At 47.8% G+C, this 70001-nt stretch overlaps 3 protein-coding genes and 1 long non-coding RNA gene across 6 annotated transcripts; 1 reads left to right on the forward strand and 3 right to left on the reverse strand.

Annotated features, from left to right (window-relative positions):
* The first annotated feature begins 19047 nt into the window (after window positions 1-19047).
* LOC109437860 (uncharacterized) lies at window positions 19048-22424 on the forward strand. Of its 3 annotated transcripts, XR_012496503.1 has the most exons (4): window positions 19054-19439; window positions 20398-20480; window positions 21394-21645; window positions 21845-22424. It is a non-coding gene; the product is annotated as an uncharacterized LOC109437860 (long non-coding RNA). The 3 variants fall into 3 exon arrangements; XR_012496501.1 differs by having other exon boundaries at window positions 19048-19439; window positions 21394-22424; XR_012496502.1 differs by lacking the exon at window positions 20398-20480 and having other exon boundaries at window positions 19048-19439; window positions 21394-22424.
* A 25675-nt stretch (window positions 22425-48099) lies between these two features.
* On the reverse strand, window positions 48100-49387 carry LG05H6orf15 (linkage group 05 C6orf15 homolog). Its single transcript, XM_019717357.2, has 2 exons — window positions 49317-49387; window positions 48100-49110 (listed from the first exon to the last, which is right to left on the reverse strand). Exons 1-2 carry the CDS (start codon window positions 49381-49383, stop codon window positions 48254-48256), a joined length of 924 nt encoding a protein of 307 aa, XP_019572916.2. The 5' UTR covers window positions 49384-49387; the 3' UTR covers window positions 48100-48253.
* A 3178-nt stretch (window positions 49388-52565) lies between these two features.
* On the reverse strand, window positions 52566-57362 carry CDSN (corneodesmosin). The gene is made up of 2 exons (XM_019717349.2): window positions 56953-57362; window positions 52566-54983 (listed from the first exon to the last, which is right to left on the reverse strand). The coding sequence occupies exons 1-2, from the start codon at window positions 57035-57037 to the stop codon at window positions 53332-53334; spliced, it is 1737 nt and encodes a 578-aa protein (XP_019572908.2). The 5' UTR covers window positions 57038-57362; the 3' UTR covers window positions 52566-53331.
* Window positions 57363-68057: 10695 nt separating this feature from the next.
* On the reverse strand, window positions 68058-69791 carry PSORS1C2 (psoriasis susceptibility 1 candidate 2). Its single transcript, XM_019717400.2, has 3 exons — window positions 69659-69791; window positions 69460-69559; window positions 68058-68833 (listed from the first exon to the last, which is right to left on the reverse strand). The coding sequence occupies exons 1-3, from the start codon at window positions 69737-69739 to the stop codon at window positions 68481-68483; spliced, it is 534 nt and encodes a 177-aa protein (XP_019572959.2). The 5' UTR covers window positions 69740-69791; the 3' UTR covers window positions 68058-68480.
* Between the last annotated feature and the right edge of the window lie 210 nt (window positions 69792-70001).

Below are 70001 nucleotides of genomic sequence, written 5' to 3' on the forward strand. Positions count from 1 at the left end.
CTTTTCATCTCAATTTGTCACTTAGTTTCTCTCTTGACTCTGACCCTAACCCTAACCAGAGGCATTACACAGGCTTTGGAGTTCTTCTCCAAATCTAAATTTGTGGTCCTTATGTTAGTCCAAACAACATTAAGAAAAGGACACCTGCCGAGGGTAAGGGAAACACACCTATGTCCCAGCAGAAGATCAGGCCCATAGATGAGGCAAGAACACATATAAGCATCTGGGAGACCTAGTGCTTGGTTGTTATTGAGATGGAAAATTAGAACAGGGTAGAAAATTTGCATGAGATAGAGGGAAAAGTATGGGCCTCACTTAACTCTAACTCACTAACCAGGGAGGCTGAGCCCCTTTCCCTGAATCCTGGAAGATCTTACTCCCTCAAGCTGCATGTGGCTGTTCTTTGTCAGATCATATGCCAAGGCCATTTAACATCTATTAACAGGTGGTTCCCCAACTTTGGCGTGCATCAGAATGAACTGATAGTAGTAAAAATGCATGTTACTGTCCCCCCCACCAACTGATTCCCTTTGTTTATCTCTCCCCTAGAAGAAGGGTACAACTCTGTTTGAAGAGTAGCTCAATATGTATATGTCGACCCTTCACCTTTCTCTTTTACACTCTTCATCTGGAGAGCATCCTGAATTGTTAGAAAAGGCGTAGCACCAGCCTCCTGTGACCCCGGGGTCATGTGACTCCCCCCACCTAGGATGGGTGATGGGCTGGCTCTTGTGTCAGACTGCCTTGGTTTAAGTTGCTGTCTCATAACCTCGCTGCTGTCTAACCTGGGACCAGTTGCTTAACTTCTTTAAACCTCAGCTCCCCTGTCTATAAAGTGGGGTAATAACAGTTCCTATCTCATGGAAGTATTGCGAGGCCTTGAAGCACTAATCGTACGTGGCACTTAGCACGGTGCCTGGAACATAGTGAGCACTCAATAAATGATAGTTATTGCTGTTAGCAGTAGTAGTTGCAGAACCAAACAAAATTTCCAAAGGAACTAACCAGATCTCCTTTCTTAATTGCTGTAACTTCCAGTGCTAACACCACAGCCACCCTCCTTGGACCAACTACACCATCCGGTAGAACTAACACGACAGCCACAGCCTCCGATGTCACCAGCACAAGTACTGCCCCTCCAGGGAAAGAGGAAAAACCTCAGGGACACCTGAGGCCACGGGAAGTCGCCCTAACCACTCTGGCCATGGTTGCAATGACTGTGGTTCTCTGCACTGGGCTCCTCTTCTGTTTCGTGAGTGCCTGTTGTGGAGGAAACCTTTTTTCTGAGGGAAAGAGGGCTGGACAGTGAGGAAGGAACTAGGGTGGGGAGCACAGGCTCACTGGGTAACAGGGAATGAGAAATCAGGAGAGAGTTACAAAACAGAAACAGCAGGTTGGAAGCAGCATGACAGAGGGTCAGAAAAGCTAAGACGTATTCAGAGGAAATTGATGAGGGGATGAAGGGAGCCAGAAGTAGTGGGGATGAGGGGTGCTGGCAGCAGGGGAGTGGAGATGTTTGAGACTGGAGAGCACTGGAAGAGGGAGGCAAAACTCTGAATCTATTCCTCCTTTTGTTTCTAGAGAAACTCTCTGTGCCAAAAATACCTCTTCAGCGCAGATCTCTACCATCTCCACGGCCACAACCCTGGCTCATCTCCTTAAGTCTGTTATGGAGTCCCACCTAGGTCACGGGCAGCTATAACTGATTCCAGAGGAAACCAGTCTCCTCCCGCGGCCATGGAGCTGAGTGGGAGACACAGTGGCCCTGAGTGTTCCTGAAGGCAGAAGCATCATGTCCTCAGAGGGCAGGAGAGAGGGAGGGAGCTGCCCCGAGGACCCAGGGACCTGATTTTCCCCCTTTTTGCCCCCAGGACTGCTCCTCTCAGCTGTTTCAGCCTCTCAGCAGTCCTCCCTCCCACTTGGAGGCTGTAGCTGTGACTGAATAATTAAATAAATGCGTCTAATATATGTGGCAGCCAGACTCTGTGGGTGTGTGTTTACATATCACTGTGATGCAGCTTCCCTATATCCTAAAGACCCCTCCTCCCTGCGTTCTCCCAGCTCTCAGCTCCCTGGAGTGAAATCCAGAGACTTTAGATCTGTCCCAAGTACTTCTCCATTCTGTCCCCATTCCCTTGAGGCCTCTGGGCTGATGGAAGAATGAAATCAGGGAAGATGGGGGAAGGCAGGTGCTGGACTTCACAGATTTGTGTTGCATGAGAACATGAACTGACTGTATGTGAGTTTAGAGCATGAAGTGAGGGAGGGGAGTGATTGTTTGTATTGTGAGGTAGGGAAGCACTTGCTAATGGGTAAGTCCCCGGGTGTAGCCACATGGCCTGGCCACTCATGTCTGCTCTGGGCCGGGGCTCTGCACTGGAAGGACAGGTGTGAGTCACTACCTGGGGTCTCCCAGCCCCACCAGCCATCCGAGGCTGGGAGAACGAGCTCCCAGTTTCTACAAGGGCGGGCCCAGCCTGCACTGCCGGTAACTAGGCTCTCAGCAATCCCTGCAAAACCAGGCCTCAAAATAGGGACAGGAAGTCCGTGTGTTAGCACCATACTCTTGCTGAAGGGGTGGCCTTGTCAAAGCTTCTGGTATAACTTGATGGGCCCACACACATTCCATTGACTCTTCCTCACTGCAAATGAATCGCTCTCCTTTGTCTCATCATCTTAACTCCGCTGTCTCTTTTAGCTTCTTTTAGGGTCTATGGTTCTTATAGTTTGGATCTTTGCTAGAACTTTTTAACAGGACCAAAGCTGTTTCTCCATGTACATTTTACAATGCTATTAACAAAACAATTTCAAAAGGCTATGTAGAGGTCAGACATGAGATCACCTACTGTATGATTCCATTTGTATGAAATGCAAGAGCAGACAAAACTAATCTATGGTAGCAGAGATCAGATCACTGATTTCCTATGGGGGTGAGAGTTTTTCGGAAGGGGGAACTTTCTGAGTGATTGAAATGTTTATGTCTTGGGTGGTGATACAGGTAAATACATCTGTTAAAGCTCATCTAACTGAATACTTAAGATCTGTGCGTATCACTGTTTATAAGTTTAACCTAAAAATACTATATAATTCTTTTGTTTTTGTTTACTCTATATTAGTTTTATCCTTGAGGGCAGTAACTAGTCTATCAGTTATCTCCTTTTCAGTTTTAAGAGTCTCCAGTCCTTTGTCTTAAAATAACAATCACATTTCTCACTCATTTCTTTATTGATTCATCCACTCACCATATTTGCTGAGCACCTGCCAGGTCCCGAGCAGCTGGGGAGAAAAGGATGCATGCAGAGGTAACAGTTTGATAAAGGAGGCAGGCTTATAGACAGGTCAGTTTAGGCTGATGCATTGGGCGCTATAAATTAAAGTACCCCAGGAGGAAAGACATAGCTTGACTAAGGGAAGGAGAGGCCAACTCATTGAAGATGACTTGATTTAGGTTATAAAGAGTTATCAGGTACTTACAAGGAGGAGAAGGGAGAATGCCAGGCAAGCAAGCACCTGTGCGGGATAATGCGTGGCCAGTGAGTGGTCAAAGAAGCTGTGTGGCTGGATAGGGTGGCACAGGGAGCTGAGGTCAGAGGGCAACCGTGTGGCTTTGAATGCCACACCAAGGAGACAGGGTCTCTTTCCTGCGACAACAGGAAGACAGCAGATCACTTTACGGTGTTGTGGAACATTTCTTTTCCAAGCAAGAATGCTGATTACCTGAATGAGTAGAAAACAGAGGCTGGAATCCAGTGAGGATTGGAATCCAGAAGCTGTTGATGTCCCACCAACAAAACAAACAAACAAATACAAGAGCACGAAAGCGTGGAAATGGGAATCAAGAAGAAAGTGGGTTTCAAGAGGCTTCTGCCTAAAATCCCCATCTCCAGAATCCTTGGTGACTTTTATTAAAAGTCTTGTTTTAAGGAGGACCTCATTTAATAGCTTTAGGCAATTTTCTTAAAATTAATTCATCAAATGACTAATTCTTTGAATCTTCTTATTTCCTCTCAATAATAACCAACATGTCCCCCATCTGTTGCAGCTCGACTGGGGGTGGGCAGAGGGGACTGAAGTTACGTTTTATAGCCAAGAACATACTTCAGAAAAATATATTTCTTTATAACAATGTTCATATGAAAGACTATATTTAAGAATACATGCAAAATAGTTTATTCTTGACTGATGAGTAATTATAATATTGTCTATGAATAATATATAGATTATAGTTAAAACAATAAGGCTACAGACTATATAATTGATCCATATGACATTCTGGAAATAGTAAACTAGGGCGAGAAAGCAGATCTGTTTTGCCAGGATCTGGGAGGTGATGAAAGGATCAACAATGAAGGAAGAGCATGGGGGGCGGGGTGAAAAAAGGATTCAGTGTGGTGCAGACATGACTCGATCATTTATCAAAATCTGTGGAACTGTACACTACAGTGAGTGAATTTTACTGTTTGGAAATTTAGCAAATCAACCAGGACGTGGGGGGAGAGGTGGAATGCAGACTCTGACAAATGAATCACAGAAACCACACCAGAGGCGATAGGAAAGAAGGAGCCGACCTAAATAACTGAAAAACAGTGTTTTTACTATAAGTCTAAAGACAAAAAGAACTGTGCACAAACACTGTACTCTTAACCAGTAAATTTGTTTCTCACATAAGTGTAGATGAACAATTCTGAAACTACTATTATTAGGGTTGAATAAGTAAATTAGTAGCAATATTGTCGGTATTGTTAAGCTATGCCAGAGAAAGAAGTTACAAATAAGGAAAAGGGAGAGGCTAGCATGAGCCCTGTGTTAACCCTGTGTGAACCCCAAGTATCAAAATGAACGCATGCTTTTGTTTAATATATATGCAGATGGATAATTCAGAAATACATATAGATATGCATTTATGCATGAGTTAGTATCCACACGTATATTTCCTAGCTCTAACTTCTGTGAGGGACAAGAAATAGCAACACCCCATGGCAATGAGCACACCTAGTGCCCAGAGCTTGGTTTCTAAATCCTGTTCTCCAATAAAAAGAACCAGAACTTCATGAAGAAATGGTTGATTCCAGAGCATGGGCGAAGAAAATACAAAATGAGCATGGAGCCTTTTGTGATGCCAGAATGTAAGAAAGTACTTTATTTAAAAAGAGGATGGAAGATATTAAAAAGGCATTGGAGCCAACCTAAGAGAGCTCCCAATGGCCAAGATTTGAGCAACAAAATAAATTGTGATAGTATTGAGTCATAACTCACAGGACACAATAAATACCTACAAGTCCATATTGATATAAACAAATAACTGAATAAATAAACTGGGGAGAGGGTACAACATTTTCCTACAGAAGAATTCTAATTGATAAATATTGAAGGAATGAGGGACACCATTACAACCCCACAGTAATAACAGCTGCAGTCAGGATGCACCAATGGAGGCCAAAATTAGTGGGTGAAAGTTTAAGCAAAAATAGGACATTTGCGTAGTCTCAAAATAGCTCCCCTAAATACTCTAATTTCGAAGGGAGAAATAGTGACTTTACAGTGGCGAGTCCTGTCAGATAGCACCTTAACGAGTGGTCAAGGTTAACATCACCGGAAGAAGCCATGTTGGTGTCACGAGCTCCCTGGTACGGTGCACCGAGCCGGGCACATCCTTTCTGAGGTAGACTTCCCAATCATTCATAATCTCAATGTAATCATAAGAAATCTAATTAATGATAAGAAACCAGACAATCCATAGTTGTGGGACATTCTATAAGATGTCTGACCAATACTCTTCAAAAGTGCCAACATACTGAAACTAACTGTCTCAGATTGGAGGGGACTAAGGAGACCTGAGGGGTAAATGCCACGTGGAATCCTGGATTGGAACAGGAAAAGGACCTTAATGGAAAAGCATGTGAAGTCTGAATTGATTCTGTAATTCAGTTAATAGTATTATATCAATATTAATTTCTTAGTTTTTATAATTTTACAATTATATAATGTCTTGGTTTCTATCAATATAATTGTGCTATGTAAACAAGGAATATATGGTAACTCTCTGTACTATTTTTGCAATTCTTCTATAAGTCTAAAATTATCTCAAAATAAAAAGTTTTAGGTTTTAAAACAAAACAAAAAACCCCTCAAAGATCTGTACATGAAAAAAAGTGAATTTTACTGTGTGCAAATTATAACTTTTATTCCCCAAAACTTTTATTTATTTATTTATTTTTTTTCAGGACCCTTCAGCTCCAAGTCAAGTAGTTGTTTCAATCTAGTTGTGGAGGGCGCAGCTCACAGTGGCCCATGTGGGGATTGAACCGGCATTGTTAAGAGCACCGTGCTCTAACCAACTGAGCTAACTGGCTGCCCCGCAAATTGTAACTTTTGACTTAAAAAAATAATATCTTTAGCTTATTAGTCCTTTAAAATATATTCATTGGTTATATAAATATACAAAAATACTTTTTAAATACATCTAAATAATATTCTTCTTGAAAATATGTAATACAAACTCACAGATACAGAGAACATTTTGATGGTTGCCAGATGGGAGGGGAGTTGGGGCAGGTGGAAAAGGGAAGGTATTAAGAAGTACAAATTTGTTATTATAAGGTAGTTATGGGGATGTAGGGTACAGCACAGCAATATAGTCAATAATATTGTAATAACTATGTGTGGTGTCAGATGGGTACTAGATTTATTGGGGTGATAGATAGGAGGGGGTTGGGGGCAGGGTGAAAAAGGTGAAGGAATTAAGAAATATAAATTTGTAGTTACAAAATAGTCACAGGGATGTAAAGTAAAGCACAGTAAATATAGTCAACAATATGGTAATAACTATGGATAGTGCCAGGTGGGTACTAGACTAGTCAGGGGATCACTTCTTAAATTATATAAATGTCTAACCACTATGCTGTACACCTGAAATTAATACAAAATAATATTGAATGTCAACTGTAACTGAAAAATTTTAAAAGGGGAGAAGAGATGAAGGGGAATAAGAGGTTCCAAATTTCCAGGTATGAAACAAACAAGTCACGGGCACGTAATGCACAGCATGGGGAATATAGTCCATAATATTGTGATAGCTGGGACGGTGTCAGGTGGTTGCTGGACTTAGGGTGACCACTTCTTTTGATATGTAAATGTTGAATATGGTGTATGTCTGAAACTAACATAATATTTCATGTTAGCTATATTTTAATAAAAATCTTTTTTAGAAAAGGAAATATGTAATACATTCAAATAAAATTAGTAATTGAAATAATCAATTAAACTTGGTAAACTGGCCCTTTATTAAATTGGCTTTCAGGGCATCAGCTTCCACCTGAGAAGGGAGTGCGTTCCTGGGCCTCCTGTGATTCCCAGTTCCTCTTCTAGTGAAGAGGATCCTGGAAAACAGAGAGCCTCACAAATGGCAGGGAACTTCTGCCTCTGAATAAAAACAAGACCCAGCTATAACTTTGTGGACAGTGTTGCTCAAAGCAGGGGTGGGGGTCACAGAAGGAAAGAATATGGGCATTCTCATGCCAAGCCTTACAGGCCCTTTGGAGGTGAACTAATTTCTTATGGTTCTGAGGTGAGGTCCCTCAAGCAGTAGGAACAAGCAGGTAAACCTATGCACTAGAGATAAGCCACTGAAAAGGATTTGGGGAATGATGGAGAGAAGAGGGCAGTCTTAAGACAGAGACTTTGGTGTTTATGCTTTTCATCAGTGCCACCCCTTTCTGTTAGGCACCAAGGTGCTCTGCGGCCCCTAACATCTAGTCCTGCTCTCACCATCCACTCTTCCCGCAAGAAGGCCTGGCATATGCTCACCTGTGGAAAAAGAAGTCCAAGCCCCTCTCAGCACTGAGACCTCATGGAAGGAACACTTTTCATCTAGGGCTCTGCATCAGAACGTGATGCCAGGCACGGTGACAGGTTTGATCCCCTGTTACCGAACTACTCTGGCTTTCCTTGATTGACAGAGTCGTGGAGCAGGCGGCCCCGCCCCTGCAGAAAAGAAGACCCTGGAGGCCTGCATTCCCTGACAGTAGCACAGGATAAAACCCACGGTAAACACCACTGCCGCCGTGGGCCTAAGCAGAAGCGAAGACCGCAAAGGGGGAGAGAATGAGGGAGGAAAAGGGTCCTGGCTTCCAGCCCGTGTGGATTCTCTTGAGACGAAAAGAGGAAAACACTTTGCCACCAAAAAAAAAAAAAAGCTCGGGACCCCCTGCAGTCTGCCCCCTGCCCCGTAACTCCCTGTCACTGGGAAGCAGTGCTCCCGGGGTCCTGTTCCTTCACTTTCTCACATCCTCTTTTAGCAAATGTGCTTTTCTAAAAAATTAAATTTATTGAGGTGACTTTGGTTAATAACATTACATAAGTTTCAGTATATAATTCTATAATACATCATCTGTGTATTGAATTGTATGCTCGCCACCCAAAGTCTAGTCTCCTTATACCACCATATATTTACACTTTATTTAAGTTTCTGTATTTCAACTCTCCTTGACAAATGAAAGATTTGAGCTCTATTTGAGAAATTTGGAAAATCAGCAGCAGGTAGGGAGGAACTGGTTTGGTCAGACAGATCCAAAACTCCAAAATGTATGTGTGGGGACAGAGCCAGGAGTTCAGTTTCCAGGCTCTCGGCCTCATGTGGAAAGGTGCTGGCTCAGGTAGTAAATGGCCATCAACTGTGATTGGATGGCCATCAGCTGTGGCTAGTTGGCCGTCAGCTGTAACCAGTGAGCCATTGGCCACTAATATAACTGCCGTGGCTACACTGGCAGAAAATGGGAGCTAGCAAGAAGATGGTGGCTGAGCTGGAAAGCGCGGATTGCAGTTAGCACAGCGGATTGCAGCTAGCAAGTGAGGTTGGTTGGCAGAGAGAAGTGGACGGCAGGTTGCAGATCGTGTGGCTCCTGCCTCCTGTGTCTCCAACCCAGCCGCCAGGGAGAATATAGTGGTATGACTCCCCTATCTATGGCTCCGTGGGTGTTCCTTTTTGGCCTCACCATGTCCTGCGTTCTTGTGTGGGGAGTGGGAGCAGAGACCCCGCAGGCCGCCCCGCATGACAGTATGCCATGTGGGCTGCATTTATTCATAAGAATAAATACCCTGTCCCCATGCCCTGTGGGTGAGATGGTGGGAGGGGGAGAGGATTCATCTCTTCTTTCTACTTTTGCCAACTCAGTGCTGCTGTCACCACAACCAGACCATACCCACAACCCATGCCTCCTCCTACCCCAACCACCCAGAATCTTCCCTGCCTCCTACCTCGCCACCTCAGCCCCAGATCTGACCCACGAACCATCTCATCTAAATCATATACCAAGCCATGACCTGAATTTAATCTAATATGACTCAGGTCCTGCCTCATTTGTTTACCAGAGCCCCAGGCATAACTGCATGAGAGGAGACACGTGAAAACATGGAGTCAGAATACCAGAGTTGCTGAAATACCAACACAGGGGCAAGTGAGGTGGAGAAAGAGCCAGGTTTACTATTCCATGAAAAGAGACCAGAGCTGCAAAGGGCAGAATCAAAGGCTGGGTGGGCAGACCTTCTAAGGATACGGCTTAGCCCTGAATAGTCCATATTGTAGTGCAAGAAGCTTCCTGTGGAATATGTTTTATTAGAATTAAATCTAGAATACCAGATTATCCTTAACTCAAACAAATCTAACCACATTATATGGGGAGACATGTCATTTGAATGGGAAGGATAGTTACGGAAAATATTAAGCAAAGCAGATGGTGACAGATCATCAATGATCCACATTAAAAGAGATTATTTGGGAGGAGGAACAAGCCAAAGTATTTCCACTAAGGACCCAGTGACCAGCCTTGAAGACTTAGAAACGAGAGAAAACTATACCACTGATAACCTGGGAACCACTGAAAATTATGACACTACAGACCCGGGGACTTCTGAGGACTATTTCACCACAGAACTGGGGCCACCGAGGACTACACCACTGCAGACGTGAGATCCACAGAAAATTACACCACTAAATATCCAGACATCTCTCCCAGACGGAGCAGATTCAGTAACCTCAGTGAAACCCTCTGCCTCCTGACATTCTCATTTCCCTGGCGGCCACTGCGGTCACTGTTGCACTCTTTGTTGGACTTGGCTTCTTTGTGGCAAGTATTTGGCCCAGGAATGTGATGAACATTATGAGAATGAGACCACCTGACGAAGATGAGGTGGACATGGCTAGTTGACGTGTGAGAAATCGTCCTGCGGGGGGGAACCTAAATAGAGCTTTGCAAAGACACACAGAAAGACAGAGCTAGAGAGAAAGGAAAGGAGCAAATATAAAAAATGAGGACAGAACTGAGAGAGAGGAGGTGTAAGAGACAGAGAAAGAAGAGGAAGAGAGTATGAGGAAAAGCAGACAGAAAGAGGGACAGAAAAACACAAGTATAGTAAGACATGGTGAGAGCCAGAGCATGGCATAAACCACGGTAAAGATAAAAATACAAACACTGGATTTTTCATAAGAAGACAAGGAATTGGGGGCAAGAGAAGAGAAGGAAATGGAATATTCTGGATGGTTTACTCACGTCAGAAATGATACTATTTTGTGTTAATGATGACCCACTCTGGAATTTTGCAAAATATTTTCAAAAACCAGGATTGGGTAGATTTTTACAAGCATAGCTACTCTATACTAGAGAGACAACTAGTAACAGCTCCCAAAGGGGAGCTCTGGGTGTTTTCCTGTCTCTCAGGGACCCATTGTTTCTATAAGAGGTGATAAAAAGACTCCGAGCCAGCCCTGTGGCTTCCTCTTGCTAACTTTTGGTCTAAAACCCAAGCCTTCAACTTTTGGCCTCTGCCTGATGGGGAAGGGCTGGTCCTTCTTGGTCACCCTGGCCTAAGGATTAAACTCATGTTGGAATCTTAGCAAGTGGCAGCTTACATGGTTAGCCAGCTCATGCACCTCATTAAAACCTCGTTAATTCTTGTCAGTCATCGATGCCATTATACACTGAACTTTGCCCCGAGAGGGGCAACCCTCGGCTTGGGATCAGTTTGCAGTGTGAGTAAGCCAAGAGTAATGCATTATGTAGGTGAGGTGCTCATGTTTAATTCCACCAAAGTCACAACATGAAACTAGAGCATTCTGAAGAATGGCTGACAAGAGGAAAAAGGCCAGGAAAGCCTCCATGTGTATTTGACACACACAGGAGTCATGTTCAGTTTTCGCCAGTAGAGGGAGGATCTTCCTGACTTCATTGTAATCACAAGTGGATCTCTGATCACGTGGATCATGACTGAAAAGTCAGACCCTCTTGCCCCAGGTTGGTGGACACTTTCCTCCCCACCAAACCAGCCTCCAAACCACCAAACCAGCCTCCTACTGGCTCTGAACCATCACCAGCAAGGGCACCTTCTTAACATCTTGTAGAGACTAAAAACAAGAGATGGTTCAAAAGGCTCATGGAAGAAAGAAGAAGTCTCTGTTCCCAAACTTGCTAAATTTTTAACTTTTAAGTAATTAACCAAAAAATCTTATAAAATAAGAATTATCTATATTTCCATCCCTCCGCCCAATTCCATTTGTCAAAATATTTTTATCTTCCATTCAACGTTTTTAGAGATGATTATGTGTCTCTAGTGGTAATTATCAGGATCCGAAGAAAATGGTGACATTGGAAGGAGTGGGGGAGATGAGCTGGATAGATCTAGATAAATCATAAATCACCAGGCTTAAGAGAGGAACCAAGTTTTAAAACCAAACGACTTTCTTCCTTCCTAGAAAAATTGTTTCCTGCATCCATTGAATCCATCCACAAGAGGCATTTATCATCCCCATGCCATGGGTGGAGGTGCACCATGAAGAGGATCCCAGTGACTACACTTGGTTCTAGAACAAATCAGACCCCTGTCGGCCTCTGCAGGACCATGAAGTGTAATGTGGTCCTCAGGCCTCCTCTCTCCTCCCGCCGTCTAGAGCCCTGGGATCACCGGAAGGGGAGGGTAGCTGGGCCTGGGAACAAGTATGTCAGGGACACTCAGAAGGATGCCTGTATGCTCTGAGTATCTCCTAATTCTGTCAGGAAAATTCCTTTCACCTATACACCAGGTTGAGTCATGAAAACTATTTGTGGTAGATACACACAATCCATATATAAGAGATATTTAAGTCTGATCTAAGAAATAAAGCAAATGTTTATCTGTTTAGGTCACACATCTAAATCCATTCATTTAACAAAATAATTATTAAGTGCCTAGCGTGGGCCAAACACTCTATGCCTTTCCTTCTGTCTGTCCATCTTAGTCTGTCTACCTGGAAGATGCAGGTGCCACACTCAACTCCTCCCAACACCCAGGCCGAAGGATCATGTCTACAGATGTAGCTAACTGGTCATTCAACAAGTACCTGTTGGGCGCCTACTGTGGAGACAGACCACCAGAGTGAGCACCAACTGAGTCTCATCTCAATCATGGTGTAAAACGAGGGACATGAAGTCCTGCTCTGACCTCTGCCCAGGAGAACATCTCTGCCTCTATGAGTTACACAAGGAGGAATTTCTTTCATGGAAAGGGCTATAAATGATGTTTAGGATGGCTACGACCACAGACAAAGCCAGAGTATTACATATGACAGCTCCATGAGCAGTTCAGGAGAGAAAGCAAAGAGTAAAGCTACTGGAAGATAGGGGCGGCCGGATGGCTCAGTTGGTTAGAGCACAAGCTCTTAACAATAAGGTTGCCGGTTCAAGTCCCACGTGGTCCAGTGACCTGCGCGCTCCACAATTAGATCAAAAACAATGACTTGACTTGGAGGTGAGCTGCACCCCCCACAACTAGATTGAAAAAACAGCGACTTGACATCCTGGAAAAACACACTGTCCCCCAATATTCCCCAATTAAAAAAAAAGATATTGGAAGGTAGTTGGTTATTGGTTGCCGTCCCACCACCATCATCAGCATCGCCATCATTTGATAATGGAATTACAGTGTTGTGGTGCAGAATCAGAAACACAGAATAACAAATGAAAACACTAGAATCCAGTCTAAGGCTGGGTTTCCAAAATTTACATGGAGCCTATTGTTATCCAAGTATTGTGACTACAAGTTGAATAGACTCAAATTACTCCCACAGACACAGAGAACAAGACGATGGTTGCCAAAAGGGAAGGAAGTGGGAATAACAAAAAACTCTTTTTTATGTTTGTTTTAAAAGGGAAGGGAGTGGGAATAACAAAAAACTCTTTTATTTGTTTGTTTTAGAGCACTAATACTTTTGGTATTTTATGTTAAAAAAAAAAAAGGACTCCAAGTGCTTACCAGATAGTGCTCAAGACAGAGATGTAGACTAACTTTTATGATAAAACCAGTGCAGAGGGGCACCTGGAAGATGTAAAGACTCAGATTCATCACCAGTTATTTGGGTACCCTTAACGTCTCAAGAGCCTTAACTTCTCAGAACCTCTTTTCTAATCTTTAAAATGAGAGACTAGATTAAATAATATTATTATTAATTCCATTAATACTTATTTAATACATAATTATTTATTATTTATTTTTGAGAAATACTACTTTCTCAAAATTAAGTGATAAACTCTTCTAAAGGAAAAAAAGATTTTCTGAGAACTCCCAGTATTGGCTTAAATTATTATTATATTACCTCAACATGTATAAACCAGAAAATGAAGTATAAACTCCTTATGGCTATAGCTGTGCCGTTCTAATAGTTAGAAATGACAGCAGTAATTTTATGTGATGCATTACATTCTTTCGCTGAGGAATTCTTCGCTCCCAGCACCAATATGGTGCTAAATCCTACAGCATAGGTAAGCAGATCGCCTTTGGCACATGATGTCCCCATTCTTTCATGGGTTTTCCCTGTACAAAGTATCCCAAGACCTTCAGTCTCTCAGTGAACTGTGAGATTATCTGGCAGTCACTTAAGGCAAAGACACCAGTTAAGTTTTAAGACAGGCCTTGTTCTACTCTTGTTAGCCTGTAACAGTTGTACAGACTAACCGTTCCCATTAGCTTGATGTTGGTTTTATATTGACCATCAGTTAGATCCAGAAAATGTTTATGTTATGGGGATTTTAAAGATTAGCAGCTAAAGAAAACACACGTGGCAAAAACAGCTAGTTGCTATCCAAAATCCATTCCCCTCTTCTTTCACACTTGGAGAACCCAAGTTTTGTGTGGGATGGTAATGAGCCCAGCTGAAAGATCCCCAGTTTTCCAGTGTCCCTTGCAGCCAGCCGAGGTGATGAGATATAGTTCTGGCCAAGGAGATAGAGGCAGAAGCCTCTGGGGTGGTGTCCCTTCTGAAACGAAAAGGCAGAGGCTCACCAGGGAAAGCCCTTCACCCCTTCACCCGTCACTCTTCTTCCTGCAACGTAGGTGTGAGACCTGGAGGTGCAGCAAACCAGGTTAAGACCAGGAGGACACGCGGGAAGGGGACGGCCATCACTCTGAGAGTGGAGCAAGGAAAGAAATCACCTGGGTCCCCAGTGGCATTACTGTGCCCCAGCAGCTGCTCCATGACCTTTTGTATAAGAGACAAGCAGTGTGCTGCAGCTCAGTTAGGCGGCCTTCTGTAATTCCAGCCTCATAGGATTCTAACTGATATGACATGTTTTTAAAATACCATGTGGACATGATGGACTACCAAAAATACACCCACAACTCCGTTTGGAGAACACTATAGTAGGTCCTTTCTAGTGCTAAGAGTTTAAGAACATGTGACTTACACATAGTGGGGAATGGAAGAATACTAACAAAATGACCTCCCATGGAGGCAACAGACGGCAAAGGAAGAGTTTGTGATTCGAGATACTGTATAAGCAAGAATATCAGTTTATTGCAGGAAAGAAGAGTGACAGAAAAGAGTCTCTTGGTTAACATAGAGTCAAAAAAAAGCCAGGTCATGGGGTGATAGGTAGCTCAGTTGGTCAAAGCGCAAGCTCTGGGCAACAGAGCTGCTGGTTCGATTCCCACCTGGGCCAGCGAGCTGCGCTCTCCGCAACTAGAATGAGATCAATGAGCTGTCGCTCAGCTACCTGGTGGCCAGATGGCTCAGTTGGTTGGAGTGCGTCCTCTCAACCACAAGTTTGCTGGTTCCACTCCCACAAGGGATGGTGGGCTGCGCCCCCTGCAACTAACAACAGCAACTGGAACTGGAGCTGAGCTGCGCCCTCCACAACTAAGATTGAAAGGACAACAACTTGACTTGGAAAAAAGTCCTGGAAGTACGCACTGTTCCCCAATAAAGTCCTGTTCCCCTTCCCCAATAAAATCTTTAAAAAAAGAAAAAAAAACAAAAAACAAAAAAAACGCCAGGTCAGTCTCTATAAAACTCTCACCCTGCAGATCAGGCTGGGGTTGGAGGCGGGGCATTCACTGAAGGGCGTTGGCAAGCAGAGGAATTCCAGAATCACCTTGGCCTTCAGGGGGCAGCACCTTTGCAGTCTCAGCATATACTAGGTTTGCACAATAGCAATAGGTATAGCTAGAGCTGCAAGTTCTAGCTGAAGAAGTCTGTGCAGTGGAGGTTCTGCACTTCAAGGATAACTCTGAGCAGTTGCTGAGACCATGAGATCTCTGTAAGTAGTAGCATAGCTTATATGGCTCTCAGCCTAGAAACTTGAGCATGCAGGAGATATCAAACCTCTTTATTTTCTTGTAATTAAAATAATTTCTGCTCTTGACAGACTAGAGGGAAATTCAATCTCAAGTCCTTTTTTTGCTGTTCTCCAAAGATCTCAGGGTTGTACGTAGGATAGAAGCATAAGAGACACTCTTACAGTCAACAGGTCTGTACTAATTACCCCAAGATACCCATATCCCTTTCCATCAGCAGTTCTGCCAAAAGCACGGGGCTATGCTGAGTCAGCCTCCCTCATCTCACCATGTAGTCTCCTTCCCCAGAATGTGGCCACCTCTGCAGGGCACTGCTGGGAAGGAGGTCATGGTTCCTGCCTCTGAGGACCCAGAGAGAGATGCATGGCCGTCTGGTGCCTGGACTGTATTGAGGGTAGAAAAGGACAAGGCGAAGATGCTGTAAAAACATCCAGAAGAAAAAAATGAAGCCTTAAATAATAAAGGAAATATCTCTCTATTCCTGAGACCTTGAGCTGGAAGATTTGGTAGTTGGCTGTCAAGCCGTATTGTACTCATGCTCATTCTGACACTTGTAATCTGTTACACGTACCTATGCATGCCATCTCCTCTTTAGTCCTGTATACAGCTCACGCCATTGTGTAAGTTCAGCCCCACTCAGCTAATCCTCCTTTTTTCTATATAAAGTCCAGTGTTGAAAGGACTTCTTCAGGTAATTCAGGTATTGTTAAAGAGTGGTATGAAATCCAGGTGACCCCAGTTGGCATATGCTGTTACTATGCTGCCCAGATTGAGGAGACTGGGCAAGCACACCCCTTACAGAATTGTGCCTGAACAGGATTTACGCCTGTTTGGGCATGTCACCCTCACAAGAATGTCTGTGAAGGACATGCTGGCCAAGTCCCCCGTCTTCACAAATGAGAAGTTATCCAGCAATAGTGATTCAACATTCTTCCCACAGAGGTGTTGTTCGATATGTTAGTAAGCACACAGTTATTTTTCTAATCTAGTCATGACCTTTCCTGTGATTTATCCAAAACTGCTCTTTATTCCCTATATACCATCATGTTTATTTCCTATATGGAGCTGATCACAAGCTGAAGGTATCTTGATTTATGTTTTAATTTATTTGTTCATTGTCTGTCTCCTTCCACTAGGATGTGAGTTTCTTGAGTGTAGGGGTCTTGAGGGTGATACATGAAACAAAGTAGGCATGCAATAATCATGGTGCTTCACCGAGGCACGTTTCCCCCACTGTGTTATAGTTTAAATGGAGTCTGAAATGGAGATGTGTCTTTCCACTGATGTCATAGGCATATCATTGTTTAGTTGGCTACACTTTTTCTTTCTTAGGGACATAAGCAATGGTGCATCTTTTTTTTTTTTTTTTTTTTTAAGATTTTATTGGGGAAGGGGAACAGGTCTTTATTGGGGAACAGTGTGTACTTCCAGGACTTTTTTCCAAGTCAAGTTGTCCTTTCAATCTTAGTTGTAGAGGGTGCAGCTCAGCTCCAGGTCCAGTTGCCATTGTTAGTTGCAGCGGGCTCAGCCCACCATCCCTTGTGGGAGTCGAACCAACAACTTTGTGGTTAAGAGGATGTGCTCCAACCAACTGAGCCATCCAGGAGCTCAGCAGCAGCTCCGCCCAAGGTACCGTGTTCTATCTTAGTTCAGCGGGCGGATCCCATCATCCCTTGCGGAGTGGAGGAGTCGAACAGGCAACCTTGGGGTTGAGAGCCCACAGGCCTATGTGGGATTCGAACTGGCAGCCTTTGGCATTAGGAGCACAGAGCTCCAACCGCCTGAGCCACCAGGCCAGCCTGCAATGGTGCATCTTGAACTCAGTGTCACCTTAAATTTGGTGGAAAACATATTTTGGAATAAATGAATGAATGCATGCTTTCTTTCAGTGCTATTCCTTCAGTTTTGGTCTTGTTAGGAGACACAAAGATATGAAAATTCCTTTAATGAGTGTCTAATATGTTCTGGGAATTCTTTTGAGAATGAGGATGACAGACTAACAGAAGTGAATGACATCATCCTTGTCCTTGAGGACAAGAAAACCAAGGATTACAGAGTGATGTGCTAAGTGCTCTAATGGAGCTATGTGTTGGGGGGGAGCCTAAAGGAGAGGACTCTCTCAGCTGCACAGACCCAGGAAAGCTTCCCAAGGGAGGGGTAATTGACCTGGGATTTCTGACATATTTATGGACACTCTGTGCTCCTTGCATGTATGTGGCGTCTTTGGATCACCACATGCACTCTGTGAGCTAGAAAAGCATCCCATCTTAGGAATGCAAAGGCTGAAGCTCAGAAAAGTTAAATTAGTTGCCCAAATCACATGACTGGTAAATAGCAGAGTGGAGCAGGAGGAGGTGGTGGTACACTCAGGTCTTCTGGCTCCAAAAGCATTCGCTTTTTACCTCGTGAGAGCTGAATCTTAAGTGATGAACAACTGCTCAGCTCTCTCCTCACAAAGCCCCTTCACAGGTATGAAAACCTTCATTTTTCAGTCTCCTCTTCTCTATGCTTGTGATGACAGGCCCTTGGATCTTGCCTTTAATCTGTTTGGGGTTTCAGGCCAAGCAAGAGAAACCAGACACAGTCCCCATTCCAGGGGGGCCCCAGTCTGAAAACGATGTGCGGGCACACAGACACAAATCAAACCACCTTCGTGTGTACAATGGATGGTAGGAAATGCATCGCCATTTTTGACATTTATGGCATATATTTGCCTTGACAGGTGCTTTCTGTTTTCTAAAATATTTGCAGCATCTCAGGCTCCACCCTCAAAAGAATTTGAAGACTGGGCACAGGCAGAATCAGTCTATTTTTAGCTCAGGACCCCACCCAGAGTTCTGGAGGCAGCAGCGCTGAATCAAGGCTGCTTCGAGGTATTTGTGATTTTCTCCACCCAGGAGTGTCTTTCAGCTTCTATGCTCCACACCAGGGAGAGGTGGCGTGTGATGACTCGCTTAACCATCCACTGGGTCTTTCCTAACCCCACATATGCCATATGCTGTGTGTGGCCCTGAGGACGCAGTGGAAAGCGCCATACACAGCTTCTGCCTCGGGTGTGCCTGGCGGAAGCTAATGGACATGGCTGTCATGTATTTGTAAGAGCTGTGAAATGCCGCGACGTTCTGCACCCTCCTCAGGAGCCTTAAAGAAATTCCCGGAGCTTTCAGCAGTGACATTTACCATCAGCAATGTAACCATACAGGGCAGCAAGCCAGGTGAGCGGCAGGTGCCGCACTGAGCCAAGGCATCTCCCCTGACACTGAGACCACAGACCCACTCTTTCTCCTTTTAGTTAGTATTCACTGCTTGTGTTTACTGCTGGCGGCTAATACCGTTTGTGAATGGAGCTGAGGTCTAATGCTGTGCTGTGTACGGGATCACAGAGCCTGCAAATATTTTTTAAAAGCAGAACTTATTAGTAAAGTCAAATAAATACTATAAATGTCACACTTAATCAAAATTAGCCATTAGAAAAATTGGGTTATGGTAAAATTGTTAAATTGACATGGAGGAAGATTAATTAGAAGATTGTGGGGACAGAGCCCCAGAAAGTAGTTTACAGGCTCTCGGCCTCACGTGGAAGGGTGCTGGCTCGGATGGTGAATGGCCGTCGGCTGTGGCCGGTTAGCCGATTGGCCGCTGGTATAACTGCTGCGGCTACGAAGGATTGCTGAGGATTGCCAAGGAGCCGAGCAGAGCTGAGCAGAGCCGAAGAGAGCGGAAGAGGAGAGCCGAGAGAGAGGAACAGAGGAGAGAGTGGAGGAGAGTCGGTCGGTCGGTTGGCGGAAAAGCGGGCGGCAGGTCGGCGTCCGGTGGGCCCAGCCTCCAGTGAGACCGTGGTGGTATGGCTCCCCTACCTATGGCTCCGTGGGTGTTCCTTTTTGGCCTCACCATATCCTGCGTTCTTGTGTGGGGAGCGGGAGCAGAGACCCCGCAGGCCGCCGCCCCGCCTGAAAGATGGCGCGGCGAGAAGGCCTCCGTGCGCGACAAATGGCGCAGCGAGCACGGTCTCCCGCATGACAAAGATATATTCGGCATGTGAAAAAAGATAATAGGGGGAATGTAATGACGTCAAAAACGTCAAAGCAACTATGGAAACAGTATCCATGGCAACAAATGGCCCAGACAAAAGAAAGGCTTCCGGACTGCCTTTATCTTCCTGATGAAATGTCTTGATGCGCCCTCTAGTGACAATGGCTGTGCAGCGACTCTCTGAGAGAGAAGCCTGCCTTGGAAATCGGTGGTCTACTTGTGAGTGCCTCAAGGGAAGTTGGCTTGCGTTACATCTCACAATGTCATACCCCAGCTCCCTTTTCTGGCACTTGCTAGGCACTGAGGCACAGCGTAAGTTCAGAAACAGTTACCATTTTCCATTGAATCTATGACTCCATTTGCTGGAAAACATACCATTATTTCGCACACCACTAAGAAAGGAAAACACAATCAATTATATTATGACATGCCATTAATTGTAAGATGTTAAATGAAAGAAGTTAAGTGTTCAAATTATTATGTCTTGTAATCTATAAAACATGCTAAGTGACTTTGGTGCTCCACTTAGCATTTTGGGAGCTTTGTTTCCTCACTGGTTAACAGCCACACTGTTCATTGATTCATCTATTTATTCATTCTACACACTATTAAGTGCCAGTGCTGGGACAGGCATTGACGTCAGTACTGAGAAGACTGGTGAGAAGGTATCCTGCCTTTGTGGGGCTTTTCTCCTAGTAACTGTAGGATTTCTGATGATCTTTGCCACACTAACATTCTGTGAGTCAGTAATTTTTGATCCTGGATAAGTTACAGAGAGAAAACAGACACCAGAAAAGAACACACATACCAGAAAAGAAGTCAGAAAACCTGTTCTGCGCCTCACAGAGTGTGTAAGCTCTCCCAAGCTTAGTTTATCCGTTTATTAAGTGGGTGATATTATTGTCTGTCCTGCCTAGATCACTGTTAAATCAAGAAATAGCTATGTTTTTCTCATTGCACAGTCCTTCAAACTGTATGTAGCGACAGTAGAAATGGCAAAGCTGCTGTGGAAACAGTGTCCATGGCAACCAATGGTCCAGTCTTTCTGTCTTGCCCCTGAATCAAGAAAGTTGCAGGGTTTTTCTTGTCACCTTCAGATGTTAAGCTGTATTGTTCTGTGTATGTAAATGTGTAATCAGACTAATATCAAATCTTTTTCCTACCATGTTTCCTCGAAAATTAGACCTAGCCAGAAAATCAGCTTTAATGCGTCTTTTGGAGCAAAAATTAATATAAGATCGGGTCTTATTTTACTATAATAAGACCCGGTCTTATATTATATAATATAATATAATATAATATATAATATAAGATAAGATAAGATATATATAATACAATATAATGTAATATAATATAATATATTATATAATATAATATAATATAAGACCGGGTCTTATGTTAATTTTTGCTCCAAAAGACACATCAGAGCTGACTGTCTGGCCAGGCCTTATTTTCGGGGAAACACGGTATTGTCCAGTATAGAGCTTCTTACTCCCAATGGGCAGCCTGCAGTGGGCGGTGTCTGACCCTTGCCTGGTAAACATAGCTGTGGGAGACACTGGTTATCTGCCTGGGGGTGGGGGTGTAGGAGAGGAGGCGGGGCTGGGGACCTGGTTCCCAGAATTTTTCAGGGCAAAGGCTATGTAATTGTCTCAGTGGGCTAGGTGTGGGCCCTACTAGAAAACCAGCCAGTGTGGGGCCGAGCTAATCCTGTTTGACATGGCCACTTACCGATGTGAACTGAAGTCTCTGCTGCATTCCCAGGGGCTGTGGGAGAAATGAATGATGGAAGGAATGCCTCGTTTGTCTGCAACAAGGAACTGCATTTGAGTGTCTCCAGCAATGGCTGTGGGAGAACGAGGGGTCTCTAAAGAATCCACAGAAACTCATAAGAAGAATCAGCTTTAAGCACCTGCCAGCCCCAGAGCGTGAGAAACCCTCTTATCATCATGCCAGGCAACAATGCTCCTGCGCGTCACTGTCTCTGACCCTTCCCCATCCTGCCAACTTTGGAGGGTGAGAAACCATCATTAGCAAGAGAAGAGTAGGGGGAGAGACATAAAGTAGAGAAAAGAGGAACCATGTCCCCATTTCCCCATCTTCTCACCTCGGAAAACACTAACTGGAGAAGATTTAACTTTGCAGTTAGACTTCAAATTTCTGAGCTGACATTGTATGTGGTAATGTAAAATGACCATAGCCTTTTATCACCTAGGAGAGATCAGCAAAGCTTTAACGCTGAGCAAGTGAAGGAGACAGTGGGAGAATGAAAGAAACAGAGTTGGTGTGTGATCTCATCCTTCAAGTCGTGCTGCTCCACACACCAGGGGTGAGTGTGTGTGTGTGTGTGAGACTAATCACACAGCCAGCCTTGGGAGCTTAGAATCAGGACCCCACATAGGAATATATGCAGGCCTGGCTGCCCCTTCAGGCTGTAGCCTGACCTGGCCTGATGCGGTTGGTGGCAGATTGGACTGTGGATGTTCAACAAAGTCTATCATTCAAAACTAAATAACTTATTCTTGAGGAATGTATGGTCCAAGACAAACACGATTGCTAATTTCCTTACTAAAGGTCATACTTCTGTGCTGTCCAGCACGGTAGCCATTAGCCACATGTAGCAATGAGTGCTGAAATGGGACTAGACCAAATTCAGATGGGCTCTCAAGGGTACAATACACACCAGATTTCAAAGACTCAGTACCAAAAAAATCACAAGTAATTGTTATATTCATTACACTTTGAAATTATATTATTTTGGATGCTGGTTAAATAAAATATACTATTAAAATTCATTTTACCTACTGCCTTTTATCTTTTTAGTGTGACTACTAGAAAACTAAGTTACATATAAGTTACATTATATTTCTATTGGTAAGCACGGTCATGGGCTTAGGCACGGAGGTCACAGGTCATAGGGGGACGGGATGCTTCTGTAGAGAGAGGCTCAAACCCATTTTGAATCATCGTAAGGAAGGCAGATCCTGGGAGGTGGCCCGAATCTGGATTGAGGGAAGAAACACCGTCCCCTCTTTGAACCAGAAGAGGGATAGAGTTTGGGGCTGGTGTTTTGGATTGAGAAAGCACACTCAAGGATACCCCAATTGTGGGGAGGGAAACTGGCCCTTGAAACTGAGAGCGGGCTGGAGGCAAGGCAGAGAAGCATCCAGTAGGAGACCCAGGACAGGGAAGGGCTTGGGCCTGCGAAACCTAAGCATTTCTGTAATTCTCATCCTTTATCCCTAACTCTTTAGCAAAGTCTGACTAAACGTGAGCCCAGGGGCAATGGCAGGAGTTGAGAGGGCGTCTATGCCCACTTGCGGCCCTCACGCTCACCATGGCCTCCTCCCCAGCAGGTCTTGAGAGCAGCCTGGATCCAGCTGCTGCAGGATGGGGCTGTTCTCCCTCAGAGGCAGTGACCTCATTTCTGGGGATCTGTCCAACTCTCAGTTGTGGAAACCACTTTATGAATAAAAAATGTTCATTACAATTTATTATCATAACAAAATATTGGGAGCAGCATAAACACTCAACAAAATATTGGGAGCAGCATAAGCACTCAACAGGAAAAGCTATAAAGTATGGCCTATGTACTTCATATACTATTGTGGAGCCACTTAAGTGACAGTTATTAAAACTGTGTATTAATAAGGAAAACAATAGTGTCATAACAAGCTTTTAAAAAGAGATAAAGGAATTATACATGCAATTGGTGACAATAACGTACACCCCCCAAAAAAAAAAAACAAACCAAAACCTAACATAAAGACCAGAAAATATACTTTTAAAAATTAGAACTATAATTGTATTATTAGTCAGGGTTCTCCAAACAGAACCAATCAGAGATCTATCTATCTATCTACCTACCTATCTATCTATCTATCAATAGCATATATATATATATATATATATATATATATATATATAGAGAGAGAGAGAGAGAGAGAGAGAGAGAGAGAGAGAAAGAGAAAGAGAGATTTAAGGCATTGGCTCATGCAGTTAGGGAGGCTGGCAAGTCCAAAATTTGCAGGGTGGGCTGGAGACACAGGGAAGAGTTGATGTTGCAGTTCAAACCTGAGAACTGTGTGGAGGCAGAATTCCCTCTTCTTCCAGGGAGGTCAGTCTTTTCCTATTAGGGACTTCAAATAATTGGATGAGGCCCACCCACAGTATGGAAGGTAATCTGTCTTGCTCAAAGTCCACTGATTTAAGTGTTAATCTCATCTAGAAAATACCTCTACAGAAACATCTAGAATAATGTTTGACCAAATATCTGGGTACCATGGCCAAGACAAGTTGATACATAAAATTAACTATCACAGTAAGCTAGGGTTTAATGCTCTCTAACTTACTTTCTACATACTTTTTTATGTCTTTTACAATAAATATGATAAAACAATTTACATCTATGATGTAAAAGGCCTGTGAACACACTTGAAACAAGCTTCCTTGGAAAGGCCCAGAGTCTCAGGCACTGGGCACTTTCCCGACCCCCAGTGCTCTTTGCACAGCTTCCTGGCCCTTTGTGCCTCTGGCTTCTGGATGAGCTCCTCTTCTGCGGTATCTCAGTTGCTTGGGATTCTAAGGAACTTTAGAGGCCGCTTACTCCAAACACCCATTAAAAGCAATAATTTTTTCTGTTCCATCCTGTATAATGGTTGTCCAGTCCCTGCCTGAAGACCTGTGGTGACAGACGGTGAAAACGGAGGGCAAAGAAAGAAAATCTTTAGGAACCTGGAAGCCTGGTTGCTCAAAGAGGAAAACAATTCTGGGAGTCTGGGAAAGAGAGAGGGAATCTGGATATCAGAAAACTGTAAAACTGGGAAAGCTTTTGTAGTGTGAGAGTTTCTGATGAGACAAACGGTGCAAACAAGGCCTGACTAAGCTGGTGCTGCTGATGGGAGGAAACTGGCAGATGTTATAGAAAGACAGCCTTCATGAATGTTAGACAGCTACATGCCTGAACTTTCTAGAAGCATCTGCAAATAACTGAAATGATTTTTTGTGATGACCCAGTTACCTTGCTCAATCAGCTAATCTAGGCTTATCCAAAGAAAAGAACAACTAATCTCACTGTTCCCCAGCTGTCTGTATTTTTTCTCTCCCTTCTCTCTTCTCTCTTTTATTAATCCTGTTTTAGCCATCAGAGTTACCTGGCTCTTCTCCTCTGTGTCCACTACTTTTTCTGCTACCACTGACTTACTACACACTCCTTCCTCTGATCCTTACTTCTGAACTTTGCTTCCCTTCCAGCCTCACGCCTAACCATCATCAGTCACCATTGCCTGTTGGTCACCATCGTCACCAGCACCTTCATTACCATCATCACTACCATTTAGGGCCAGTGACAGCAAAAAGTACACGTAATCCTTACAATTTTCTCAAGTACTGTGATTCGCCTTTGAGGAAATGAGGTACAGGATGGGCAAACAGTTTGTCAGAGTAACACATTTAGTAAGTTACAAAACCAAGATTTAAACCTAAGCTTGCTTGATCCCAAAGCCCAGACACCTATCCACTCCACTACACGGCTTTCAAAATTCTCTTTCTGCTACCAGCCACTTCTTTATATTTCTGTTTCTTAGTGTGAACTCCTAATACAAAGAATCTTGTTGGTTCAGCTCAACTTTCGGCAGTGCCACATCAGTGGTCACTGGCCAGCTATTGACTGGCTACCTGCGAATCAGGCGCCCATCTCTGGACCATTCAGTGGTGACCGGAGGATGCAGGAGTATGCGGTTCACAGCACGATGGCTGTCGGGGCCTGTGCTGTCTGCAAAGGTGTGTGTGGAGCAGGCATTGTGAAGGGCATGGCCAGGTCGTGTGCACCTGTCTGACTTCCCCTAAGAGTTTGTTGAAGAGGAAAACCTTTTTTTTTCAGCCTTTTAATTGTTTTTATTACTCAAAAAACTTTATTTTTTTATTTAGCTTTCTGACTCTGTTGTGCTTCAACAGTTTCACGATTTTCTGCTTCTCAGCAAGGAAAGCACGCTTGATCCTGTCACAGACGCATTAATACACATGGATCTCCTGACATGGGTTTTCGTTTTGCACAATCTCATTAGAACTTTAGGTCTCACAGCATGAACTCTGAAAAGTCGGTCTGGGCACACACACTATATGCAGATTTTGATGTTTTCCCAAGCTTCTTGGTATAAAGTTAAACAATTCTAGTACCAGGCGTTCAGGACAGCCTAGTTTTGTTAGAGGCTGTACTGCAGCACAGCCTCAGACGTACGCTGGACCATTCTGAATGCCTATAGACACCATTCCCGGAAGCTGAAGAGGACAACGTCTAATGTACATTTATTTATACTTCATCTCTTTCCACAGGTTATTTGGAATGGCTTAAAACAAAAGTACATATAATGAAATAATAAGTATACACGAAAAATTTAAAAGCATACAAACCAAGGCAAAAGAGACTAGAAATATTCTAAAGTTTAGGTATGATAATATTGAGGTACTTGAGAAAGTTGTGTTTTGAGCTTTTGGCAACCAGAGGAAAAAGAGAATCATAAGCAGCCTATCATCCATATGAGCAACAGAAAGCAAACAGAACTTTTTCTGGCAGTAAAGTCTAAAATAAATTTCTCATATGATGTCTTTAATAAGGGACACTTGGTAATATAAAACTAAAAGTCCTTAGCAAACTTTCTGTAGTAAATACAGTAATCGATTTCTTGTGCTTGTTCACTCACTATAGCAAACCTATACAAAGACAAAGGCAGAGCATTAAACCAAAACTCAGTGGAAGAGAGTCCAGGAAGGGTGAAAAAAAAAAAAAGTATGAAGGTAGAGATATCTGTGACCCAGGGACAGAATTTAGAGAACTCAGAGGCAAGAGCATTGCATGTCCCTTATATAATCGTCTGTAATATCTTTTATCTCCCTGGGCTCTTGAAAGAAGCCATATGCTAAAAATCCTAGTTGGGGAATTTTGGATGTATATTTTCTGTTGCTAACTGAGATTATTACCTTCTCTTAAGAACTCAGTTGGGCAGGCCACAGGACTACACTGCCCCAAGGAAACCGAGGCCCTCAGCCTGTGCTCCCCCCCGAATGGAAGCTGACACAGCCTCTGCACAAGGCTCGCTTGGCAGGAGCCCATGTAGAGACAGACCCCAGAGCCAGGTGGTCCCTCAGAAAACTGTTTTGGGGTTGCTCTGACACATGGGCCAGCAGTGAACCAGCCACATCATAAAACACTACTACAGCAAGACAGACCAGGTCACGAACCTCAGGTTATATGCAGCAGAGCTAAAATCGTGATTTTGAACAAAATAAATCAAAGCAGGTACTACCAGTCACCTGCTACAGACAAAGAAAAAACTCAGAAATTAATCAATGAATCCTCTGACAATAGCAACAGATTTCCCAAGGAACCCTGCGAAGTTCCCATATACTTTCTTGCATATACCAAATTAATTGTTGAAAATGTCTGCCAAGACAATTATTTTAATTTATATAATAAATTGTAATAGATAAATATACTTACCTTATTTAGTTATCAGGACCACTCATGTCAAAATCATTCCTGGTTAATCATGAGCCATATCAACAGCCTGCTTATGTTCTGTCACAGTCCCACGCACCTATTCAAGTTTTGAATTATTGAGATAGTGGTTTAAAATGAAATCAGACAGCTTTTAATATAGGAAATGATTCATTCCTTGTGAGGGTGTGGTGAGACAATATGGGGAGGGGTACAATCTCTTTGGAAGTGCTCAGATAATACACACCAACAGGTTATTGATGAGACAAGTAAAGAGTTAACAGGAGCGAGCTTGTGGGCTAACAGGAACAAGCTTAAACATTAACCGCTTGGCTCTAACTCCCCTGGCTAGCTGATAAGCATCTTACATCCATCACAGATGGGAACAGAACGGTTCCCAATTGCAACAGCAACCCCCTGCAAGCTATTATAACATCCATCACAGATGGGAATGGACAATTCCCAGGAGAAGACAATTGTAATGGCAGCACCCCCTGCAGACTGACAAGCACCCTACATCTTGCATGGAAAAATACGAAACCCCAGCACTCCTTCTCATCAGTGCAGCTGTCTCCATCAGACTCTACCCTGGCAAACTTCTGCCAGTATATCTCTTACCCCTCTGTCTCCGCTGCTTTCCCTCTCAGACTGCCCTGGCAAAACTTCTGCCAGTTCCAAACAGAAATCTCTCCCTCTCTTTTTGACTTTCAATAAATCTTTTCTTACTCTTGTAGAGTCTCATACATTCTTTTACATTCTGTGAATGAATAGGGGTTAATTCTACACTAAGACAGTTATAGGTACCAAGCATCCTTTATGCACAGGATGTCCATGCAGCATTACTCACAGTAGTGAAACAGCTCACAAGGCCAACAAAAGAGTTCATTGAGTGCTATTGTATTAGGCAGAAAATTTAAATTATTGTATGAAGAATATTTAAGGTAAGACATTGTTTGTAACATAAAGTTAAGTAGAAGGAGCATATGCTAATTGAACAAAAATAGAAGGGAAAATACCAGGATGCTAGCAATGTTTATGTCTATGGATTGGGGTTAGTGATTATTTTTATTTTCTTATACTATGCATATTTTCTCCCTTAACATTCCAAACTCCATAAGTGCTATTTGTTTTGTTTTTAAGAAAAATATAAGTTACTCAGCAAATGAGGCTCTTTCGTAGTTCTAAAGATTGCTGTCAGATTCGCCCAAATACTCTTTCTGCAGTCCTTGCTTTTAGCAGCAATACAAAAACAGATATTTTATAAGTACCAATAGCAAGGAATGTAAATTGCCCTATTTATTTTGGCTCTGCTTTACTTCCCATCATTAGTTAGAGACCAACAAAGAAAATGAAAACTGTAAGCTTTCGTTTTTCCCAGAAGATCTCTCCAGAGGATGACATCTCTTGGAGTTCTTGGCTGTCTCATTTACATAGAAAAGGATCTTCTTGGAAATGCATTGAGTTATACACTGAAGCAGGGGCCCAAGCAGGGCCATCTGGGGGAAGGGTGGCCAGGGAAAATGGAAGGGAAATAAAAAGAAAGGTATGGCATTTATTTCTATGTGGCGTCAGTTGATCCACACTAAGGGCCAGAGTCCACCACACTACAAACTCAACTGGGTATTCTGGCTTAATATGGCTGACTGGACACACACATTTTTTTCTGCTCCCATGAGAAGTCCCACCAAGTGTGGAAAAGATTTGTTAAAAAGAGAACTGCCATCAACTGAAATAAACACATCTTTAGTTGTAGGAGGTGGGGAGGGAAGAACCTACAAGAAAGACAAAAAAACAGGAAATGGTATTATCTAAATAAATAGATAAATGAATAAATCAGGATCTGAAGAAACGTCTTAGCAAATAAGAGAAAATTAAAGGTACGCTCACTGTGGGAGAAAACCAGAAGCAGGCTGATTTCACAAAGCAGAACCCCAGAAATCCTAAGGAATGAAGACACTGAGGCCCTCTGAACTTGGGAGTGCAAGAGGGCTGGGAACAGAATTGAAGTCTGTATAGGAAGCCATTAGAGCCCCAGATCCCCTAACTCGCCCACAATGCAGAGTGACCCCTATATTCCATGATAATGGGCAGTTTACTTGCTGGAGAGTTGAACCATGCAGGAGAGGGCTGGGAAACTATAATGAAAGTAGGAGAATTAAGTAAAAGTCTGCATACAAAACGGCAAGGCCTCCTGGTCTTCTTCCAGTCAGTTTTGAGTACTCCGGCCGCGAGACGCCCTCAGAAGAAGAATCTTGAACTCTCGTCTTGGGAGATGACCAGACCAAGAACAAGCCTACAAACACCAGCCGTGGGGGTTGTGCTTATTGTCACCTGGCTTCACACCCACCCTCTATTCTCTCCCTTCCATCTGGCTCCATCCTAGGCCCACAGGGAGACTTCAGGGCTGGAGGAGGAAGGGACTTGTTCCTTCTGAGGTGCTTCCCAGTCCTGTCAGCGTCACCATGGCGGTAACGGCAGATTCCAGCGGCAGCCATCGGTCCCACGCTTCAGTTCTCCCACACTGTTAGCACAGCCTCCCCTCGCCACCTCAGAGACACCAACGCCCTGCCAGGTCCTCAGAGGTCTGGCTTCCAGCTCAGAGGGACCCTTTCTCCAAAAGTCTACTCCTTAATAATCCCAACCTCCTCCCTTGTTCCCCCAGCCTGAGGAGGGGTAGCTGCTTCCTGTACTTTCTGCCTCTGTGGTCCTGTTACCGGAGAGTGAGCTCTTTTCGGCCTGGTGTCTAGGTTCTTGGCATCTTGAGCAAAGAATTGAAAGAGACACAAAAACAAAGTGGTGAAAGAGCCGTTTATTAGAAGAGATAGTATACTTCAAAGAAATAGAAGCAGACCCAAGCAGTAGAGAGAGGCTCAAGGGCCCAAGGTGGCATTATTAAGAAAAAAGTTCACTCCAAAGAGTTTGGAGCGGGCTGAGCAAAAGAAGAGGCTCAAAAGTCTCAAAGGCCCAAAGGGCCAAGGGCCTGGGCTCAAAAAAAAAAGGTCTGACTGGCGAAAACTTGTAGTTTTATCCTTTTTTCTCTAGAATGGGCTGTTCCTTTCCGGCCGTGGGACGACTTGATTGACACCTGTGATTGACAAGAGGCTATTACCTCATCTTTTTAGACTGAAAAGGGGAAGTTTTGGGCCAAGAGTGGAGGGCTTTTGGGCAGTGATGCAGAGACTCAATGCCTGTCTCTAACTGCCTGCCTTGTTTTCCCCTTGAGAGATGTTGTGGGGACAGAGCCAGGAGTGCAGTTTCCAGGCTCTCGGCCTCACATAGAAAGGTGCTCACTCAGGTAGTAAATGGCCATCAACTGTGATTGGATGGCCATCAGCTGTGGCTAGTTGGCCATCAACTGTAACCAGTGAGCCATTGGCCACTAATATAACTGCTGTGGCTACGCTGGCAGCAAATGGGGGCTAGCAAGAAGATGGTGGCTGGCAAGCGCGGATTGCAGTTAGGACAGCGGGTTGAGGACAGTGTGGCTCCTGCTTCCTGTGTCTCCAACCCAGCCCTCAGCGAGACTATAGTGGTATGATTCCCCTACCTATGACTCCATGGGTGTTCCTTTTTGGCCTCACCATGTCCTGCGTTCGTATGTGGGGAGCGGGAGCTGAGACCCCGCATGACGCCCCGCATGACACATGGCGCAGGGAGCAGGGTCTCCCGCACGACAGACGTGATCCCCATAAAATCTCTATAAGAAGTTGAGGGACAGGAGGTCTTTTCTTCTGTATCTGCTTCCTACTGGGCAGGGGCATAGAGCTGTCTCTACCTATTGGGGGATTCACAGAACTCTTGCCCTATCTGATCTTAGATGAGAGGAAGGGGTCTCAAGATCTGCCTGGAAGAGCGTGCTGGCTTCTTTGGTTGCGGCTGGCAATCTTGCTGGGGTATCCTCTGTATCCCCAAGGTCCCTAAATGAGGAAAAATAGCTTTTAATTAATAAATCCATTAGCTCTACAGAGCCTGTGGCCATTCAACCAGTCATTTAGGTGGCATCGATTGTCCAGGAGCCCAGCCCAGAATGGGTTGGAAAGAACATTAGGCTTCAGTGATTACAATCAACAAGTAGACTGGCCTGGGGGAATGTTAAACCTATTTGGTCTCTGGGATGGAGTTATACAAGAGTTAGGTCCGGAATAGCTTGGGAAATGTTGGGAAGTCACAGGCTTTTAAGTAGTTACCTGAAGCAGGGGTGAGAGACATCCTGCGACTCGGGCTAGGAACAATCTCTAGTCTAGAATTCAGAAACTGATTAGAAGAGTAATCAAAGCCAGGGGCTAGGGAGCTAAGAAAACGGGACTTAAAATTTCTATAGTGAGGGAGGCTTAAGCCATTTGTAGTGAGGGAGCTCTCCCATATCGGTATCTCACTGCCCCTTTTTGCCTTTTAAGATCTCAATGCGTGGATAACAATTCTTTACATAAAATGATCGGTTTAAACAGATGGAGCTTTTTCTTTCACCTGAGTGGACCCTGAATGCAGGGGTCTCTGGAGGAACAGTGCAGCCCATTGCACCACAGCGAAACCCACTGGATGCACCCACCCACACACATGGAGTGCCAAACAGCTTGTAATGTAAGTCAAGGATTGCTGTATCAGTCAAGGTCCAACCAGAAGACAGAAGCCAAGCCCCAACTGGAGCAGCGAGAGATTACTATAGAGGGACTGGCCATAAGGAGGAGTAACTAACATAAAGAAGTGAAGAGAACCTACAGGTAGCCAAGGGCTGAGGGAGAGCTCAAGGGAGGGCATCCCCACTTCCGCGCTGCATCCGGGCCTCACTGGACAGGGTGCGGTTGAGCACACCGCATGGCAGATTATTTCACTGGGATGCTTGGGCCAAGCCTGTCCACAGTCCTGGGCAGGCAGGAAGCACTCCTCTGGGGTGAGCTGAAGGCACCCAGGGAGTCTGGCGTGTGGTCACTGCATGCGAGGCCTGGAGCATACATTGTCCAGTCAGGACCAGCTCCCTGGGGAACTGCATGGTCTCAGCACGTGGCTGAGGCAGAGCCCAGTGGGCGAATGCCGGGGACGGTCTGCACAGCAGGAGCCACAGAATCAAAAACCGCAGCTCTTCCAAAGCAGAAAAAGTCCCTTTCTCCTGTGATGTCCCTCCAGCGCCCTCTACTGACACAGCCTAAGTTGGTGCTGGCTGCAAAGGAGAAATGCTTACAGCTCCGTTGTCACAGCTCAGATAAGAGGGTGGATTTTCAGTTGAGAGGCAATACATTGATAACCAGCCATCACCATCTGATGAAAGCTACTAACATGAAAGATGGGAATTGGAAACACAAGAATTAAGAAACCTAAAAAAAATAGAGACAATGCAAAGAACCAAATAATAAAACCCACTGCAACAAATACCAATATCTTCATAAAAATAAGAGGATATTGTCTCCATAAAAAAAGAATAAGAGGCTATGAAAATGAACATTTAGACTAAAAAGAAGCATTTTTAATTTACAGTGTTTCAAAACAGAAAATTTCCTTATAAGTGTTACAATTTAAAGTTGATGAACTCTCTTAAAAAAACAAACAAACAAACAAACAAACAAACAAACAAAACAGCTGGGGCACCGAGATGGCTCAGTTGGTTAGAACGCCTGCTCTGAACAACAAAGTTGCCAGTTCATTTCCCGTATGGGATGGTGGGCTGTGTCCCTGCAACTAAGATTAAGATTGAAAACGGCTACTGGACTTGGAGCTGAGCTGCGCCCTCCACAACTAGACTAAAGAACAATGACTTGACTTGGAGCTGATGGGTCCTGGAAAAAACACACTGTTACCCCCACCCCCCAAAAAAAACAAGTGAGCATTGAATGTCTGCATCTAGGAAAAGGTGGTACAAGGGACCACAGCGTTTTGTTGTTTTATACAACTTTTTGCCTTTTAAAATTATACACAAGTATAAGTTTCGTAAAAATTTAAAATAGTCAAATAAGCAAAAACTCATTTGGGAGATTATATACAATAAAGCACTAAGATATATACCAGGATTTTTTTTAAAAAAGCTCCACCATCCATGCAGACTGTGTTGTTTCTTTAAAAGTGGCATCTGAAACATTCCTACATCATAGAAAATTGACAAATGCATAATAGGGACACCTCTCATAAATTTATAAACCTCTCAGTTTTTGTAGATTGTCTTAATTTATCCCTTTACCCTGGTATCCCAAGATTGGTATCCCGACACTTTTTTGTAGACATGGCACCTCACATTTCCAGCAGACACACAAGTAAATTTCAGGGCCCTAGTTTCTCCACATCCTGTCTGCTGCTCTTCCCCCACACACTCCCAATTTCTCACACCACTGAAGAAACCAAGGCTTCCTTAGCCTCGTGCCAAAGAGGCCGCTGTGGTCTCAAATAAGCCTTACTCCTGGGGACCAAGGAGATCCAATATATTCTCAGTCTCCCTCAGTCTTGGCTTGTGACCAAGAGAAGGCAGCTGCTCCTGAGGTTTCAGACTCTCAAGTGACTCAGTTCTCCAATCCCCAGGGCTCTGTGAGTATCCCCGCCCTGATTTCATCTTCCAGACCACACCAGGTGTTGGTCAGAGATGATATAACCAAGATCCTAAGCCCTAAAATCCTCTCTCAGCCACCTACCAGCTGCAGTGGCCCTCTGGAGTCCTGAGGGACATATGTGTGGCAGACACTCCAGGCAAAATCCCTCATTAAGGCTGGTGCCCCGAGAATTACTCAGAGCCTCCTCCTGCTGGTGAAAGTCACTTTGCCCCTCTTTTGGAGGCCCCAAAGTGAAGGACTCAGGGGACATGTGACAGGGCAGGCAGAGGAGGGCTACTACACATCCCTGCCTCTTGTCTAGACAAAGAGTCATTGAAATCACACATGTTCACTAATCCAGTTCATTAAGGAAGGAAGGAACAATAGAGTTGGGCCAAAATTTCAGAAATAAAGAGAGTCCCTTTTCCTGGAATGTCCTCTTTTTTTTTTTTTTTTTTAAGTAAGGACATATTTTTATTTCTTTTTAAATTTATTTTTCAGGACACTTTTTAATGTCCCCCCTCTTTCTCCTCTTTTTCCAGTCCTTCTCCCCCTCCTACTCCTTCTCTTTTTGTTTTAAAATAATTATAGATTCACCAAAAAATTGCAAAAATGGTACAGCGATGCCACCCGCACCCTGCACCCAGCTTACTTACACTGAAGGTAACATCTTGTGTACTATAGTCCATCACCAAAAACAATCAATTAATTTTGTTCTCTGTGCATTGAGCATTATGTTCTCAGTAGATGGATTTAGTAAACCTCTTTCTGTGGATCTACTAACAAAGTAATTTCACAACTTCCAAAGGGCCATCCCTTGAAGAGGAAATTCTTTGAGTCCAATTCTGGCTAATTTTTGTGGTGCGAGGGTCTGCAGCTTTCTGGGCTCATTTACTTGTGAAGAGCTGAGACTCACTGGAGAGGCAAAAGTGGAAAGGTTCCTGCAGACGCACTGTGAAGAGTAGAACTGATAGATGTTCAAGGATAATCCAGGGACAGGTGCCCTAGCGGGGAGGGGCTAAAAGGCCCATTCAGGTGACAGGTGGTTACTGGAGAAGTTACATGGATTGTGGGGTATTTTGTTGTTGTTGTTTTTAACTAAGAGACATTTCTCACATAAATGGATTTCCTAAAGCAATCAGATTTAGGTGGTGAAAACATCATTAAAATAGAGGAAACATTCGTATTTCCCAGCCCCTGAGAGTAACCAACTTATTTTTCAGGGATGAAGTCCCCCCCTAAAGAGACACACTATTCTCTTTTAAGATGGGCACAGAGCACAGAAACTCACTGGATGTGTTAAAACTCACATGATTTGTCACCTGAGGCGGGTGCTCACTGTGGGAGCCCCAGGTAGAACTCCCCAGGTAGCAAGCTGAGTGTGGGCCCTGTCATCTGCATAATAGCCTCACCTACAGTGTCATATGCCCTCTGAGAAGCTGCCACAGGAAAAAATGACCCCAGTCCCTGGGCCAGCACAGCTGAAATACCCCAGGTGTTGAGGGTGACAGTGGAACGAAAGAAAAGAGAATAACGAGAGGGGGAAATAAAGGCAGAAGAGGCATCAGCGAGGAAAGAGAAGGAAGTGGCAAAGGAACGGAGAGGGGCGTGGGAGAGGAGGACAAGTAGGAGAAACACCTGACAAGACAAGGAGGCGGCGCTCATGGAGAGAAGCAGCGCCCCCTAGAGGGCCAGCGTCCCGCTCCTGGGCCGGCTGTCTGGCCTTCCCCTCGGAGCAGCCCGGCTGTGGGGACAGAGCCCCAAAAAGCAGTTTCCAGGCTCTCGGCCTCACGTGGAAAGGTGCTGGCTCAGGTAGTAAATGGCCGTCAACTGTGATTGGATGGCCATCAGCTGTGGCTGGTTGGCCGTCAGCTGTAACCAGTGAGCCATTGGCCACTAATATAACTGCTGTGGCTACACTAGCAGAAAATGGGGGCTAGCAAGAAGATGGTGGCTGAGATAACAAGAGCGGATTGCAGAGAGGCGGATGCCGCCAGAGAGAATATAGTGATATGACTCCCCTACTTATGGCTCCGTGGGTGTTCCTTTTTGGCCTCACCATGTCCTGCGTTCTTATGTGGGGAGCGGGAGCAGAGACCCCGCCTGGCACCCTGCATGACAAATGGCGCAGCAGCAGGGTCTCCCGCATGACACCGGCTCACTCCCTCAGGCCTACGCTAGAGATGGGAGGAAAGAAACGTCTCAGATGGAGGCACAGCGGCTGCTGTAACTTGGGCTTTTGAGAGGGGAGTCCCTTTGGGAAGAAGTCTGGGAGGCAGCTGGGACTCAGGAGGCCTGAATCGGGGAGCGGGGGAGGCCAGTAGACACTGCCTGTGCCAGTCCGCGCTCAACCTGTTGCCTAAAGCTAATTTTTCACAATTCGCCAGTCCTGTGCCTGGGACGTTCCCGGGCCTTCCCCACCCTCCGCATTACCAGAAGCTTCTGCATAGAGGCTGCCCTGGGCCCCCGCCAGCCGCACCCCCAAAGAAACTGCGCGTGTGCATCTGTGCGGGGAAGGGGGTGGGGCTCACCGCAGGGTTCAGTGCCAGAGTCATAGTGAAAATCAAATGACGTCCTGGACCTAAGGCTCTGCAGAAGTGGAAGGTGACTGTTAAGGAGACAGCTGAGCTGCCCTAGGAGGTTTTCGCTTTGCTGCCTCTCGTGTATCCCAGTGGAAGAAATCTGGGTGGAGGAGATCCAGTCCTTAAGTCTTGAACAGTATGAGGAGAAGAAAGGATGATATGGGGTGGATTTCAGAGTCACTGTGAGCTGAGTCGTAGGGAAAGAAGCTACGATCACGAGAAACCTTCAGATGGACAGTGACTTCAGGAGCAGAGGGAATGGAGCCCTGGCTGGTACTTTTAGAGCTCCGGAGCTCACATATACTCAATCAGAGCATAAATGTTGTCCCCCTTCCCCACTGTTGGCTCTGTTTCCTGTTCACACAGCTCGGGAAAGGGCTGGCTCCTTCACACCACTCCGGCCTTAGCTTGCCCTCTAGTAGAAGACTGCGGTGTGGCAGGAGCGGGTTTTCCCCACTGCCCCTCTCTACAATGTGTCATTATATCCACTCATAGAACTGAGGACAAGTAATGGTTATAGTCTTGGTAGTAATAGAAATGGCAACAGTTGTAGCAGCTGACTAAGTGATTTACAGGAAGGACCTCATTTAATCTATACAAAAAGGGAGGCAATATTAGTACCTCCATTTACAAATACAGAAACTAAGACAGCTTCTCTAATCCCTGCCCCTTTGTCAGCAGCTACTACTGCCAGAATCAAATGTGTTCATACAATAAACCATCTAGTAGTCTCAGTCTCTTCTTATTGCTGGTTCCTTTTTCTTGCCTCCCCCTGGGCAGCATTACAAATCAGTTTCCCTAGTATAAGATGAAGCAAGGGAGCAGGCCCAGAATGCTGCCTTCTGGGCTCTAGAACAATCCCCACTCCCAGAAAGGAAACTGGGACAGATGAGATATTGCTGGATCTCTTCATTTAGTTCCTGAAGTGGAATACCCTTGCCCACTACCCAGGATGCCCACCTCCTAGCAGCAAGATTCCTGGAAAACAAGGCCAGCTGCTCATCAGCATGTGCTTGCTGACCAAGAAATCAAAGCCAGGAGAGGTGGCTATTTTGGGAGCATTTTATGCAAGTTACAGTAAAACCTAGTCCTGGGATAAAACATCTTCATTTATACCAGTCTTGCTTTAAACGTAATCTAAAATAGTTTAAACACAATTACAAAGTTACGATAAAGGAGAATGAAGAGTTAGAAAAATCAGGTAAAACTAAGAGTGAGGTTAGTATAAGCACCATGCCAGACGGAGGACCACAGCTTCAGAACTGAGCTCTCTAGCGGCCAATTCAAAGAGGGAGACGCAGTCATTACTTAGCACCCAATGTCCACAAAGTAAAAAGAGACCAGAGCTCAGAAGAAGTACCGCTTCACCTTTTCCTGAGACGGGGAGGAGGTTCTCCTCTGGTCCCATGGACTGGAAATGGTGTGATACTGTGAACAACAAGTCAACCACACTTTTGACATAGATACAAGTTTCACTGGACTCCTTCATGTCACCCAGTGTCCCCGTGACAGCTGATGGCACTGTGTTCAGGCAGAATCATTCAGAGCGATGCAATGCATGTGCCCATGCTGTTGGTCTGGTTTAATCCAGGGAGAGATTCCAGTGTAATCATTGAAATCATATTCTTCCATCAAACTGACAAGCAGTTCCTCTTTCCACCCATCTTTTGATATATAGAGCATGACTGAGTTCAATGTTATTAGATACTTGACACTGCAGCCATTTTGGGCTACTGATTAAAACCAGGTTACAACAGAAAGAATATGTATGGCCAGAGCAGGCCAGTCTCCCCACAGGGAGTGATGACTAAACAGCTCACAATTCTTATCCTCTAGGCCCCCCTTTCCTAGGTCCCATAAAAGCCACCCGCTTCTGCGGCCACATTTTCTTCAGACAGGCCTCAGTACACTGGATTTGATTTTTCCTTCCTTAATTGTAGTGTCCATCAGGTATGCTTCCAGAGTTACCCTTTGATTGGACTTGATTACTCCAAAATTTCCTTAGCACCATCTTCAGTTCCCTCCCTCTCATTCACTGTGTGCAAATTCACCACAATCTTCGCTCATGGGTGACTAACTTCCATCTAGCTTCACAGGAAGCCCTTTACTAGCTGTGTGACTTTAGGCAAGTTACTAAACCTCTCTGAAACTTATTTTCATCATTTGTAATGTTGATAGTGCTTACCTTGTAGGGTTGTTTGGAATTAGAGTAAATTGTAATAGTAGTTAACAGCAGCAAAAGTTTATTGTGTTCTTATTATGCCAGACACTATGCTCAGATTTAACATGCAATTATTTGATTGAGTCATCTCAACACCCTATCACATGGGAACTCTGACTGTCCCCATCTTACAGATGAGGAAACTGAGGCTTAGAGAACTTAGTGCCTGGCCCATTGGTTACAGTAATTACAACCATAATTATTCAATGTCATGAGAAAGGCATGGGGCATGGGAGTTCAGTGAGGGGTCAGGAAAGACTTCTGGAACAAGGAGTCACTTGCACATGGATTGGCTTGTTTGTTTGTTTTGTGTCGTGTCTTTGTTTTTATTGTAAACTTAGTACTATATATATTCCTTGAAAAAGTTCAAGCAGAGGCGGCTGGTTAGCTTAGTTGTTTAGAGTGTGGTGCTAGTAGCACCAAGTTTGCCAGTTGGATCCCCACATGGGCCACTGTGAGCTGCACCCTCCTTAAGGAAAAAAAAGAAAGTTCAAACAATGCCTATGGTTACAAAGTAAAAAGTTGAAAACTTTCTCCACCAGGGAGTAACCACTGAGCAACATCCTGATGTAACTTTCTCCATGAATATACTTTTCAAAGAAAGAGATTAAGCTGTGTGTCTGTATTATTTTATTCTTTCTGGGTATCATTTTTTTTTTTTTTTACTGATTCTCACTAAAAGGATTGTTTTCTGTGTTGTTGTTTCAGCCTTTCCAGTAGTTTAAACATGGACTTTCAAGTTCTAGTGGAATTTGTGGTTATCGTTACATTTTTAACAAAGCTACTTAGAGTTACATTTTTCTTTAACATCAAAGATTAATCAGTATCTTTAGTCTTTCCCCCAAATCAAACACATTTTCACTTTTCTCCTCCTATTTCCTCTACTGTAAACTCCCAGGATTCCCCAGGTTTTGTTAAAATCTTCTGGAACTAAAATCTCCTGTGGTTGAATGGACCATTTGACAGATGGGTAAAGAGTTGGTGGGTGAATAACAGGAACGAGGCTGCAGCTCGAGGGCTCAAGGGCTGGGTGAGCAAGCTAGGCGGGGGCCCTAGAGCACGCACGCATTCACTCATTGGCTCTGCAGACACTTTCTGAGTTCCACCAGTGGTGTCTGCCCCAGTACAGAGCAGGGTCCAGGGGTGAGGATGAGCAGGACCCAGGGGAGTAGAAGAAGCCCAAATCCAGAGGGGCCCTTGGCCACATGTGAATGACCTTCGGAGCAAGCTCCAGACTCCAGCCAGCCAATATGAACAGGGGAATGGTCTGATAGGAGCTGACCTTCATTATTATTATTATTATTATTATTATACACAAAACAGGGCGAACAGGTGGCTCAGCGGTTAGAGTGCAAGCTCTGGGCAACAGGGCTGCAGGTCTGACTCCCACATGGGCCAGCAAGCTGCGCCCTCTGCAACTAGAATGAAGACAAGGAGCTGCAGCTGAGCTGCGGCTGAGCTGAGCTGGGCGGCCCTATGGCTCAGTTAGTTGGAGCGCGTGCTCTAAACAACTCCCCCAAGGATGGTGGCTGCACCCTCTGCAACTAAGATTGAAAGGACAACAACTTGACTTGGAGCTGATGGGTCCTGGGAAAAACACACCCAATAAAGTCCTGTTCCCCTTCCCCAATACAATCTTTAAAAAATAAAAATACACAAAACATAAGATTTACCATCTTAATCATTTTTAAGTGTACAGTTCAGTAATATCAAATCCATTCATACTGTTGTACAGCCATCACCAGCATCCATGCCCACCCTCTTCTCACCACGTAAATCTGAACTTCTATACCCAATAAACAATAGCTCCTCATCTGACCCCCGCCCTGGCTGGAGCTGACTTTAGGAGGGGCTGGAGGGTATGAGGCCCCTGGGAGATTGCTGTCACCAGGGAGGCAGCAGGCCATGGGGATCCCATGTGAGAAGGAAGGGCACAAACAGGAAACAAATGGAATCATTGAGCAGAAGCGCCTCCCCCTGCACGAGGAGTACGGCGTGCCCACGGAGCCACCTGAGGAGTCATCTCCTCTCCTGTCCAGCTGGAGTCAGCCCCCCGCAAGTGCCAAGCACCCCAATTTGCTGTCCGTGCACCTAACAGCCCTTTGCTGCACCTGTTTCTCACGTTATTGAAGCTACAATCTGCCCGTTCGCTCATGCACACTCACTCCCCTTCAATCCCTTCTCCACCCAGAGAAATCATTTTAAAAGGTAAATATGTTACTCCCCTGCCTCGAACTCTGAATTCCCCTGGTTCTTCAATATGGATAAAACCCAAATCTCTGAGAGAGCCTGCAAGGCCCCGCGGGGGGGCCCCGCTCCGGCGCCTCCCCTCCGGGCGTCTCCCCCTCTCGGGGACCCGCGGGATCCCGGCTTCTGCAGGTGCTCCAGGCGCCACCCGCAGGGCTTCGTTCAGGGGCTCCTTCTGCCGGCAGGTGCCCGGGCCCCGCCCCCACACGCCCGCTCACGCACAGGGCTGCCCTCCTCTCTAGCACAGCGCTGTTTTAAATTCAGTCTTCTCCGTATCAACATGTGATTGTGTCTTTCTCCGCCGTTAGGTGTAAGTTCCAGGAGGTGGGAGGAAGGGACCGTGTGAGCTGGGTTCCCTACTGCAGCCGCAGTGCCTGGGCTTAGCAAGCATACAAGTATTGACAGCTAAATGCGTGAATCATGTAACCTGCTCTCAAGAAAGTGTCTGAGTCAAATGCACTTACTCGCAGGTGACTAGTAACAACTCAGGTGGTCTTGGAGAGGTGGCTGGCAAAGGGGGTGTATGTTCAAAGGTTTGTATTAGTTTGCTTGGGCTGCCATTGAAAAGTACCACAAACTGGATGGCTTAAGCAACAGGAATTTGTTGTGTCATCGTTCTGGAGCTAGAAGTCTGAACTCAAGGTGTCAGCAGGGCTGGTTCCTTCTGAGGGCCATGAGATTCCAAGTCTCTCCTTGCTTCTGGTAGCCTCAGTGTTCCATGGCTTGTGGAGTGATGTTATCCTTGTGTCTTTATGTCGTCTTACCTCTGTGTGTGCCTGTGTCCAAATGTCTCCGCTTTATAAGGAGACCAGTTATATTGAGTTAGGGCCCACCCTAATGACCTCATTTTAACTTGATTACCTCTGTAAAGAACCTATCTGCAAATAAGGTCACATTCTTAGGTACTGGGGGTTAGGACTTCAACATATCTTTTTTGACGGACTCAATTCAGCTCATATCAGGGTTGAATGATGAGCTCAAACATCCCCTGGCCAGGCGAGGGTGACAAGTGGAAACAGCCCTGATCACTTCAAACCATCCCAATTTGATGACTTTAAAATGTCCAGAATTAAGTGGCCCCCAATCCTGCCCTCACCTCGCCTGAATGTTGCTTCATTGCAACCTTCCCCACACCCACGTTAGCATCTACACGTGCCTGTACTTCTTTCTTGCACACAACCTGGTCCGGGTATGTTCCCCTCCTTCAGTCCCTTGGTGATGTTGAAAGTCTTCATGGTTAATGACCGACATACTCTAGTAAAAGTAGGATACAGCGAACATGTCACATTAAATTAACAACCTCAATGCAAATTGTGTACCTTAAAAATGGCCAACAGAGGAGGTATCACTTTTACTACCAACTGCCATGTGGACCCCCAGCCCCTCGCCTGGTTTCAAGTATTATCCCTAGAAAGCAAGTTTCCAATGACAGCTCACTTCATGTCTCAGGGACGGAAAGAATCAGGACAGGATGTGAATGTGCTCTTGCCAGAAAGCAAGAATGTCAAGGAGATTGCAGAACAGGACAGAGAAGCCAATTTAAAGGTGCTCCATTGTTCAACCCGCAAAAACTGAGCACGAGAAGAAAGGGGATGAGATGAGGGGGAGGAATAATAATGATAGTTACTGAAGTAAATTGAGGCTGTAGAAAGCCATGAGATCATTACGATACTCAAAAGATAAAAGAAAGTGCATAAAAGATGGCTGTAATAGAAAAGAAGGAGCTTTTAAATTTTGATTTTAATAAAAAGGGAATTGTTCATTTTGTTTCTTCTATCAATTATGTGTCTGTTTATAAAGCAGAGATAGGTTCCTTTCATCTGCTTACTTTCATTTATGGACGCAGAAAAGAAAAACACAGGGAATGGTGAGAGAGCCAAGTAGCCCCACTGTAAGTATGAACTTTAGGAGAAATAAGAATGTCTGATGGGGTGATGTCAGAGGCAGTGAGAGAGAAGGAGGTTTCAATAGTAGGTACAAAGGCAATAAATTAAGCCAAACATCACTAAAAAGGAGAGCTAACAAAGTCAACCCAGTTCCTCATCTCCTAGAAGATTAACTATCTAGATTGCCCTACTAATTGTAACAAAATACAAACAAGGAACGCATAAGATTTACAATGCTAATAGACCAAGTCAGTACACTATAATGGGAGAAAAAATGTACTATGTAATACTGGCCAAGAGCGGGAGGAGTGGGTGGAGGGGCAGGAGGCAAAGGGGGAGGGGGGCAGGAGAGGGGGCAGGCAGGGGAGGGGGCCGCAGGGGGAGGTAGAGAAGCAGCTCATGCTGGTGACAGGTGGCGGCGCAGACTTGAGTCACGAACTGTGCAGCCAGGCTCGTGTCCAGCCAGGATTCAAGTGGTCAAAACGCAGTTCCTAAGATATTGAAACCTCAGGATGGTATAAATATAGCAAATACTGACATCCTGCAAAGGTAACCCAGGAATAGAAGAGGAAAGAGAAGAATTAGAATGAAGCAATAAGAGTTTAAATACATGGTACTAGGCTTTTGTAACTAGTGGCAGTGATTTTTAGTGGCAGTGAAGTGATCAGTTTTGTAATCATTATACTAACTCTTGCATTTGTTTGTTTCTTAGAGGGTTTAAGACATTTAAGAGAATCTTATATCTCAGACTTGAGATTTTAATTAAATGCTTAAATTAGTCTCAGTGTGAACAATATTTAATGTTTGAAAAAATGCAGTTTATTAAATCCATAGCTTTCGTGTAGTAGCTGTGTATGTAGCGTGTAAAGGAAGTGGCTTAATGCTTAAATGTAATTATTTTATAAGTTCGTAAGGGTAACAAGCTTTCCATTAAACAGAAATGCCTGAAAGTCCTTTCAACAATGATAGGAGAGGACTGAGGACAGACAGTTAAGGACCCACTGACAGAGTGGATTAGTTTGATCTTTCTAGGTTCTTCATCTTCGCCCTGTTAATCTCTAATAGAGTTAGTTCTTCTGAACCTGTCATACTGCAATGTCACAGTGGACAGAGAGCCCCGAAGCAATGGGGTACAGGAGAGCTTTGATGGATGAGGCAAGGGAAAGTCCAGCACAGGGGACTGGCGGCAGACCCAGCCAGTGGGGAACACTGACGAGTGGTCCTTGGCAGCCAGGGAGCAGTGTGAGCACGGAACAGGGATATGGAGGAAGGAGTCAGAGGAGCAGTGGGAAAGGTGCTAAAGAAAACAGCTTCCACTCTATCAGGCGCGCCGCCATCCTGAGGCCAAGGACCGAGTGGTCTCGGAATTATTTCACAACTTATTCCCACCACCTTTCTATAGTGGGCTGGCCTAGATGGAGACCCTTTGAGACCAAAAATTATTTCCCATGAGCCTAGCCACTCCTGTAGGACAGACAAGACCACAGCACCAGCTTTGCTACCTACCACCATGGGATAAACCATATCCACCCCGGTGGTCTCTGTGACGCCAACAACCCTTAGAACAGCCATCGCTACTTACTGAGAGTGGGAAGATGGTCACTCCTACCCCGGCCACAGCCACAGCTTCGAGACCCGAAGCTCCTATTCTCCTTCTCCTATCCCCACCCTGGACTGTACAGGCCTCCATGCCCAGGATGTTCCATAAGTGGATACGAGCTCGGACGAGTGAGTTCGCGGACTCATCCTAGAAAAAGTGCTCCACACCTCACTGCTGAGTATCACTACTGTCATATTCGAAGCACTCCCCTTGGGAAGCTATGCACCGACGCCAGCATTTAACCCACCCTTCAAAGCCATTCTGGAACTCTTTTTCTGGAATGGCCATCAGAGCTATTGTTGTATCACCCTTGATGTCCTGAATGTCATCAAAATATCTTCCTTTCAATATTTCCTTTATCTTCAGGTAAAGAAAGAAGTCATTGGGGGCCAGATCAGGTGTGTAGGGAGGGTGTTCCACTACAGTTATTTGTTTACTGGCTAAAAACTCCCTCACAGACAGTGCCCTGTGAGCTGGTGCATTGTCGTGATGCAAGAGCCATGATTTGTTGTCGAACAGTTCAGGTCGTCTAACTTTTTCACGCAGCCTTTTCAGCACTTCCACATAATAAACTTGGTTAACTATTTGTCCAGTTGATACAAATTCATAATGAATAATCCCTCTGATATCAAAAAAGGTTAGCAACATCTGTGCAACAAGTTCGTGAACTTAATTGTCAGACGTCACAGAACTAAAAACCCTGGTGTGTGACCAATACTCCTGAGGGCTTGTGTGGTTACTCACATATGTGACAATATGGGTTAGTAAAGGTGACTGTCTCCTGGGTGTCTTACCAGTTTCCTGACAGTGGCAGGAGAATGCTGACCTAGAGAGAGAGGAAAAAGACAATGGGGACATCCTTCCAACCAAATAATAAGAGGAACCTGAGAGGTAGGCATTTAGTCTAGAGAGAGAGACAAAGCCAAAACCCAACTGCTTGTCTTCAGGTGACATGAAAAGATGGGTGCAAATGGACTTGTTACAGGAAGGATTCCAGGTGGTGATTAAGCTTTCAGGGCCAGAGAATCTCACCTTCACCTGCTCTATGCACATTGCCCACCCACACTTGCAGTTTCCAAATCGTACCAGAGCCAAGCTCCTCCTCTTACTGTCTGTGTGACTTTGGGCAAGTTACTTCACCTTGCTGAGCCTCAGTTTCTTTACCTGTAAAATGGAAATAGTAAGAGTAAGGACATCCTAGAATGGTTCTGAGAATTGAAATAACCCTATAATACACTTCATTCATGGTGAATCTATGATGAAGGAAGCTATTATTATCACCCAAGAGTGTCTAAGTGAAAAACATCTGAGTGAACACTGATGAAGAAGGAAATATTTAAATGTGAAGCCAGCATTCCCTTCTTGACCTCGGAATAATTTTCTTGTGTGTGATTCCCAGTGGGAAGCATCAAACCAACTTTAACAACCAACTGCGGCCATTGCACCAGACCAGCCTCCCGCTGTGGGGCTGAGAACTGTCTTTTTATATGGTCCCACCAGCACTGCCTCACTGGGACAATAGCCGGCATTAGAATCAATCTGTTGCAATTGCTCAGTTTTTCAGTCTCCAGTGCACTTCATCCTTATCTTAACCAAACTTCCTAACCACCCTGGGAGGTATATGGGACATCTGCTTTCATCCCATTTGTCAGATGAGAAAACTGAGGTCCACAGAGGTAAATGACTCACCTCAATTGACACAGCAAAGAAGTCTGCGTGAGCACAGAGAAGGGGAACCTCTGTCTTCTACTTTCTAGACAAGTACTCTTTCTGCTGCCGTACCTTCCTCCTAGGACAGGAGACACGACTCCTGTGACTCCGGCAACCACTCCCACCAATTAACCACTAACAAACAGGACAAGTTCAGTACACCAGCAACAGCTCCCACCACAAGCCTTAGGACCTGTGTGATGTCACAGATTACTGACCCATCAGTGATACACACTGTCCTTCAGGCGAAGCCCCCTCACAGGGCTGACCACAGCTATCCTAGGACCCTCCCTCAGCACAGACTCCCTCGGCTCAGTGTTACCGCTGGGCAAGCCTTGGCTCGCTTCCCTCTCTGGGCCTCAGTGTCTCCACATGTGCAATGGGCTCGGCAGGCCTACCTAATGGGATTGTTGTGGGGATTAGCTGGGAGGGGTGTGTGGAAGCATCCTGTCCAGAGTCTGGCACATATGGGTACTCAGCAAAACTTAGATGGGCTTTTGTTAATTGCATATTGTACTGGAACACTCCCTGGACAGATAATGAGAAAAATTAGGTTTGAGTCACTGACTCTGTCACTTGTTAGCTATGTAACTTTGTGTAAATTGGTTAATCCTTTTGGACCTCAGTTTCTTCATTTTATAACACCTTCCTCACAGATAGTAATGAGGGTTAAGTGATGGAATGTACAGAGCTTTTACGAGCTGACAGGGATTCGGGCTGCTTGTGAGGAAGTGTCAGTGAGGCTGTGGGAGGACCAGGCAGGAGAGCAGACGAGTGTCTGTGTGCAGCCCTGTGGCCCAGGAATGAGGCGGAAGAAGAGAGGAAGCAGAGGACGCTCTGCGAGTTCCCTCAGCGTTTGCCAAGTGCAGCGCGAGGTCCAGACGCTGTCCATGGTGCTGGGGGCCGCCGTGATCAAAGTCCCGGTCCTCGTGGTTGGGGGAGGGAGGGGTCAGAAACCAGAAAGAGGGACAGAGGCAAATGAGACCACAAGCCTGAGAATGAGCTCGGACTTGTGGAAGAGACAGGTGCTGAAAACAGAACCAGGACAGGGAGAAACCATGAGTTTCTCATGTACTGGAACACTCCATGTACTGGAAGGAGTTGGGGGGGGGGGGGTTTGAGGTGAGAGAGAAGCAGAACTGGTTGCTGATGGGAAGGGGTCCCTAAAAGGGTTCTCAGTGCAGGATGGAGCTTGATGGCGACACTGGGACGGGGGAATTTTCTCTGAGAACACCCACCTTACACTCAGGCAGGTAGCTTCCCATGCTTCAGTTCTGGTGTTTATCTTCCTTCCCCTTTCTCCCCCACAACCTGCCCAACTCCCAGGACCCGAGGCGATCCCCAGGCTGTACAGAGGGGACATAGACCTGGACCACTTCAGTGAAGCATACGCACTGCACAGGGAAAGGCATGGGGCCACCAGATGCTCACCCTTCTGGAAACCCCAGACCCCCAGCCGCTCCTACTGCTACTTCCCTCTGTGCTTCTTAGAATGACCCTCCCCCACCTCACTCCCACTTCTGTACCAAAATGCTGAGCTCCTGGGAAAACCAAAGGGAGAGCACAGAGACAATAATGTGACCAAACAAAGAGAGAGAGCGTCATCACTTGGGAATAAAACCGTCAAACGCAATCGCAGGTAGGACTGTTGGCTCCAAGGTTTTTCTCTCCCTTTCCTTTCTTCCTTTATCGAGGTCTGCTATTTATTCAGAAAATGTTCAAAGTCTGTGGTTGTCTAGGGCACAATGTACCAAGTGACGCATGTAAGGGAGGAGAGCAATGCCTCCTTGGCTTCCAAGAAGCTTGACTTCCCGGGGAAGAAAAGATAAGCGCACACAAAAGACCTTCTCTGACTGTTTCTCTGTGAATCAAAGGGCACTTGCTCCCCACTTGGCCCTGGTGCCAACTTCCTGGACCTCAGCCTTCCCCCCTGCCACAGGTGCCATCTCAATTAGGCTCCTGCCCTTCCTCCCCTTGTCAGATTCCAGGACAGTTCTAGAACCAGCTTTCCCACCTGGTCAGGTGAGACCATGAGGGTCCACCTCCAAACACCTGGGCTTTGATCTTTTTCAAAGGTTGGGGACAGCAAGAGAGATCTGGAGGTCCCTAGAGAGACTTGCAGATGGCTAGAAAATAGGATGGACAACATTCACTTCAGTTTGCACCCAGAAGCAAAGACACTGCAAAGGAGCAGATTCAATAACTGCTTGTGTTTTATTGGAAATCGACATGGGGGAGCACGGGAGGCAGTGAGAAGTGGAGATGGTGCTGGGAGACATGCGGACTGGATCTTTATTTAGCTCACACTGCAAGGAGAGAGAGCAGGACTCCCTCCTCTGATTTCCAGCATAGGGTTCCCCCTGTCACTCTCTTAACCCCACTGTGACCCAGGGTTTTGAGGACTGGGGAAGTGAGCTGGGATGTTCCAAGAAGAGCCAGGAGGATGGAGAACTCTGGGAGGAAATTGATTATTAATTCCTGGGCAAAGATGACTATTCCCCCAGCTGGTACCTGGATACCGATTAATATTTCCCCAGCTGGTACTTGGGTATCGATTATTGATACCCCAGATTCCCACAGAGTGTGGCATGGGCCTTGTTCCCCATCCAGTTCCAGGACCTCCACCTCCCCAGGACACACTGGGACTCAGGGTCCCCCAGGGGTGACCTGGCCGAAGTGGCTGTTGAATCCTGTTGATGAGAGACCAGGGTGGACGCTGGGCAAGGCTCTCTCCCTGAGCTCCCAGCACATGAGAACGGGGTGGCTGTCTAGACTGAGGGTCCCGGCGGAGGAGTGAAGCCTCAGGTGAGGGACCTGCAGAGTATGCAGATGACCCTGCAGGTATAGGACCCCCTCCCAGAGGGCGGGCAACAGCACCGGACAGGAAAGACAGTTCTTCGGGCAGCACTCCCTCCATGTGGTCCTCCGCCGCAGCAGCCATCATCTGCCAAGGATCCTCAGGAGGCCAGGAACCCACGGAGGGCAGCCCCCCAGAAGGGGGCCACCTCTGAACTGCAGAACCTCCTGCTGGTTGGGAGCCATCTGATGGGGACGCATTGGGCTTCAGAAGAACCCTTGCTAAATCATTATCCCCAGGGTCTGGTTTGGGCTGAGGATGTTTGGAGTTGGAAGGGCCAGTCAAGGAAGGTTGTCCAAGCAGAGGCAAGTTGGTCTCCAAGTCTTGGGGAACTTTCTCCTCCGCCACACCGATGCTCCGGGCAAAGAGGCCTTAGGGAAAAGGAAGAGGAGGCAGCCAGTGGACCCAACGCCCTCCTTCACTGATTTCCTGATTCCTTTCGCTTTGAGTCCCTTCACTTCCCCAAAGCCAACTCTTATGTCCCCCAGGGACCCAAGTGTATGCCATCCTGCCTTTACCCCTTCCCTTAAAGGGCCCCCAGACCCCTCCTGCCCAAGGGCCAACACAACCTCCATACCTGAAAGTTGAAGGCAGACCAGGAGCAGGCCCAGAGGAGCCCGGCTCCCCACCACGCAGCCCTGCATCTTACTGAGCTCTAGCATCTCCCTTGGCTCCAAGACAGCCAGCCCTTTATCCTGTTAGTGGGGTGGGGGCAGCAGAAACAGGCTGGGCCAGTGGTTGTGGAGACAATAAATCTGGACATTCCACCCTCATTCCTAATGTGGTCTGTGGCAACAGGTGCCACTTGAATGTGCCAGGAAAGCTGGGTGTTCCCGCCGGGCTCCTTTCCTCAAGCTCCCCGCCCCCACCTGACCCAGGTGTCCTGGCTCAGAGCCCATCACTGGTGGCCAGCCCATCCTTCCCAGGCTCCCTGCACCAAGCACACAGGGACCTTCACCCTTAGAGTCCCAATCTCTTCATTGCCTCTTCACAATAAAAACACTTGGTTCTCGTTCTCTTTGGGATTCAGATCATCCTTTCCCAGCAACGCTTTCTCATGCATCCACATAGGTCCTTTGCCTTGACCCCAACCTGGAGGAGGTTCTAGCATACAGAGGTGGCTCCCATTTGAAGGACTGTCCTAGATGAGACCCTGTATATAGGGAAACAGATCTGGTTCCCATCCTCAAGAGATGATGGTGTAGTGATTGCCTATTGCTGCTATAACAAAACACTACAAACTTAATGACTTACAACACAAATTTATTATCTAACAATTTTGAAGATCAGAAGTCTGGCACCGGCCTCACTGGGTTAAAATCACGGTGTCAGTAGGGCTGCGTTCCTTTCTGGAGACTCTAGAGGAGAATCCATTCACTTGTGTTTTCCAGCTTTTAGAAGCCACCTGAGATCCTTGGCTCATGGTCCCTTCCTCCAAGTTCAGTGACAAAAGCAGCAGGATCTTCTCACATTGCATCACTCAGATGTTCTCTTCCTCTTCCCTCTTCCACATTTAAAGACCCTTGTGATTACGTTGGGTCCACCCAAATAATCCAGGATAATCCCTTTATTTTAAGGTCAGCTGACTAACAACCTTAATTCCATCCGCAAACGTAATTTCCCTTTGCTATGTTACCTAAGATGTTCACAGGTTCCAGGGATTAGGATGTGGACATCCCTGGGCTGGGACACCGTTCTGCCTACCACAGACGGTCAAACGTGTCCACAGACTATGAGAAATGCTGAGCGAGACAACAGTTGTTTCCAACTGAGAGGAGGGTGTTTGACTGCTGTTGTCAAGTGAACATGAGTTGATCAGCGTTAAGGCTGGGTGATGGGAGCATAGGGATTCATTAACCATTTTGTCCACTTTTAAGTACATTTGAAATTTTTACAACAAAAAAGTGTTTAAATGCCTTTGTTCTTTCTGTTGCTTCAGGGACACACCCAGACGAGGCTTCCCTGGTTGCATGCAGTCTGAATATTAGCTGTTACTTTTTACTATTCTGTCCTCATCCTGTCCACTGGTGGCTGGCTACTAGAAGAGTGACGAGCTTCTCTTCAGAACAGGCCAATTGGTGGAAAGCAGCAGCCTTTTGGGGTTATCTCTACCAGTTTTGCAAAAGCTTTAGACCTGGACCACACCAGAGACTGGAGGAATTCCCACTTCAGAGTCTGTACCCTCCTGTAGTGTGCTCCACGGAGTCTCTGAGGCGCTCGATTCTTGTCATTGGTTGCAGTCCAAGGGCCAGATGCCAGACCAAGGGTGACTCAACAGTGATGACAAAAACAAGATTGTTCTGGAGCCCTCCTCCATCTTCAGCCAACCCTGCAGGTTGGCTCAGCTGCCCCAGATCATTTCTGATCAATGTAAAACATTTCTGCTGGTTCTGAACTTAGAATTTCAACAATAGTTCTACATTTGGGACCAGCTGACACCATCCCAATAGGAAGGAATGGGTTAAATTTTAGGGTAGGATGAATTCCTTTGCAGCTAAGCAGAGGTTCTGCTTTGGGGTAAGGCCCTGCCTATAGCGACAAGCATGTCCACTCTCCCTCCCTTGGGATAGGAGAATTTCCTGAGCATCAGCATCTCCTCAGCCTGTCTCCAGGACATAGTCACATGGCCCTAACCACCCTCTCCACTTTCTCTTTCTTCTCCCATGGAGGCCACCTCCCCTTCCCCACTATAGTGCTCTGTTCTCTCTCACTTCCCACAGCTTTCTCTCCAGAACCACAGCAGAGGCAGCAAGAATGTAGAGGTGGGACCGGCTGGGTGGCTCAGGTCGTGGTAGCGCTGCACTGGGAATGCTGAGGTCGCTGGTTTGATTCCCACATAGGCCAGTGAGCTGCGCCCTCTACAGGTAAGATTGTGAACAATGGCTCTCCCTGGAGCTGGGCTGCTGTGTGTTGCCATGAGCGGCCTGTGGCCAGTGTGAGTGGCGGGCAGCCAACGTGAGTGGCGGGCATCCGGTGAGAGCTGCCATCAGCTGCCGTGAGCTGCCATGAGCGGCCAACCGGCGACTGACTGCCTCAGCCAGGGGGAGCGCAAGGCTCATAACACCAGCATGGGCCAGGGAGTTGGGTCCTCCACAACTAGACTGAGAAACAAGGCTTGAACCGGAGTGGGGGGGAGGCAGGGGGTTGGGAGACGGGGAAGAAGGCGGGAAAAAAGAATGTAGAGGTGAGAGGATACTCTTGGCTCTGTTCTTCCACTGACTGGGACTTTTTTATGTAGGCTGGTGACTCACCACGCTTGGCTACATTCCCTGCTATGCTCTCATCCTCTCTGTCTTTTACTATCTCCACCCCCAGCTCCCAGAATAATGCCTGCCTGTGCTCCTACATCGTCACCAGGAATCTGGTCCAGGTTGTTGTGTCCCAGCTTTCCCAAGGTTCCAGGTATCCCTGAAACCCAGGAAATCAACACTTGGGACTCCCAGCGAGGATGGCATCTAGGAGGTGAGGCAAACTGATGGTAGAGGAGAACAGCTTGGGTGGGGAGAGGAGAAAATAATTAGGACTCTATAGGGAATGGGGAGGACCCAGGTGAATGGGGAGAAAATAGAAATAGAGACTGGATATCCTGGAGCAATGAGAGAGGAGAGAAGTGGGACGAAGGATCTGGGAGACCAGGCAACCTCTACTTTCAGTTCAACAAGTATTTATTACTTTCCTCCTTTGTGGGAGGAGCTGCAAAGTATAAGAGTGATACTGGGCAAACTTATGAATGAAAATAGGGGACACGGGACCTCTAGAGGCATAGGAGAACACCACCCAGGTCCTAAGAGGAGACGCAGGACAACAAGAAGGCAAAAAATCAACCTCTAGTTCACACAGTTTATTGAGACATCTGTCCAGGATCTAGAGAGAGCATGGAGCCTGCTCCAGTCTCCACAGATGCCCTGGTATCTCCCTTACACAGGGAAGCATCTGAGCATTGAGGGAAATGGCATCCAGGAAGGGGGACTAAGATGGAGACCTTGGCAGGCAAGGAGGAGTGTTGGGAACTCACAGAGGGTGTGGTGAGCTCTATAATGGAGGGGGGGAGTGGAATAGGGCGTGTGAGAACCCAGCAGCAGATCATGTTGGTTGACCAGATGGCAGAGAGGTCAGTGAAACGTGGTCATTGTTTTCAGATAATGGTTTAGACTATTCTTTATTTGTCAACAGGAAAAAGAAGAGGATGACTTGCCCAAGTATCAGAGTTACTCTGGGACATTTCAGGGGTTTCCCAGTCAAGAATCTGAATGGACAGGGTTAGCCAATGGACTGTACTATCTCAAAGAAATGGCAGAGGAAATTTTAGGGAATCTGGCAGGGAGGTGCTGCAATAGAATGGGAACCTAAGCAGCAGGAGAGAATGAGGAAAGGTCTTTGTAGTCCACAATTTGGGGAGATGGCCAAAGAAGACGTGCCAAGGGAGAGCCTGCCACACTGGGCAGTGGAGGAAGCACACAGGTCTTCTGGGAGTAGGAGGGAAGTTGGACCAACCCCAAGCCTGAGCCCCTGGACTTCTAACTAGGAAATGGTATGTGTGTGTGCGTGTGTGTGTGTGTGTGTGCTCGCACATGTGTGTTGCAAAAGCTGACTTATGGACTGTCAAGTAACTCTCCTTGGGGTAAGAAAACTTCAGGGTCAGCTAGCTGGGGCCCCAGAGGCTTCACTCGGGCCAGGATGTCCCGGATGGAGCGGCAGGGCATCTTTCCAGAGCTGCCACAGGGCTTGGCACCAGCGGAGGGATCTGGTTGGGGAGAGCCATCGAGACCTCCACTCAATGTCGAGGAGGAAACAGAAATGCACGGGTGACCAGAAGGGCTGGACTTGCTGCCACAGGGCTGAAGGATGATTTTGCCAGTGGATTGGGAACTGGAGCTGCCACTGAAAGAGCCAGTGCCTGGTGAGGAGCAGGGCCCCTGGGAAACACTGCCACAGGGATGGTAGGATGAACCAGAACTGCTGGAAACACTAGAACTGCTCTGGACTCCAGAACCGGAGAGGGAGCAAGGCCCCTTAGGGCCTGTGGAGCCAACTCCACAGGGCTGGACCCCACCAGAGCCCACTGGCTGGAACACGATGGCCGAGGAAGCTCCTGACTGGTAGATATTGGAACTGGAAGAGCTGTGGCTGGGGATGATAGGGTTACTGGAAAAGTATTTGCCCTCAGAGATGGGGGGCCCAGCTGCAAAGGAGGGGACCCCTGGAGAGCCTTTGACAGGGTTATCTTTGGTGAAGTATCCCACAGGATAGATTTTGCCCCCACTGTAGGTCATGCCTGGGGCCAGATAACTGTTAGAAGAGCCACCCACAACCTCATAGCTGCCGTAGGATTTGTCCACAGAGGTAATGGGGGGACAGGGCTTGCCTGGAGGGCCACCATTGCTACAGGGGGCACCTTGAAACACTCCGGGGCCACCAGAGCCGTGCTGCTCCACCACGACCACCACTGGCCTTTGACCCCCTGACACAGAGTGGGAGCTGGAGATGTAGGAGCCAGAGTGTGAGACAATAGGCCCCCCGCTGCAGGGAGAGTCAGGGACGTCTGAACTACAGGGGTGTGAGTTAGAGTTGACCCTTTGGCCCCCACTGCCGGACATCCAAGAAGTTTGGGAGACAGAAGAGCTTGAGCCTCCTCCAGACTGAGAAGAGCTTATTACCAAGCGGGAGGAACCATCATTGGTTGGTAGAGCTGAGCCGGTCCCTGAGTGGGAGCTGCTGCTGCCCCACTGGGAGGAGCTGGAGGCACCGTGCAGACTGGAGCCAGACCCAGAGGAGAGGCTGCTCTGGGAATACCCTGTCCCTGGCTTAAATAGCAACGGTCCTGAAGAGCCACCCTGGGCGACACTGGAGCTGCTGGAGCCACTGCTGGAACTACCACTGGAGCCACTGCTGGAGCCACTGGAACCACTAGGACCACTGCTGGAGCCACTGCTGGAGCCACCACTAGAGCCACCGCTGGAGCCACTGGAACCACTAGGACCACTGCTGGAGCCACTGCTGGAGCCACCACTAGAGCCACCGCTGGAGCCACCGCTGGAGCCACTGGAACCACTAGAGCCACCGCTGGAGCCACCGCTGGAGCCACTGGAACTGGAAATGTAACTGCTGGAACTGCTGGAGCCACTGTGGCTACTGAAGCTACTGGAGTCACTCTTCCCAATGAGACAGGGGTCATTGGGAGAGGTGATACGTGTGGGGTCCTTACAGGGATCTGAGAAGGTCCCGATGCTCTTAGCCAAGGTCCCTGGGGAGGAAAGTCGTGGTTAGTAAGGGCCCAGAGGCCGGCTTTCTCCCTTACCTTTCAGGCCCATGTCAGTCACCTGCCACTCTGATTTCTCCCAAGAGGAGCCCAGGGAAAGTCTGGGGTGGGAAAGGGAGGGAAACTGGCTGTTGTCTCTAAAGGAAAAGGAGATGGCAGACTAAGGGCAGTTTCGTTGTTCTGAGAAAGGGGATAGGAAAGGGGGCCAAATATCTACCAGAAAAGACATTGAGACCCCACAGTGGGAGGCCTGGAAGGAAGCCAAGAGGGAGGAGACAAGCAGAACAAACGGTCTACAAGAATAGCCCCAGCGACAGAAGCAAGGAGAGGAGACTGGGACTCTGAGAGGTGGGGAGTAGATCTCCAGGGAAGAAACGCCGGGCCAGGCCATGGGACCAAACAGACGGAGACACAAGACAAAACAATAGGCGACTAAGAAAGGAAGGACAAATAGCAAAAGAGACACTGAGAACATACAAAGTCGGTGGCAAAGGGACTGAAGTAGAGGGCGGGGCACTTGAGGACTATGATTCGGTCACCAGCTTCCTCGTGAGAGGCCAGGCTTGGGTGAAGGGTGGAAATCTGTTCCTATCCCATGCAGGAAAGCTGGGTGGGGGCCAGGATGTGGGGGCACACACTGTTGCTTCAGAACCTGCTGGTACAGAGTGACAGGACACCGCACCCTGAGCCACCCTTCTCTCCTGGCCCAGCCCAGCAGCACCAGGAGAAACCCTCCTGCAAGGCTCCCAACCACCATCAGCTTCCCTCTCTCTCTCCACCCAGCCATTATGTGAGCACCTGTCTGCTCACTGCTCCGCTCTCCCCACTCCCATCTTCCCCCCCCCCACCTCCAGGTGGCTCCTATCTGTATCTCCCTCGCAGACATAGAATCACCTGTTTCCTTGACTGACCCTTTGCTCCTAACCCCAGGCTTACCTACCCCCATCCCTCCCCTGCTGCCCCCCTGAACCCTTTCTGGTCCTAAGTGGCATGGACAAAGCCGCATACTACAAGTTAGGAAACCTCTCTGAGCTTTAGTTTATACATTCGGAGAGGCCAAATCTGTCCTCCATCCTCACGGCGTTACTGTGAGCACTAAATGTGATAATCTATGTGGCAGGGGCTTTTAAAAAACATAAAGCACTAGACATTATGATTTATTACTGCCACTCCTCCTCAAATCCCCCCACCAATAACCAGGTCTCCACAATCTGTGATGCCCCGTTCTCTCCTCAAAATAAGTTCTCTGTGGCCCCCTCCACACCAAATCCCAACTCTTCCCGTGGCACTAATCATCCTGCCTTCTGCTCTCCTCTGCTCCCACACACGGGGTCATGGGCAAGGTCACCGCGAGTAGCCCAGCCTGGGGTTTGGATCCAGCTTTGCTGCTTTCTGGTTTGTGTTCTTAGTCAGTTTCCTACCCTCTCTGGGCCTCAGTGTCCTCATGTGCAGGCTGGGATAACAAACCTTTCACAGCTCCGCTAATGACCAAAGTGCTGATGTATTTAAAGTGCCAGAACAGTGTCTGGTACAGGAAAAGGGCTCAATAAATGGTAGTAGTTATTATGGCTATTAAATATCCAGTCTTCATCTTCTAGAATTCTAATAATAACAACCAACTTTTATACAACCCTCTAGAATTTTCAAAGCACTGTCATACATTATTTAACTTGAGACACAGACAGACTGAAGCTAGGTGTTGTCATTAACCCCATTTTAGAGTTTCAGAAACTGAGGCTCTGAAAGTTGAAGTAACAAGGCAGTGAGAAGCAGCCCCCACTCTCCAGCATCAGACTCCAGAGCCCGCCCTCCCCCTTCTGGGTCCTCTCCTGGAGTCTGCAGCACGCAGCCCTCCAGCACCCGATCCCTCCAGCCTTCCCTGAACTGGTGTCCGCATCCCTCCTCTCCCCACTCCCGTCCTCCGTCCGTCCTCCCAGGGCCACCAGCCTCCTACCTGGCAGGAGGAGACCAGCCAGCAGCAGTGCCATCATCCCTCGCCCTCCCACACGCCCCCTCCGGGGTGCCTGCGAGGAGCCCATCGTGGACTGTGTGGCCTTCTGACTGAGAGCAGCGGGTGGATGCCTGGGCCTTTATGGCAGGGCTGGACATTCTCTGGGCAGTAGTCACTGGGGAGGGGAGGAGAGGCGGCGGGCAGGTGCCTGGGGGAAGTTGGCGTGGCCGGGAGGAGCTGAAGTAATCAGTCAGGGCATCTGCCTACTCAGCGGCAGAGGTGGCTGCAGTGCGGGGACCGTGGCCACGTGCCCTGATTGTCCTGCCCGGCTCCTCATTGCCTAACCTGGAACCAGGCCCTCTGCCCTGATGGCAGCTGCCCACTGTGGGGCAGCCACTCTCACCATGGGCCGTCACATGGCTCCTTTACCCTCCTACCTTCCCTGTGTTGGCCTGTCCAACTCCCCATCCCCCCTCCGCTCGCAGACAGACCTGGGCATTTCAACTTTGCCCGCCGCACTGGCAACCTGCCCTGGCCCCTCCCCCACCACCTGGTTACCCCACCAGGTTCCCATCCGCTGCCGCGGGGTCTGCCGCTGCCTTTCAGATCCATCCTTTCCCCCAGATATGAGGGTCTGCACCCTGCCCCAGTGCCCCGTGGTCACAAATGCCATGCCTGCCACACTCCTATCAAGTGTTCCATCAGTGAGTGAGCCTTTTCCTCTCAGAAATTAGGAATCTGCCTCCAAAGCCCAGCCACTTGACCTCTCCCTTCTGGGGGCCTCTGGGGACAACATGGGGGGTGCTGGGTACCAGGGCCTCAGCCTGGGGAGAGGCCTGGGCTGGGGACCCCTGTCATAGCTGGGCCTCGGTTACTCACAGGCCACTCACAGGCCACTCACAGCCGCTCCCCCTCGCTGCTGACCCTGACTCTAGTGGGTGAGCCAGCGCGTAACAGGGCTAATTGGGAAGGTGGTGGCCTGCGCCCATCAGCTGGCTCCTGGGCCTGAATGAGCAACCAGGAAGCAGCGGCTCGTGTGTGGGGAGGGGAAGGAAGGCCCACAGAATCTGGGGTCCCTCATGGGTCACAGGCAGGGCTGGAGGACCAGAGCCGGGTATCTGTCTCTAAGAGGGGGCGGTTCCTACTCCATCGCATACCCTCCCTCCTGCTTTGGCCCTGGCCCCACCCCAGCCAACTAATTGCTCACTAGTATTGCCGAGAGTAAGAGTATCAGTGTCAGAGGGAGGTGCCTGGGAGTCAGGTCAAGCTGCTCTCTCCTGCTCCCCCACGCCCACCCAGACCTCGCCCTGCTGCCCTCACCCAGGCTCTCATTTCCACGCTCCCCATCTCCTCACAAAGGCCCCCCTGGAGCTCTTGCCTGGTCTCTCCATTCCCTGTCTCCTGCCGGCCTCTCACGCAGCCCTGAGCTGCCCACGGGACTTTATGCGATGATAGAAATGTCCTGTTTGTGCTAACAGCCACTAGCCACACGCGGCTCCTGAGCATTTGGAATAGGGCTACTATTACCAACCAGAGGAAGTGAATTTTTTATTTTACTTAATTCAAATATAGATAGCCCTTGCAACTAGTGGTTACCATCTAGTCTAGCCCTTGACTTTCTGCCAGCTCCCAAAATGGAAGCGGGAAGGAAGAGTGGCCATGGGAGCTAGGACGAGACGAGGTAATAGGACAGTATCCCCTGACAAGGGTTGATGCAGTGTGTGAGGGGGTGGGGGGCACACTGGCTTTAGAATCAGGACGACCTGGCTCAAGTCCCAGCGGACCTCCCAGCTTTGGGCAACTCCGCAAACTTTTCTGACCATCAATGTTCTCATCTGTTAAATGGGGATATTTGAAATCATGCCTGCCTTGCGGATTTGTGTGAATATAAAATGGGAAATTATCAGAAAAACTAAATGGGACAAGGCGCAGCCCTCCTGGCTCAGGCATTGTCCTGTCTGTGTCCTCCCTGGAAAGGGCGGGGGAAGCAAACAGGATGGGCTCACCCCACAGCCCCAGGCTGTCTGTCCACAGGCTCCAGCCCAGCTCACCTAGCCAAATCTCCTCTGCCCCCCAACCCCCACTCCTTACAGGGCAGCAGACGCGGCCCTGTGCACATAGGGTGGTATTGAAAGTGACGTTGCTTCCTCGGTGCCTCTCCTGCCCACGTCTGTTCCTTCCCTAGCCTCTCAGGCCCTACTGGTTCTTCTACAGGTGAAGCGGAGGCGGGAGGGGGCTCTGGAAGCAGGGAGGGGAGCAGCCGAGAGAAGAGAGGTGCAAGGAGCCTTGTGGGTGGCGAGATGGGGAGGAACGGTGGGGCCTGCAAGGTGTTCCTTTCGAGCACAAACAGGTGGTAACGTTTGTCATGTTTTCTTCCTCCCGTCCTCCCAGTGCCGTCAGACCTTGGCCAGGACAGCCAGTGCTGGTGGAGGCACAGTCTCTCTGGGCCTCTAGCCAGATCCCCAGTCACCCACGCAGCCGGTGTGCAGCCGCATTCCTCCCTCGACTGCCACCTTCCTGTCCTCTTCCCCTCCATCCTACCACCTGCTCCAAGTGTGGTACTCTGCTGTGTCCCTGCTGCTCACCGTTAACCCTCTCTCAGCTCAGGCAGCACAAATGTGGAGCTAATGGGGCCCAGGAGGGCAGGGAAGGGACACTGGCTGAGTGCCGCTCAGGCCAGGCCACCTTCTGACTGCTCACCAGTCAGCCAGTGCCCACAGTGGTGCTGGGTGGGGGATGGGGGTTGTCTGCTGCTTTCCCCAGTGACAGCACCCCTAATCCTGCCAGCGAGTACTCAGCCAATGGATGGACTGGGTGAGAGAATGTGGGTGGCCCAGGGCACCCCCACCCACCCACCAGAGAAAACCAAACGTGAAGCATGGGCCTTCCATAGGCAAGAGCTCAGGGTCCTTGCCCTTATTTAGGAAGAAAGCAGGTCGCATCCCCTCCAGGCCATGGGGGCAGGGGGGTGGGGGTGGCTCTGTGCTGTGTCCAGCACCTGGCACTGGCTCATTGTACACAGTCCTGCTTTGGAAGTTGCAACAAGGAAGGAAACGAATTGTCCCTCAAGGAGCTGCCATCCAGCTGGGAGCACAAAGCACATGGAAAAGCTGGTGTGGAGAAAGGGGGCAGGCACCTGGCTTCCCAGAGGTGGCAGGACGCTCCCTGGGCCTTGAGGAATGAAGAGAAGAGCAGGGAGCAGGCAGCTGAGACTCAGGGCCGGGCTGCACCTAGGGCACATTTAGGAGGAGTGGCTGGTTTGGGTTGGTGTGGGAAGCACATAGCAGAGGACAGTGGGTGGAGGAACAGAAAGGCTGCTTGGACCAGTACTGTATGGGTTCTGCAACGCCTACATGGCGAGAGGGGAAACGGAGAACACGCGGGGCGGGGGGGGGCAGGGAACTGAGGGTTCTGAGTTGGGAGCAGTGGAGAGATGCTTGGGGCGAGAGAAGCACCATTTCCTGATTGCTGACTGCGGGCCAGTATCTTCCCAGGTTCTCCAAATGTGCTCTGGGGTTTAACCCTTACAATAGCCCTGTAGGGTGTTTTTTCTCCCCCATTTCATAGATGAGAAAGCTAAATTTAAATTATTTGCCCAAACCAGCTCGTAACAAGCAAAAGAGTTTGGAAAGGACTCAAACCCAAGCCTGCTGGACTTGTAGGGCCCCTTCCTCTCCTCAGCTGACACTGTGCCATAAATTAACGGCAGGGGTCCACAGACTGACTTCAGAGCTTCCTCAAACCTTGTAATAATGTGTGCAAAATCTCGTGTGTCATCCAAGTCTCGAAAGTTAAGAAGTCCTAAGTGAGCAAGTCAACAGTGCATGTTGTCCCTCCCACTCAAGCTTTTCTCCTCTGCATTTCGTCCACAGGCCTACAAGTCAACACAGCAGTTCTAGAACAAGTGTTCCATATAGGCGTCCTTGGTAAACCTAAGATTTAGGCTTGAGAGAGAAAAAAAAGGAGTGATGAAAACAGGAAGAGAAAAAGCCTGAAAGAGGAGCTTATGCTGTGGTGGGGAGCGGTGGAGAGGCCGTGAGCCTCAGGACCTGTGGGCTCCTCCCTCCGCTGCACCTCTCCCTGCTCTGAGCTGGTGAAGGCATTTCCCCCTCCTCCTTCTCCATCACACTCCCGCTGCCTGTGCTGACCCGTCTCTTCTGCAATCACCGTTTTCTCCCTCATATAGGAAGCTGACGCTCCTGGCCCACTCCCAGGAGGGTCTGCCTCTAAGCTGTTTGTCCTGTAGTGGGGATGGGTGGCCTGTAACATCTGCACTCTCCATCTGGTCCCTCCTGTGACCAAGAACACAGAAGGAGAGGACACGTGTGTATGTGGGAGTTCCCACCAGTTCGTGCTAGGTGGACCCTCGTTAGCCCAGGCGTGCCCATGTGACTGGCGGAACTCACCCGTTTCAGTTTCTCTCTCTGCCTGCCTCTGTGGTTTCTTCCCTGTGTAGACGATCAAGGGCAGAATCCACATTTTGCCTGGCCCGACTTCTTTGCCCTCTCTCTTCTCAAATAGATTCTGTAGCACATTATCTGTGCAGCCCCCATGCGGCCTCAACAGAAACCATTGGCCCTGGACTGGGGGGGTTCATGACAGTGGGCAAAGTATATGGCTGTTATTGAATTCCAGGCACTTAGTCATGGGAGGCATGTGGAATGGATGTGTCCAGGCCACCGTTCCCCTGTCTACCTTATTGTGGAAGACATCTTCCTCTCTGGTTTCCACACCCTCCGTCCCTCATCTACTTGGTGCAAAGCCCACTGTAGGTGCAGGGTGAGATACACGGATGGCCAAGTCCTGGCCTCCAGGAGCACTTGGTCTAGCTGGGCGGGAGCAGCAGGGCATGAACTTGGCTCTGACACAGAGCCACTCACCCATGCTCTCTCGTGGGGCTGTCTGTCCCGCCCTCATGGCTCCTGGGTGACTGTCTCCCATGAGCCACTCTTCTCTCCACAAAATGATCTCTTTTCTCTGAGGGACGCAGCACACCTCCATTAACAAGTAGCAGAGCCCATGTGGCCATGAAGAGGAAGTCCTGGGATGTCCCCAGGTGCAGGGGGTGGGGTAAGACAGTGCTAAGTATGCTAAGGGTCTGGGGTGACTCTCCGAGAGAGTCCCACCCAGCACAATGTGTTGCCCTAGCTGAGAATCACTGCTCCAGGGAGCTGTCTACCTCCGTGCCCCTCCCTCAAAACATATTTGATAGTGTAGTGTACACTCAGCTCTGCCCTTCCTCGTTTTCCACTCGGATCCCAGGTGCATCAGTCTCCTCTAGGACTGACCTCCTGGAACTTGGCGGTCAGCTTCCATTTTCGCTCGTCCTATGCCCTGTCCTCACCCTCTTAGCAGCTCCGCTGGCACCCTCCAAAGGACCCGGGGCACTGGGCTGGGACATGGGAGTGAAGATGGTTCAGAGGACTGGGGTCAGAGCCTGGGGCATCTTCAGGCAGTGAATCCTAAAGAGGAATCCCCCCTCCTCCCCACTCTCCTTCCCTGCGAGCAGCAGAATCAGATGAGTGATTGTCACGCTCACGCTCCCTGGGCCTAAGACTTCATTGCTCTGTTTAACTCACATCTGATTTGGCCACCAGCCCTCTTGTCTTGTGAGGACGTGAGCACAGAGGCTGTGATTAGCTCTCAGAGAAACAATAATATTTTTCCTCAGCTCTGTTCTGTGGCCTGAGTGCCAGGAAAACCCGCGCTCATTGTCTGCTCATTATGCTCACCTATCAGTCATTCTTACCATGGGACTATTAGTGCTTTTTATTGCTATTGGTCACCCAGAATGAGGCACCTGGCTTCTTCATCAGTCCAGAGGACCGAGCAGGAGAGGGTGAGAGGGACGGTGTGAATGTGCTTCTGGGAGAGGCTGGGAGGACCTGCCAGGAGGGCTTCCTGAGTCGGGTGTGGCCCTCAGAGCTTCTGGGGAGGGGATCAGTGTGGGCCATGTCCTCTCCTTCTGGCCTGTCTAAACCCTCTGGCTGACAGCTCCTCACCTGCAGGGAGCATCTTCTATCCCCCAGTGAGTCCCCAGCACCTGCACACAGAGGCGACCAGAAAACAGAACCCTATTGGAGAGGCTGGCTTCCCATGCCCAACTCTGTTCTCTTGGACCCCAGGACTAGAACCAGAGAGGGACACTAACTCCTTGTCAGTGTGTCACCATCAGCTCCTCACACATCTGCAAGTGCGGGACCTATCTGGAGTCTCTCAGTGGTCCTAGGAGGCACAAGTTATTATCCGTCCTTTGCTGCTGCAGACACCAGTTCAGGAGGTTAAGACTATGCCTTCCCAGTGTGGGCTTTGCTGGAATCCTGAAGCCCTGTGCTATACCCTACACCAACCTGGTGGTTTCCTCTCCTTCCTGGATATTCCCAGGGCCTGGCTCACTCCCTCACTTCATTCAGTTCTTGTTGCCTGTTATCTCAGAGGCCCTCCCAGCCTTTCCTATTTAAAATTACCCCCACCCCACACAGGGACCATCACTATTTCCTCCCTCTGCCTTATTTCCCTCACAGCACTCATCAGGACATGGCATTCTATTACACACAGCCTGTATGCGTGTGTTTGTCATCGCTTCCTCTACTTGGCGGTAAGCCCCAAGAGAGGGGCCCTCCTCTCTGTGACGCAGTGCTGTATCCACAGCTCGGCACATGGCGTGGCTCATGGAAAGAACGCAATTACCAATGGAGGAAAGAATAAATAATGAATGTGTGGACCAGTTGGCCAAGCAGTCTGTGCCCGAATTTTCCCGAGGGCCCTGTCTCACCTCACCTCCGGTGCCTGACTCACCTTAGAGGGGTCACGCTGGCGACTAAAGGGTATTGGTGGGGCTGGAAGGCGGCGGGGGGAGTGGTGATTTAGAGGCCAACGGCAAGGACAGCAAGCTCTTAGAGGAGTCTCTAGGCCGCCCTCTGGTGGTAGAGCATGGAACACACGAGGAATTTAGGCTCTTGGCATTGAATGGGAATTTAGAGATGATGAAAGAAATCCCCTAAAGTGACAGCCCAAGGTCACACAGAAGCGGATGGCAGAATAGGGACAGACTCAGATCAGTCTTATGCTCTCACCACTACGCTATCCTGTCTGTCCCCAGCACAGGTGTTGAGATTACGCTGCAAAAGGGAGAGCTAAGTGGCAATACAGTTTGAGGATATTAGGAGGAAAACACCTCAGGAGGCCGATTTGGTTTAATTCAACAAGCTTTTTGAGCCAGTGCCAGGCACCTGGAGGGCACTTAATTAAAGGATAGAGGGAGAAAATGTACAGTAAGAGAGGTTAGGTTTATACCAAAGCAAGACATTGGTCAAATGAATTTGAAATGTGCGATTGGCAGAGGAGTTAGACTTCCCTCCTTGGCTCTTACCTCTGGGTGTGCCCCTCTCTAATTAAACTTTTAGCACACGTTATTGCCATGATTTACATGTTTGTTTCCTCCCTAGACACAGAGCTCCCTGAGGGCAGGGAGGACTGAAACTCCTTCCAGGGACTGTCATCATGCCCAGCACCCCACACAGTAGATGCTTAATAAATGATTGTCGCTTGGGCAAACGGATGAACAAAGAGCAGACAACCATCTCTTCCACCGGGTCCAAAGACATTATTCGCCCACCCAAAGGCTGAGGGCTGTCCCCGATGCTTTCTCAAGGTAACTCAGCTTCCATAATTAGATTATACCATGGTACTCAGTCTAAGTTATTTTCTTTCATTGGCCAAGCATTTGACTGTCTGACATGTCCCCGGTACTGAGCTATTGTTATTTAAGTCTGTGATCCTCTTCTATTATTTAATCTATGACTCCGTGTTGACATAAGATGTCACAGTGTCCGCACCGCAGGCACTCCTCAGTGAGGTCAGCCGAGGTAGATGGGAAAGAATCATCTAATCTGAGTGCATAAGTGGTACAATGGGTTCCCCTGTGCTAACACTCCATACCATCCAGTCCCACTCAGTATCCTCTTCAGCTAATAAACACAGCTCGTTTGGGTTCCAATCTGCTGCCTATTAATAGGTATTAAAATCTCCAATGACCTCACGCCTCCCCCTTCTCTCTCCCACTCACCCACCTGTTGTGTCAAACTGGGAAGAATTGGTTTGGAACCAGCAGTCCTGCATCCACTCTTGACTTTGGCACTGTGTTATGTCTTGGACAGGTAACACCTCTCTTAGCAGTAGTTCCCTCATCTGGGAAATGGAGCTAGTAATTCGCTTTATTGAACAGCTTCTGGGCCAGGAACTAGGAGAGAAGTAAGGGATACAGAGACAGACAAAGCACAGTCCTGCCTTCAAGAAGCGCATACTTTACAAGGGGAGAAAGACATGAAAACCAACATAATATTGTGGAAATTAAGTAAAACAGTAAGAGCCCCAACTCCTTTCCTGGGACACATCAGGATCTCAGTTCCTTTCTCTCACGTTCTCTCTCCTTTTCTCCTTTCCATGTACAACAAACTTGGGAGCTTGCTGTGGGTCAGTTTGAGGGGGTACAGAATTCTTTCTTCCCTTTGTGGACAAAAAAGGGGTGCTGTAATAAATCATAAATTCCTAACTGGCAGGTCGCGGTGGGTAGTCGTGCCCCAGGCCTGTACCTTCTTTAGTGAAAGGTTTATAAGCCAGCTCTATGCAGCTAGGTGAACACACCTTTGAAATGCCAGAAATAATACCCCTCAGAGGCGTAACCACCCTTAAGAGAGCATAATCTTAACTATCCTGTAATCCAGTCCTGCCTTGCTTTATCCCTCCTTCATTTAATCTTCCTTAAATTCCCTCCTTAAAAAGAAACTGCAAACTGCTATTCTCAGGAGCACTTGAGATCTTGTTCCCTGGCATATGCCATGTTTGGCTCAAATAAACTCATAAAAATTCACGTTTGTTATGTGGCTCCCTTCCACCCACACCTCCCTGCCACAGTATACACAGAGGTGTATGTGCTCCTTCCCACAGTTGGACACAGTTCTATCAGAGGAGAAAGATTTTCAGATATTTGCTCGAGCCCAGCACCCATATCTTCCCTAACTTCTCCCCAACCTACCCATCCAACAACATCTCTGTCTTCTGCAGTTTATAAACCCTTCAACTCTAATCATTTCAATCTACTCTCTGTTGCCCAAACTCACCATTCATTAATGAATTCAGCCATTAATCACATTATTTGATAGTTAATTTTCTTTGTCAATTTGACTGGGCGAAGGGATACCCAGAGAGCTGGTTAAACAGTATTTATGGGTGTATCTGTGAGGGTGTTTCTCAAAGAGATTAGGTAGACTGAGTAGAGAAGATCCACCCTCCACAAGTGAACAGGCAGCATCCACTCTGTGAGGACTGAATAGAACAAGACGGTGGAGGAAGGACGAATTTGCCCTCTGGGCTGGGACATCACCTTCCGCACTCCTGGCCTTTCCACTTGGCCTGGGATCTAAACGGTCCCCTCCCGATTCTGAGGCCTTCAGGCTCAGACTGAATTACTGCATTGGTTTCCCTGGGTCTCCAGTTTGTAGAAGGCAGGTTATGAGACTGCCTCAGGCTCTACAATGTTGACAGCCAATTCCTATAATAAATCTCCATTATTTTATTCTATTGGTCCTGTTTTTCTGGAGAATCCTGACCAACATATGTATTAAGTGTCCATGAAAGCCAGGAGCTATATTTAATGTCAAGTGTTACACAGATGAACAAAGAGATAGAAAAATGTAGTGGTTAAAATCAGAGACATTGACATACGACAGACTTTAATTCAAACCTCAGTTTTGCCATTTGTCCCCTGTGTGACCTTGCAGGACTACCTCTCTCGCCTCTGTTTCTCTTTTCTCCAAAACAGTGATAACAATAGGGTTATTGTGCGAATTAAGTGAGAACTTAATCTGTAGGGCATTTGACAACGGTGGCCCGACAGCACATCGCAGTAAAAAGTGGCTGCAATGGTTTGTCGCGAACTGTACTTTGTGTCTTAGATTGGATTCATTAGAAGCAGATCTTGAGACAAAGATTCAAATAAAAGGGATTATTAAAAAGTGATGCGGGTGGGGAGGAGGGAAGGAGAGGGGGGACCTGGACCTGGAAAGGAGGCGTAGGCCAAGCAAAGTCTCATGGAGCGCAGCCTGGGCTCAGAGGAATGGGGTAGCCCCATATTTGTCAGTCCAGTTAGGCCTGGGTTGGGGGGGCGTCGGGAGGAGTATAGGGGAGACACATTTCCAGGTGCTTCCAGCACCTGGCAAAGTCCTGGCAGCCAACATAGGTGAGCTGCGGTGAGTGACAGCACACTGGCACCAAAATGGTGAAAGGGTCTGAGAAGAAATGTGCAGAACAGTCTCTGCCTCCAAGAGCATGGGGCCTAGGAGGCGAGGACAGCCAGGAATAAATCATAGTTTCAGGCACAGCTGCATCCAGACGCTGGGGCACAGGGTAGGGGTGGGGAGCGGCGCATGGAGAAAGGTCACTGACTGTTTGGGGGGAGGAAGGACTCGCAGGCAGCTGGGCACAGCACACAGGAGAGCCGAGGCCAGCGGAGGCTGGAGCACACGTGAGTGGGGGGGGTCAGGAAGGGGTTGCCCCCACCTCCCTGCAGCCTCTGCGCCCATGCGGACGTGTGAAGCCCGGGTCTGCCCCTTCCTAGCTGGTCCTTCAGCCACGCGTCTGGCTGCATCCTCCTCCTGGAAGCCTCCCCTGACTAGTCCAGCTCCTGTTTCGTGGGAGATGGGTGGCTTGTTACTGGAATCAGGTGGAAAGGACAACACGGTTCTCGGGCAGATTCATTTTTGGAAGGGGCGTATATATTTGTGAAAACTGATCCCCTTAAAACTTGGTCCTGCGCACATGCCCCTGGAACGTTTTCATGTTTCGCCAGGACTTTGCAAACTATACGCTATTAAAGAATCAGAATTCTTCAAATAGGGGTCCCAGGATGTAAGAAATGTGGGTCTGAATGTCCTTGTAACTCTAAGAGTTACATTTCCAAACCCCCTTCCGCCGAGCTCCCAATCCTGATGCATATGGGCAAGCCAGGAACTCAAATTACTTCCAGATCTCCGTAGGCGCGTGGCTGAGGAGGCCATCTGCATATTCAAAGACCAAATCACTGGCAAAGAAGGAGCCTAGATTCAAAATTAAGAAAACATGGTTTTTATTTTTCCAATTCATGGAAGCACCATCAGTCTCCTGATCGTTCCCAGCCGTCGGCCACCAGGGGGCAGCAGAAAACACAGAGCGGCCAGCCGAGCCCAGGAGCTCCAGGGTGGGGAAGAGGAAGCGGGAGGCAGGTACTGGGGAGAGGGCTGCGCTCCAGGGAGGGGTGTACGCTAAGGCGTCAGAGAAAAATAGAGCAGGAAATGTGTGGGCTAAGTATGGATCTCAGGAGGAGATAGAAAAACATTGCGAGTGACACATTCAGGGTGCAGAATACAATTGAGGGAATGAGGGAGGGAACCAAGGAGTTAGGCTAAATTGGGAAGAATTCGAGGGAAATCAGAAGGTAGACGAGGGCGTGGGTGCACTCTGCCTGGAGGCCCAGGGTGCCTCTGGAGATGCGGTTATCTGTACTCTTCCCTGGGCGGATCAAGGAACGGCTCGTCCTGGGGCGGATGGTCCACCTCAGGCGCAGGCGGCCAGGGGTTTTCTGGAGGCTGGGGTCCTGCTGGCCAGGGGTCGTCAGGCAGGGGAGGTTGAGGAGGGTCAGTTCTAGGAGGCTCAGGAGGCCAGACTCCAGATCCAGGCAGGTCTCTCCAGGGACGACTGGGGCCTGGAGGGGGAGGATCCTCAAAGAGAGGGGGTGCCCCTGGCCAAGGCTTACCAGGGATTGGGGCACCCTGAGGCAGTGTTGGGGAGCCGTCCTCTCCAGCCTCTGTGGGTGGGGGAGAGGGGTGGTCTCCACTGCCTGAGATGCCTATAGAGGAGGAAGAAGAACGGTAAGAGGTGGTGAGGGCCAGATCCAGCCCCAACCCAGCCACAGACCCAGGGACGGACCAAAGCCTGAGCTGACCCCGCAAACAGAGCTCAGAAGTAACTCTCAAAGAGCTCCCCACATATTTGCAAAATACTGAGGCAATCTTAAAATGACATGAAAACAGTCTTGAACCATTAACTTGATCTTTAAACTGAAAGGACCCCCCCCCCCAAATAAGCTCCATCCAACTCTGGTTGGGAACAGCCCATTGGCATGGCCCCAATGCTGGTCTGCAGCCCCCAAATGGTCTACACCTTGGTCCCATGTGGCACCCAGCCGCCACCTCTACAATGACCTCCACCCTCCTTAGCAGCCCTCAGCTCCACACATCTGAATTCTGGTCTGAAGCGCCACATTGGTCCCCACCCCAAGCAGCAATCACTTAGTCTGCACTACACGCAGCTCCCACACCCCCTGCACCCCCTTAGCTCTTCCCCTCACACGAATTGCCAGCTCCTCCTCCTATGTATCCAGTTCACCCCTTCCTTCTTAGTGGGCACCCTCCTCTCACCTTGCCCATTCCCCGTCACCCAAAATTGTACTCCTGGCCTCTGTCCCCAGCTCACCTCCGGTGTACAGGCCAAGGATCAGGACCCCCAGTAGCTTCCAGCTGAGCATCATGGCTGTCTCCTGGTCCCCAAAGCCAGGGGTGGGCTGTCGGGATGCCTGGGGAGCCCAAGAGGCTTTATATGGGAGAGGAGGAGGCGAATCTCTGGGGTGGGGCCAGCCCAGTGACAAAACGAATCAGAACCTAACTGGTCATACCCGTTTGGAAGGCCCGGCTGATGTGTAACCTCTGAGGTCGGCATCCCTCAGCTCAGGACCCAGCCAACACGGCATTGGCATCACCGAGGACCTGGACCGTGGTCACCCCACCCTTGTCGTCACGTCCTCACACACAGCCTGCAGCAATCAGCGCCACCTGTCATCTCCATAACCACACAGACTTCCAGCTTTCATTCCTCGAAGCCACTGAAGCCGAGGAATGGGAGCACCAGGCATGGGAAGCAGCGTAATTACAGGGCCGTGGGGTGGGGGCACAGGGGCCGTCGGTCCCTTTGAGCCCTCCCCCTCGGGACTCAGAACTTCCACTTGCCTCAGGAACCAA

Source organism: Rhinolophus sinicus, linkage group LG05, assembly GCF_036562045.2.
Source record: "Rhinolophus sinicus isolate RSC01 linkage group LG05, ASM3656204v1, whole genome shotgun sequence".
NCBI classification, from domain to species: Eukaryota; Metazoa; Chordata; class Mammalia; order Chiroptera; family Rhinolophidae; genus Rhinolophus; species Rhinolophus sinicus.

Excerpts from the sequence above, each read along its gene's own strand:
- LG05H6orf15 (XM_019717357.2), bottom strand. The coding sequence starts at position 49,383 with ATGCAGGGCTGCGTGGTGGGGAGCCGGGCTCCTCTGGGCCTGCTCCTG. Across the intron at positions 49,111-49,316 it reads GGTCTGCCTTCAACTTTCAG|GCCTCTTTGCCCGGAGCATC; the intron begins GTATGGAGGTTG and ends CTTTTCCCTAAG.
- CDSN (XM_019717349.2), bottom strand. The coding sequence starts at position 57,037 with ATGGGCTCCTCGCAGGCACCCCGGAGGGGGCGTGTGGGAGGGCGAGGG. Across the intron at positions 54,984-56,952 it reads GGCTGGTCTCCTCCTGCCAG|GGACCTTGGCTAAGAGCATC; the intron begins GTAGGAGGCTGG and ends TTTCCTCCCCAG.
- PSORS1C2 (XM_019717400.2), bottom strand. The coding sequence starts at position 69,739 with ATGCCAATGCCGTGTTGGCTGGGTCCTGAGCTGAGGGATGCCGACCTC. Across the intron at positions 69,560-69,658 it reads CAGCCGGGCCTTCCAAACGG|GCATCCCGACAGCCCACCCC; the intron begins GTATGACCAGTT and ends TGGGCTCCCCAG. Across the intron at positions 68,834-69,459 it reads CCTTGGCCTGTACACCGGAG|GCATCTCAGGCAGTGGAGAC; the intron begins GTGAGCTGGGGA and ends CCTCCTCTATAG.